General features: G+C 40.9%; 3 protein-coding genes and 1 non-coding gene across 7 annotated transcripts in view; 2 read left to right on the forward strand and 2 right to left on the reverse strand.

Moving 5' to 3' along the window:
- LRRC34 (leucine rich repeat containing 34) overlaps positions 1-8,135 on the reverse strand; it is a 12,686-nt gene extending 4,551 nt beyond the window's left edge. The window contains exons 1-5 of one of the 3 annotated variants that reach the window (XM_054576958.1): positions 8,041-8,135; positions 6,826-6,944; positions 6,664-6,728; positions 5,625-5,708; positions 2,393-2,521 (exon numbers count right to left, since the gene is read on the reverse strand). In XM_054576958.1, the coding sequence (XP_054432933.1) occupies positions 2,393-2,521; positions 5,625-5,708; positions 6,664-6,728; positions 6,826-6,944; positions 8,041-8,114 (471 nt within the window). In that variant the 5' untranslated portion in view covers positions 8,115-8,135. The remainder of the gene's footprint in view (positions 1-2,392; positions 2,522-5,624; positions 5,709-6,663; positions 6,729-6,825; positions 6,945-8,040) is intronic. The other 2 variants (XM_054576944.1, XM_054576951.1) reach the window with 2 other exon arrangements.
- A 13,384-nt stretch (positions 8,136-21,519) lies between these two features.
- On the forward strand, positions 21,520-32,306 carry LRRIQ4 (leucine rich repeats and IQ motif containing 4). Its single transcript, XM_054575668.1, has 5 exons — positions 21,520-22,542; positions 25,964-26,137; positions 27,373-27,511; positions 28,509-28,705; positions 32,154-32,306. The coding sequence occupies exons 1-5, from the start codon at positions 21,520-21,522 to the stop codon at positions 32,304-32,306; spliced, it is 1,686 nt and encodes a 561-aa protein (XP_054431643.1).
- A 759-nt stretch (positions 32,307-33,065) lies between these two features.
- LRRC31 (leucine rich repeat containing 31) lies at positions 33,066-59,719 on the reverse strand. Of its 2 annotated transcripts, XM_054576973.1 has the most exons (10): positions 59,707-59,719; positions 58,081-58,332; positions 52,938-53,081; positions 50,826-50,993; positions 48,179-48,346; positions 47,787-47,954; positions 46,860-47,027; positions 43,919-44,086; positions 40,184-40,351; positions 33,066-33,397 (listed from the first exon to the last, which is right to left on the reverse strand). In XM_054576973.1, the coding sequence occupies exons 2-10, from the start codon at positions 58,268-58,270 to the stop codon at positions 33,066-33,068; spliced, it is 1,674 nt and encodes a 557-aa protein (XP_054432948.1). In that variant the 5' UTR covers positions 58,271-58,332; positions 59,707-59,719. The 2 variants fall into 2 exon arrangements, with proteins under 2 accessions (XP_054432948.1, XP_054432943.1); XM_054576968.1 differs by lacking the exons at positions 50,826-50,993; positions 59,707-59,719 and having other exon boundaries at positions 58,081-58,270.
- Positions 59,720-69,093: 9,374 nt separating this feature from the next.
- Positions 69,094-69,197, forward strand: LOC129077346 (U6 spliceosomal RNA). The gene has a single exon (XR_008529816.1). It is a non-coding gene; the product is annotated as a U6 spliceosomal RNA (small nuclear RNA).
- Positions 69,198-71,809: the final 2,612 nt, after the last annotated feature.

Consider the following 71,809-nt stretch of genomic DNA (forward strand, 5'->3'; position numbering starts at 1 on the left):
CGGTACCCATTTCCTCGGGTGTTTGCCTCCAGGTCTGCTCCTGAGCCCTCGGGGTTCTTTCTACACGGCGCCGACCTCAGAGACGCGCGCACGCGCGGACCGCAGCCAGGGCTCCGTGCCCCTGAGAACACAGCCTCGTGCCCGCATTCTCTTGCATTCACTCTCATACCTGAAGTGTGCGTGTGTGGCGGGGAAGGGTTACTGAAGGCGTCTGCCCCACTCCACGGGCCTCCCTGCCTTACCGGGGGGCCGACCCGTGCCCCAACTCAGTGTCGCGGCCACCGCACACACCCGGGGGGGCATGCCGTAAACCCTGCACCGCCTCTCACTCCCCGGTCCTGCCGCCCTCCGTGACAGCGGTCATCCAGTCCGTGGGCCTCACAGACTCTGCCGCTAAAGAGGCCTCAGAGCAGCCCGCCTCGGTGGCCGCCCCCCGCCCCCGCCCTCATCTCCCACGGGCGCTGCTGCACTCACTTCCTAAGTGGGCACTGGGTTTCCTCGTGCCACCCTCATTCCCCACAGAGAAACTGGAATGACCTTTTGAAAGCACCAATCAGATCACACCACCCCTCCACTTAAGGCCTTTGCACGATTTGCGTCCCTAACAGAGTCCCCTCCTCTGGCCGGCCCGCTCCCACCGCCCACACACCCTGGGCTGAAGCGGCCGCTGCGAACCTCTCCGCCTTCCCCGGGCGGCGCTGTTCCACCTCTGGTCCAGCCACTGCCTTTTCAGTTCTTAAAACCTGCCAGCCTTGATATTTCGTCGTTCATGTACCTCCCACGTGATTTTTTTGCCGTATCCGAACATCAGTTTTACTATTCATCTAATACTTCTCCATGAAAACAACTCACTTTTTCACTTTATTTTAAAACCCTGTATCACTACCATGAATGGAAAACCATAATCCCTTGAAGTAAACAGAAAGCATCTGCAAACTGTGTACCTGTGTATTAAAATTACCTCAATCTGCATCAGTAATAGTACCTCTGCCACACTTGGAGAAGCAATATCAGAGTCTGCGCGTTGGACTTTTTGTCTGGAATGTTCTGCCACGGACCCTCTCCAAGGGGGGTTTTTCTCATCCTTGCGGACTCCTAAATATTACTTCCTCAGGCCTTAGGCGACGATCCTATTATGTGAATTACCTCCTCCCCATTATAAAGAGTACTTATTTGACCATCTTCATAGCATTTTTCTGTTTATTGATACTTTCCCAATTAAATATAGACTTTATAAGGGCAGAGGTCATATCCGATGCACTCTTGTATCCTTGGGATCTAGGGCCGTGACTGGAATGTGCAGAGGATCTGTACTGAGTTACTGCTTTCCCGGAGCCATACTGGCTGCGTCTACTACTGTTTGAACCCCCAGAGCCTATCATCCCAAAGAGCCTCCGGACCATCTTCCTGTATTTGTGCCCCCGTGATGTCATTAGTCTGTGTACAGGCCTCAAGGTCTGGTTTGAAAGCATGTTGAGAAGATAAAGCCTGGAATTTCAAGACATGCAAAAAACAAAACAAAACAAAACAAAAACCAAAAAAACACCACAGGCTTCTCATTATCAGGCCAGTTGAAGGCCCAGCGTGGCTTTTGGCATCATCCTTTTGGGTTTTTATGCTACAATATGACTACTCAATTCCAAGTGTTTTCAAAAGTAAAAAATTTATATTACACTAATAAAGTAGTATTTGTTTAATTAAACTGAACATGGCCTTTTTCTTTTAAAATTCCATACAGGTTGAGAAGAGCTACAGATGGAAGCTTAGCAAGGTTTTTATTATACTGGGAATTCTTCTATAATGTTATTTACTACAATAATTTTATTAAGTAAACACTATTATTAAGAAGAAGGAGGAAGAGAAGAATAAGGAAAAGAAGGAGGAGAAGAAAAAGAAGTTTTTTTCTGATATTAGACATTAGGGGCAAGCCTAATCATTTATTTTTTTCTTTTCAAAAATGTAATTATAATATCATTACATTTACAGTTTTATAGATAGATCAGAGTTTCCAGTAGTTTTTGAGAAAATGGTTTATTTTTTTCATACATACTTAAGAAACTGAATGCTAAACCAATTTTAACTTCAAAACCATCCTAATTTTTTAAATCATTTTCATTGTTATTTGATTACAGTTGTCCCAATTTTCCCCTTTTGCCCCCCGCGACCCATCCCACCCCCGACTCCCACAGTCAATCCCCACACTGTTGTCCATGTCCGTGGGTCATTCATACATGCTTTTTGTCTAGTCCCTTCCTCTTCTTTCCACCCTCCTCCCCTTCCCCCTCCCCTCTGGCTAATCATTCATAATAGTGCCATTTAGCTGGTCTCTGTGCCAGTTTCCCGGGAAAATGACCCATTACCTGTGTGATTTTCACGTAACCAAGTTACTCACCAGATCACAGTCACCCAGATCTAACTTCTCTAAGGATGAATTAATTTGTAACATTGCAGCAAAAAACATTCCACCTTTATCTTCAACCTTGTTTCCAGTCATTCTTAGGTATTTCAGAGTTGTATTCTTCTGAAAAGGAAAACAATCAAACCTTGGTCAAGTTGTTGGGGGTTTTTTAATCGTATTTTTTTTTTCATTACCACTGAGGCCCTTATACCATTGCCCTCGCAATCACTACACATGCCTGAGTCCTTTTTCCTTTTTGACTCATTAATTTTTCATGGAGCTAGAATAGGATATATTTCTTAACGGTAACATTCAATTTTTCATAATAGATAAAAATCTCGTTTAATAGCTCAGCAGAAAGAATAGCCAGGAAACAGATGCCAAACAATAAACTATAAGTGAAACAGATTTTTAATAACCTCTCCTTTCACTGGAAAATCTGGAAATTTGTCTTCTAAGAAACTTATACCATTTTTTTTATTGGGGTGAAAGTCATGTAACACAAAATTAACCATCTAAAAGTGAACAATTCACTGGTTTTTTGTGTATTCACAGTATTGTGCAGCCTTCGTCTCTAGCCAGTTTCAAAACATTTTCATCACTCCCAAGAGACCCTGTGCCCATTAAGCAATCACTTTTAAAGATATAGTTCTCAGACATTGGCAAAGTTTAATTCCTTCTTGTATTTCACTTTTTGGATAAATCTTTCACAAAGAATATTACAGACATTTCATTGTCCTAATGAATAAATGTAAATATCATGACATGTAAGTACAAATAGTTATCTTTAAGACTAATTCAAACTCCCCTTAGGGCAGGAAGAAAGCAAGGCTGTCCACTCACTAACACTATTTAACACTGTACTGAAGGTTCTAGACAGGGCCATTAGGCAAGGACAAGAAATAACAATAACAACAAAAGCATCTGAATTGGAAAAGAAGCAAGTAAAATTATCTCTGCTTGCATATGACAGATCTTATAAGTAGAAAATCCTAAGGAATCCATGTACACACACACACACACACACGCACACAAATCTGTTAGAATAAATGAGCTCAGCAAGATGCAAGACACAAGATCGACATATCAAACTGTATTCCTAAACACTAGCAATGAGCAGTCCAAAATGAACTTTAGAAGATTCCATTTACAATAGCACCAGAAAGAATAAAATATTATGAATAAATTCAACAAAAGAAGGGCAAGACTTGCACATTGGAAATTATAATGCGTCACTGAAAAAAATTAAAGAAGACTTAAAAAAATGGAAACATCCCATATTCATGATCAGAAAACTTAATATTGTTAAGATGGCAATAATCCCCAAATTGATCTAAAGTTTTAAAGCAATTTTTCTCAAAATCCCTGCTGCTCCTCTTGCTGAAACTGATAAACTGACCTCGAAATTCATAAGGAAATGCAAGTGACCCAGAAGAGCCAACATGGTCTTAAAAAAAGGAACAAGTTAACACACTTGTTAACTTCAAAACTTACTACAATACTACAGTAGTCATGATAATGTGGGATTGGCACAAGAATAGGCATATAGATCAAAAGAACAAAATAGAGAGTATAGAAATAAACCCTCACATTTATAATCAACTGATTTTCAACAAGGGTGTCAAAAAAATCCAATGGGGGAAAAATGGTCTTAACAAATTGCACTGGAACAACTGTATATATCCACAGGCAAAAGAATGACGTTAAACTTCTAGCTCAGGTCACAAACAAAAATCAACTCAAAATGGATCAAAGAACTAAATTTAAAAAAGAAGACATAAAATTGTTAGAAGGAAATAAGTATAAATCTTTGTTACTGAGTAAGGCAAAGTCTTCTAAGATATAACACCAGAAGTAAAAACAACACAAGAAAAAAATAGATAAACTTAACTTCATCAAAATTTAAAAATTTTGTGCTTCCAAGGACATCATTAAGGAAGTAAAAAGGCAAACTACAGAATGAGAAAATATTTGCAAAATATTTGATAAGGGACTTGTATCCAGAATACATAAAGAACTCTTACAACTCAAGAGGACAAATAATCCAATTTTAAAATGGGCAAAGAATTTAAACATTTCTCTGAAGATATACAAATGGCTAAAATCACATGTAGTACATATAAAGATTCTCAACATCGCTACTTATAGAGAAATGTAAATCAAAACAATCACAAAACCCCTTCATACTCACTAGGATGGCTAACATCCAAAAGACAATAACAAATGCTGGTGAGGATGTGGAGAAATTCAAACATTCATATACTGCTGGTGAAACTGTAAAAAGGGACAGCCACTTTGGAAAACAGTTTGGCAGTTCCTCAAAATATGAAACACAGTTACCAAGCGATCCGGCAATTCCACTCCTAGGTATATACCCAAGAAAAATAAAAATGTATGTGCACACAAAACATGTGCAAATATTCATGGTAACATTACTCATCAGAGACAAAAAATGGAAACCCAAATGTCCATCAATAGATGGATGAACAAAACGTGATGTACCCCTACAATGGAATATTATTTGGCAATAAAAACAATGAACCTTGAAAACATTAAACCGACCACAAAAGGCCACATGCTGTACAACTCCATTTCTATAAAGTGTCCAGAACAGGCAGCCTATAGATGGGCAGCAGACGGGTGGCTGGTGAGCAGGGGAGGGCGCCCGGAGAGGGCCGGCTAACGGGCACAGGGCTTCTCCTTGGGATGCCCCTGTTCTGACAGTGGGGACGGTGGTGCCGGGGGCACAACCCTGTGACTGTACTGAAAAAACCCCCCACAGAACTGAACACTTTAAAAGGGTAAGTTTTATGTATGTGAATTATATTTTAAGCTACTTTTTATTTATTTTTTGGGGGGGGAGAGGGAGAAAGAGAGGGAGAGAAACATCAATGTGTGGTTGCCTCTCGAGCACCCCCCTACCTGGGGACCTGGCCTGCAACCCAGGCATGTGCCGTGACTGGGAATAGAACCAGCAACCTTTTGGTTTACAGGCTGGCACTCAGTCCACTGAGCCACTCCAGCCAGGGCTGAGTTACTTACTTTTAAGTGAGTTCAAAAGTGCTCATATTATGTTCACACTTTAGTAAATTGAAGTGTAATAAAAAATATACATCCCCACAATATTAAAATAATATAACTCTACATTAACATTTAATTTTGTTGTTTCCAAGACATCAGAAGGTAAAATTCCCAAATACAATGTTAGTTTGAGGTAAATACTTACATGTAGTGCTTTAGCAATCAGTTCTCCACCTTTGGGCCCAATGTCATTAAACATAAGGTTTAAGTAAATGAGATCATACTTTTTCTATAATAAGGAAAGAAGAGACACTATTATACATGTATTATTAGAAATCAATAATATATGAGCTGCTTTATTTAAGTAAAAGTGTTTGCCTCCAAAGACAATCTTTATAAACCAAAAAATCTGAAAGTGTAGCAAAAGAAACTACAATTAAGGGGAAAAATCACTATTCTCATTTAAACATAAATATAATTGCAATACAAATGAGAGAGAATATCCTCCATTTCAACCAATGATTCAAAGTATGGACATGCTCTATGTGTCCCACTGTAGTGTACAAGTTGGTAAAAGATGACTCAGGAGCTCTAGTGACCAGCTCTGCTGAGGCCAAATGCACAAATGCATTTTTCAATATATTTCAAATGTGGTAAATATACCATAGCCAGGACTTGACATTTTGCAAAACTAGTGTTTGTGTGTGTGCCATTACACTTAGTGGTTTCACTGCAAACAGAAGAATATTTTGATGATTTTGCGGCATTTGTGATTTCTGAGAATAACATTTCTTCATCTTTTAATCTTCATTCCGTCCTTAGATTGTATGCCATGTTAAGCTCATTAAAAGCACTTTTAGAAGATGAGGTTGGGATAAGTAGTTACAAAATTAAAAAGCCAATGTAAGGGAAGAATTAAAAAAAATGATATATGCTGCTTTAGACATTTTATTTTAATTGAAAATAGAGACAAACACATATTTGCTGATCTTCTGAGGTTGAAACAAGGCCTTTTTTTAAAAGTACTCTTTCTCTAATTAGTGGACCACACTGTCTTTCTTAGATAAAAGGCAACCGTAAGGCAGCATGTAAGTTTGAGTGTCTCCAAAGCGAATCTGCAATAAATAGTTAATTTAGCCAGCTTAGCATGTTCTAACTCTGCACATTCCAAAGAAAGGACTGGTTCTTAATTGGCCTCTCGAAGGAAAAAAAAAGACATAAAGCATTTTGTAGTAAAATAATACCTGGAGCAGTTTTGCAGCATAGTGTGCGCCAGCATCATTTATGAGGTTATATCTAACATCCAAGCCTGAAAGACAAAGATGAATATAAACTGACATTCCCAATAATGGATACTTGAAATCAGGAAAATAATAGCACGAGTAATGATTCTTAAGGAGACATACCATTAATATAAGGATTCTTCTCTAAAATTCTGGTAAGAATCCAAAAATCTTCACTTGTTACTCTTTCCACTGGTACTGAGTGATTGTTACCAGCAATTTTTAATGTGATTCCTTCCAACCTGTTAAAATACAAATAAGAAACTTAGTAAATAAATAAAAGAATTTTTTTCTTCATCTGTAAATAGTAACAACATGGACAGCATTTATCAGAACCAAATATGTGTACCTCAATATAAACTTATAGCAAGTAACTTAAAACTACTAAATTTTACACAGACTTTGCTAAGCACTTTAATATATACTATATATATTACCTACTGTGTTGACTAAAAAGTCCATTTAGTTTTTTCCATACAAATCTAGTAGTGCTCTAGTAGTGTTTAGTTGTCTTTAACTTCATTCAAAACAATTTTGTTAGGTTGTATTGTGACAGCTGTCATATCAACGTGCATTTAAAAAAACTTATCAAAGTTGGTGAATTTGGGGGTAGCCATTTTCATATTGAAGATGGAAGGGAATACACAACATTTCTGGCATATTATGCTTTATTATCTCAAGAAAGGTAAAAATGCAACTGAAAAGCAAAAAATGATTTGTGCAGTGTATGGAGAAGGTGCTGTGACTGATCAAATGTGTCAAAAGTGGTCGCAAAGTTTCTTGGTATTATTGACATTTTGGCCAAATAATTCTTTGCCGTGGGGCTGTCTTATACATTGGAAGACGCTTAGCAGCACCCCTGGCCTCTGCCCATTAGAAGCCAATAGCAGGAGATCGCTGACATACTCAAAATATGCAAATCAAAAAAGTTATTGGTAAAAATGAAAAAATGTGTCTTTTATTTTACAGAAAAAACTAAACGGACTTTTTGGCCAACCCAGTCATTTCTCTCTCACACACAAAAGTATCCTCACTGGATATATAATAACATTGAAGATGTCAATGATTTGTATAAACAAACCGAGCTCACAGGAGTTAAGGACAAACCCGGAGCCCAGATTTGGAGACTGCTGGTCTGGTGCTGTTCGCAGAATACTACGCTCACTGCCTCCGAAACCTACTAACAGTGCCAGTCAACTACTTCTCTCAATCAAAAGGTATGTCCATTTTACCAAGCATGTGCAAATAAATGGCTTTGAATTCACTCAGTATTACAGGATTTTCACAGATGAGTATCAGGGAATATTATTCATACAATCAAGTATTTGCTTTCCTTACCTCCTTTCAATTTCTTTATCCACTCCTTGGAGTATATGCAATATAAAAGGATTAATTTTCTGGGACTTTTCCATACATAGATGATTATAATGTTCCCGGAGACTGTCAAAAGCCTCTGGAGCTTTTGAAAAATAAATGCATTATTATTACTCCCCATCATATATAAATAATTCCAGGAGCCTCCCCCTCTCCCCAAAAATTACACTTCTTTCAGAGATATGAATGCGTGTGTATAGAGTCCAGTGGAGAGAAAAGGAGACAGAATTAAGAACAGACAAAGAGGAAAGAAACAGAGGTCAGGAATGGGAGAGAATAAAAGTGCTGTCTGGAGAACTAGGGCCATAGAAACAGCCACTGAGGGTGGGCAGACACTAACTTGGCAGTGACACAAAAGGAGAACCAACCTCTGCAGGTACCAAGGCTGGTAGCTCTGGTAGCTGAGGAAAGTGATGTCAGAGAAATTAAATATTTTATCCAAACTCATGCAATTACTAGGGCAGAATACAGAATCAAACAGACTCCAAAGCTGCTTTCCACTCTGCCATATTGGGTTAAGGTAACTCTAGGTTTCCTATGATGGCTTCAAATAAAAATAGTTTTATCAGAGAACTCAAATTCAAAAGGGATCTGAACAATCAATCACCAAGTCCCTTAGGTTTCTTGGATACCCTCATACCACGCAAATTGATGGCACCTTTGGATATAGCTCTATCGGTTCTTCTGAACACTACATTGAGGTCAGATGCACAGAAAGAAGCTCTTCACCTACCCTGCCGTCCAGTCCCTCTTTCTAAAGGTGATTTCCCCCGTGCCCCTGTTCAGTCCTTAATGAAGAAGACAGAAACAAAGCAGTAGTTGAGATCTCCTTCGTGTTTTGGATTTTACTTTAAAAGCCTTTGTTTTCAAGGTCCAGGCCTTCTCGGGGGAAAGCTACCTATCACTGCCTTTGTTTTCTGTCCTACCTTTCATGTGAAATCTCTTTTAAAAGTCTGTGCTCAGAGATCTCACTGCTTAAGGAGGATGTGTTTTTTAGGAACCAGCTTCTCTAAGTCTAACATCTCAATGATGCCCTTTGATGAGTGGATTCTGCCCTATGTAAATTAAAGAGTTTGCTAAACAAATATGCAAAACAAGATTTAAGATAAGAAACATTTATATTAAAAATGAAAGCAAATAAGCTTTTCTTAATTTTTTAAAAATAGGCTTTAAAAATAAATTAATAGCCCTAGCTGGTGTGGCTCAGTGGATTGAGCACCGGCCTGCAAACCAAAGGGTCACTGGTTCCATTCCCAGTCAGGGCACATGCCTGGGTTGCAGGCCAGGTTCCCAGTAGGGGGCACGCGAGAAACAACCACACATTGATGTTTCCCTCTCTTCCTCCCTTCTCCTCTGTCTAAAAATAAATAAATAAAATCTTTAAAAAATAAATAAAAGTAAATTAATAACACACACTTAGAAATTTCAGCATCAAAAAGGAACAGAGTTCTGATCAAGGTGGTGGTGTACATAAACTCAGCATTCGCCTTCTGCCACAACCAAATCAAATTACAACTAACCTACACAACAAACATCATTGAGAACCACCTGAAATCTAGCTGAACAGGAGTCCTGTAACTAAGGATATACAGAAGAAGTCACGTGAAGGCTGGAAGGAGGGGCAGAGACACAAACTGGCAGGTCCCATGCCTACATGTGATGGTTAACAATCGAGAGGGATATCTCAGGGGTACTCCGTGAGGAACAAGGGGCCCCAGCCCCACACCAGGATCACCAGCCCAGGTTTCCAGTGCCAGAATGAGAAGTCTCTATGACTTCTGTCTGTGGAAACCAGCAAAGATTGCAGCTGAGTTGTTGGAGTTCCAGGTGTTCCTCTTAATGGGCCCATGCACGGACTTGCTGACAGACTGACTCACTCTGGGGTGGCAGGTCTAAGGGCACCAGGGTGCATGTGGAAGAATTGAATTGTCTGGCATCAGGGCGAGGGCTGGAGGGGCAGCTTTCTCCCTGACAGAAGCACTGTTCCTTGCTGAGGACTCCCCTTGAAGGCTCAGGATGCCATAGCTGAATCTCTATCAACCTGGTTAACACCTATCGCCTTACCCAGAGACCCTGCCCCACCTAATTTGCAGGCCCAACCAACCCACTTCAAGTGGGATTTCTTTCCATACAAATGGCCTGTTTTGGCCCACACTTTGGACTAACCTAAAATCTCTGAAAGATCCGCAAACCCCAAACAAGCAGCATCTGGCCTTGGCCTGCCACCTACCTCTTGCTAAGCAGACTCAAGCCCTGCACTAGGGGTAGCCAGGCTCAGTCTGCAGCTTAGACTTTCCCAGGCACCTCCAAGCCCAGCACAAGTGGCAACCATCTGCATATCACTTTATCTCACGTGGACAAGGAACGGGGAGCAGCTGACCTCGGCCTGCACCTCCAGGGAAGCCCCAGAGCCAGAGCACCCAGGACAGGTTCAGACCATGCCAGAGAACCACCCAACCACTCTTCAAGCCACATGCTCTGAAGGTGGACTCGGCAGACACCAGAGCCCCACTGAAGTGAGTCCTGCTCCACGGGACTGGTCCCTACACAGCAGCTCCTCTGCTGTAGTCACAGCAAGTCCCCAAAGAAGCCAATCAGCCTAGGGGGTCAATCTTTCCTACTGACATGGCAACTGCAATCAAACTCAACTACAACAGGAGGGTGCACACAGCCCACATGGGGTAGGGGCATATCTGAAGCACCCTTCTCAGATGACTGGGGAGGCTGCCCCACGGGGCCCCAGAGCACACCTATTACATAAGGTCGCTCTGCCAAGACAAGGAGACATAGCAGCTCTACCTAATATACGGAGCCAAACAGAGGCAGGCAGCCAAAATGAGACAACAAAGAAACATATCCCAAATGAAAGAACAGGACAAAACTTCAGAAAAAGAACTAAACAAAATGGAGATAAGCAATCTACTAGATATGGAGTTCAAAATATTGGTTATGAGGATGCTCAATGAATTTAAGGAAGAATAGATCAGCTCAAACAGAACTTCAACAAAGAGATAGGAAACATTAAAAATGTAGATAGACAACATAAAAGAGGACCAGTCAGAAATGAAGAATACAATGACTGACATGAAGAATCTACTAGTAGGAATCGACAGTAGATTACATGAAATGGAGGACTGAATCAGCAACTTTGAAGGTCAGGTAGTAGAAAACACCCAATCAGAACAGCAAAAAGAAGCAAGAATCCAAAAAAAAAAAATGTGGATAGGTTAAGAGGCCTCTGGGACAACATCAGGCATAGAAATATTCACATCATGGGGATACCAGAAGGAGAAGAGAAAGCAAGGAATTGAAAACCTATTTGAAAAAATGACTGAAAACTACCCTAACTTGGCTAAGGAAATAGACATACAAGTCCAGGAAGCACAGAAAGTCCCAAACAAAATGAACCCAAAGAGGCCATCCTCAAGACACATCATCATTACAATGCCAAAGGTAAAGACAAGGAAAGAATTTTAAAAAGAAGCAAGAGAAAAGCAGTTAGTTACCTACAAGGGAGCTCCAAAAAGACTGTCCATTGATCTCTCAACAGAAACTTTGCAGGCCAGAAGGGATTGGCAAGAAATATTCTAAGTGATGAAAAGCAAGGAACTACAACAAATATTACTCTACCCAGCAAAGTTATCATTTAAAACAAAAGGATAGATAAAGAGCTCCCCAGAAAATAAAAAGCTAAAGGAGTTCATCACCACCAAACCAGTAATACAATAAATGTTAAATGGTCCTCTTTAAGAAGAAGGGGAAAAAGATAGAAAAAAATATGAATAATAAAATGGCAATAAATACATATCTATCAACAATTACTTTAAATACAAAGGGATTCAATGTTCTAATCAAAAGATACAAGGTGCCTGAATGGATAAGAAAACAAGACCCATATGTGTGCCATCTACAAGAGATTCACTTCAAATCAAAAAACACACAGACAGAATGGAAGTAAAGGGATGGAAAAAGATATTTTATGAAAATTAAAATAAAAAAATAAGCTGTGGTAGCAATACTTATACCAGACAAATAGACTTTAATCAAAGGCTATGTAACAAAGGACATAGAAAGACTCAGAAATTCCACTCCTGAGTGTTTATATAAAGAAACCCAAAACATTAATTCAAAAAGACACATGCATTTGTATGTTCATTGCAGCTTTATTTATAGTAGCCAAAATATGGAAGCAAACTAAATGCCCATCAATAGAGGGAGAAAGAAGAAAATTACATATATACAATGAGATATTACTCAGCCATAAAAAAGAATGAAATCTTGCCATTTGCTACAACATGAATGAACCAAAAGGGTATTGTGCTGAGTAAAATTAAGTCAGAGAAGGGCAATTACCATATGACTGCACCTATATGAGAGATCTAAATAACTAAATAAATTAACAAGCAAAACAGAAACATGGGAGGGAGGTGGGGATGGGTGGGGCAGGGGGGAGCTGTCGGGGGCGGGGGGGGGGAATGGAGACAACTGTGCTTGAACAACAATAAAATTAAAAAAAAAAAAAAAAGCAGAAACAGTCTTATAGATACAGAGAACATTTTGATAGTGACCAGGGGGCAGGGGGAAGGTGGGAAGGGAGCTGGGTGAAAAAGGTGAAGGGATTAAGAATCACAAACCGTGGTTACAAAATAGTTGTTACGATGTTAAGTACAGCATAGGGAATATAGTTGCTAATATTGTAATAACTATGTGTGGTGTCAGGTGGGGACTGGAAATATCGGGTGATCACTTCCTAAATTATATAAATAACTGATCACTTGGTTGTGCATCGAAAACTAATATAATATGTTAACTGTCACTAAGACATAAAAAATTACTAGAAAAGAAATAAACATTCATCAGCAATCTCATTGCCAAAGAACCACCACAATTGATGTCTGGGGCCATTGCCTTTCTATTGTTTTCTTTTATACGTACTGTTAAACAAAATTGGAACATTTAAGTATAGTTCTATAGCCTTTCGTTTTCAGATAACATTGTGAGTTTTCCCTAGTTATTAGATATTCCCTGAAAATTCTTAATGTCAGCATAATTTCTGTCTTATGGATGAATGTATATAAGAAATCCTTCACTTATTTTAGGAAATTTTCATCTATTTAAATAACATTTTAGCAAAATATTCCCTAAACTATGTTCTGCAGAATACTAGTCTTCTACAAGATGATCAAAGATGTTCTAATTACAATGGGTTTTATGGTCAAATAAGTGTGGAAAGTGCTGAATTAGAGAAGGCTAAACAGACCCTAACCTACAACACTTCTCCGGACATTTAAAACACTCGGGTACACAGACTCTTCAGCTGAGTCCTCGTGCATGGAGTGGGAGATAAAAATGCTCCGTTGCCCAGACGTATGTGACCATGGTTCACATGCAATCTAGAAAATGTCACTCCATGTCCTGGACATGAAACAAAGCAACGAGATCTCAAACAGCTTCAGTTGTTGGAGCTCGGCTCCCACGGGGCTTCCTCCCTCCCTGCCAGCTACTGCCTTCCGTGGTACTGAGCTCTGGGGAGGACGGCCCTGAGGATGGGAGGGTGGGTGCCTGGGGTGCGCGGGCTGCACCACTCCCCGGTCTTCAAGAAATGTGTCAGAACTACAACGTATTTTTTTGTGAATGAAGGAATCTTAAATTACAAGCATATTTATTTAATTAACAGGCCATGGATTTAAAGTATTTAAACATCCCTGTTATATATTTCTGCTACTCCTTTTCATTTAAAATTCCCCTATGTAGTGTGTGTGTCAGGATTTTATAGCACCAATAACGTATTTCCTATACTGTATAAGAAAAATAATAAATCAGTCCTCAAGTTGTAAATCAAAAACTAAGAATCAGCAGCTACGCAGGAAAATGTCAAGAATCTAACCTAAATTTCACTTTTCACCCACGCTTAAGCACTGAATTTCAAACAATTTTCACCTAGCAGCACATATTAATATTTCGAGAGAAAGAGCTCGTTTTGGAGGTGGTTCCGGCCCTTCTCTTCTGGAACAGCCAAGTACGGGGAAATCCAAGGGTGAAGAGCAGTCAGACTTGGGTGCCTACCTAGTTTGAACAAGTTATTTAAATTCTCCGAGCTTAAATTTTCTTTTTTGCTAAAGTCAGAGCATAGTAATGCCCTTCTCACGTAAGGCTTTTAGCACAGTCCCAAACGAACAAGCACATGTTTGAAAACAAACATCCAAAAGGTAAACTCCGAGGGGGAAGGGGGCGTGCTTACTTAGCTAGAGATAATTCATGGACGCATAAATATTCAAACTGTAGGTGGCATACAGGTGCAACGTCAGAACGGTCTCAAGGGCCTCTTATCCACCTGGGCCCTGCTCTTTGGAGAGTCCACTGAAAGGGGCCCGAGGAGAGCACCCAGTCACCCCGCCCGACGTCCGTTAAGAGCAAAGCAACAGACCGACAGACACACCTTCCATTAAGACAACCTATCGCGAGAAGGCCAGACCCTCCTTGGGGGCTTGGGGCTCCCCTCCCGTCCGCGTTTGGGGGTGCCCCAAGTTCCCGCCACAGTCGGGGTTCCCGGGACACCTTCCCACCTCGCAGCCTCGGGCCGTAGAGCCTGCTCGCAGTCGTGGGCTGGTGCGACCCCGAGCTCGGGCTCCCCTCTCCTTAGGCGTTTGGGGAGATGAAGGGTACCCTATTTCTTACCCGTAACGCCTGCCTGGGCCCTGACCGGAGAAGGGCTCGGAGTGAGGGCCGGAGCGGGGAGCGGGGTCCTGGCCCCGGTGGCCTCCTTCCCACTGTGCTTCATTCTCCTCTGACCCCGCGGGATGCAGCGGCGGTGTTGCCCTGACGACCGCGCGCGTGCGCCCTGGCCCGGCGAGTTGTGCGTGCAAAGGGTTGGAGGAGGGGTGCTCAGACCCACCGTAGGAGCCGACCCCGAGCAGCGCAGGGCATCCAGCTGGCTGGGATCCCTTGCCATTAGGCACTTTATCCCTGAGACCTGACTAGGCACGCAGTGACGGCTCATGCTGTGGAGGCTCCTTGGTCACCACGTCTTCGTCCAGATCACCCTCCCTAACCCCAGGGGTTAAAGACACACCGGTGATAGGCTCCCGGCAAGTTTTCAAAGAGGCATTTTCCAGGTTTAGGGGGCACTGCTGTCGAGTTGGGCCGGGGCTACAAAGATGATTATGACACAGTCCCCTCCCTAAAGTGTGCGCATACCTGCGGAGGCCAGACGGATAGGACAGGACGCGGGGCAAAGGGAGCATAAAGGGACACGTAGATCAGTCTTGTAGCGGGTTGGGGAGCATCAGGGAGGGCTTCTTGGCGAAGGTAACATCCTGATTGGTGGAGTGAATCTGCTAGGGGGCGGAACTGCTTGGTGCGTGCTTGAGACGTGCTGGGGACCTGCAGCTACTTGAGGTCGCCCAGATGAGTACAGGGAGTGGGAGGATAGGCAGGGTCAGAGCCACGTGCAGCCCTGTGCACAGCTGTTATGGATCAGGGCGCTGGAAGCCCTCAGATCTGGAACAACTGCTGGAGAATGGATTTGACGGGACTTCAGATAGATGAGTCTGAAGCAGCTGCAGTAGGAGAAATAAGGCCTGGGTTAAGATCGGACTTGCAGGAACGAGAAAGGGATAAAACCCAGCGATAGTTACAGGGTAACATGATCAGGATTTGGTACTTGGCCATGGGAGGGAAAAGGATTAGGAGGGAAAGAGAGGCCTTCTCTTTGGGGTTGCTATGGACCCAAGAGGAGGTAGTCCAGGGCCCTGTAGAGGACTCTGGAGCCAGACAGAAACCCTCTAAGGAAAACCAGGCTGTTTATGGACACAGTTCAAGGGTGAAAAACAAAATGTCTGAATTCTCTCTCCCTCATGCTAGCCCACGAGGCAAGTCCAGACCAGCACTCCGCTGCTAAGAAATTGTTGTGCTGGGCAAGTTGGGGGTCTCTTAAAACCCTATGTCATCCACGGACTTTTAAATATCACTTGAAATATCATTTCTTCAGGTTAAATATGATGATGATAGAAAACAGACCACTATGTGTTCCTTTACTCTATGTACTACCAGAGATACTGAGAGGTGGCTTGAAATACTAACGTGTGAGTGCAGGTATGGTCCAGCATCTGCCCTTCCCAACGCCTCCCTTAAAGTGTTTTGAGTTAATAAGATAGGAAAGTAAAAGAAGTTGAGCATTAATTAACTGCTGCTCCAGGGGTAGAGAGGGATCGTCTTCAAAGGGAGCAAGAAGTGCAGAATCACACTTTTGTTTTAGAGAGTGACTAACAAACAGGGTCAGAACAGAATAGACCGAAACGAGCTGCTTTAACCAGACAAACAGAACTAGTCTCCTTAGCTACCTTAGCAAAACAGAAACAGTATTTACACAAAAATACACCCTGCAATGTCAAAATACGTATTAAACAGATGATCAAAAAGGTACTGACCACATGCACAACTCATTTCCATCAGTACATTTCTTATTATCCCTAATAATTTCCAGATGGAGGGGGGACGTCCTGGGGAGAACAATCCCCTTGAGAATCACTGAAGGGCAGGGAAGGTTGGGGAGAGAGATGTTGCTGAGCTGGCTTCAAGGCAACTTAAGAGGATTCATTGGGTGCTTGTGTGTCAAGAATATAGGGTAAAGGTCTAACTTGGATCTGAGCTTTCTAGAAGCCAGAACCAAAGAAAATATGAGAGTATATAGTCCCCTTGCTTCAATAAAAGGCAATATTTACATTTCTCTGTCACGCTATATTAGGACAGTTTACTAGGTATATCTTTATATAAGCAACTTAATAGACATGTCTTTGACTATATATAGTTATGTAGAAGATCCAGAAATACTTTTCAAATTATTGTTTCTTTTATTGTAACTCTATTTGGAAAGCCAATAGCATAGTGTTTAATTATGATAATAGTTTCTAGGTAAGCTGTTTCCTGAAAATATGGATCTGGGGAAATATTTAACATATCCATTAGCTAGTTTTCACAACTATCATGTGGCTTAACTGAGGTGCTAGCAAGGGCTGGAACAGAATAAATTCCTGGATGATATTTTGACAAGTATCTGAAGTGCTGACTTCTAATGTTGTTCATGCATGAATGTTTAGGTACTGAATATGCAGATGGAAAAATGAGTGCTTTGTTACTTTAAACATTATTTTGTCCCATGGATACAGGGTGAGTTCCATTAAAAGTTTACATTCTAATTTTCTGATGATATGAGAAAGTATGTCAGTGATTAATAGTGAAATAGTATCCAGAAGTCTCTCCTGCTCACTATACAAGTAACATTTTGAAAAACCAATAAAAATAGAATAAAAAAGAGGGAAAAAAAGTTTTGTCAATGAGTTACTAGATCCATAGTTTGATGATGGGGTAAGGAACTGAGGGTGAAACATTTTTTAAAACAGATAAGATGTAACTTTTGAGTCTATTTAAAGGAAATAAGCCCTGAGAAGCTATTTCAGATCAATAATTTGGCAACAGTGCAGGTGGAAGCACACATTCAAGTGGCTTGCTTATAAAATGTTTTCTGCTGATGTCTGAAGTTTATGTGGAATTTCAGATCAGTATTAGCTGAAAGGAGACAACATTTTTTCAAAGGATTTTATAGTTTCCAAGAAATTTTTATTAAAGGGTACTGTTACTTTTACATGGCTTTCTAGTCCTAGGCCAATTAAAGCTACTTCTAGCTTGTCTGTATTAGAGGAGAAAGAGCTCCCAGGTGAAGTTTTAAGCAAAATCTTGAAATAAATTTAACTAAAAATGTAATCAGAGAGAGTCACACACGATATTAACCTCAGGACCCCAATTTTATCTATCCAGTTTGCATGTAATTAGATGTGGAAACAAAAACATCAACACGATGTAAATTTGAGAGAGTGGCTCATTTTCCTTAATGGTTTTCTTGGGCATTAAAGTTACATAAAGAAGGGTTAATTAGCCCTAGTTGGTGTGCTTCAGTTGGTTAGAGCATTGTCCTACACACCGAAAGTTTGGGAGTTTGAGTCCCAGTCAAGGCACATGCCTAGGTTGTGGGTTCAATTCCCCAGTTGGGGTATGTATGGGAGGTAACAAATTGATGTTCCTCTCTGTCTCCCTATCCCTTTTTCTCTAAAAAGTCAGTAGACATATTTTTAAAGAGCTAATTATTAAGTTGTCCAATCCCACTCCTTAAAGTGATGATGCAACAAATTATTCCACTTAGAAACACCACAGTGATATTGGATTGTAATGAGTGAACTTGACCATTTTCAGGTAGCAATTTCTAGGGGGGGAAAATAGCCAATAAAGAATCAACCTCCTGCCCTGGTTGGTGTGGCTCAATGGATCGAGTGCCGGCCTGTGAACTAAAGTTGCCAGTTCGATTCCCAGTCAGGGCACATGCCTGGGTTGCCAGCCAGGTCCCCACTAGTGGATGCATGAAAGGCAACCACACATTGATGTTCTCTCTCTCTCTCTCCCTTCCCCTCTCTAAAAATAAATAAATAAAATCTTAAAAAAAAAATCAGTCTTCCCCATTCTTATTTACTGTGGCTGAATTACGGGCAAAGCTGTTGCAAATCCTGGCTTTACAGCCTCTTATTTATTTATTTCCAATATTATTTTGTATTAGTTTCAGGTGTACAGCATAGTAGTTACACAATCATATACTTTACAAAGTGTTCCCCACAAACTCCTTTTATTATGTCCACTAATGATATACAATATATATATAGCTTTCAGAGGGCCATCAAATTGGTTCCAGACACAGATGGGATATCTGATTAAGGCAAGATAATATAAATACACATACATTCTGACATTCTAGCCCGATTTCATCATGGAGCAAGATGAATGTTAGGAGGAGTAAGTTCTTTTATGTGTCTGCAAGCCCAGACATATTGTGTCAACCCTGATCAGGATGGCTAGTCCCCACGAATTTCCCCCAGATAACTGTTGGATGGCTGAGGAAGAAAAATAAAGCCTGAAACTTCACACCCAAGAAGAATTATTCTAATAAAAACCAGGCTTCTTGTGAACAAATGATGCTAAAAACCAATGTGAGGTTAAGCAAAATTATCTGCTTTTGCTCCCAGTCCCTACTATGTTCTGAGAAGAGCCCTTTTAGTAACTGATTTTATCTCTAAAATGGGAGGGAATCATAATGGTGCCTCCTTCTTAGGGTTCTGGTGAGGATTAAACAGGTTAATTTGAATAAAGCCTAGAGCACATAAGTGTCCTGGTGTTACTGGATTAAAGGGGTCCTTTTGCCTGCTTGCATCAAAGCCCAATAAAATGCAAACAGGAGTTTGCAGCCAAGAAAGGGTTTGTTATTTGAGGAAATGGTGCCGAGCCTGGAGTCACAGGCAAGCTAGTGTTCAAAGCTCCCGTGAGGCTTTCAGGGGATGGATTACACAGGGGAAAAATCATTAAAGATGGTGGCTAACAGAGATGGGGGCATGGCTCTACTGATTGCTTGGGGCCAGGGTAGGGAGCAGTTGATCACTGCATCTGGTCCTCCTGTCAGTCGTGTGGTGTTCTGTCTGGTTTCCTGAGGTGTGTTCCTTAGAGTCATTCTGCTTTCAGACCCACGGGCCTGGGTCTCAAACACAGCTGAGGAAAGATGTTATCTTTAACTTGACTGAAACTCTGTTTCTGTGGTCAACAAGCCTGAGGCTTGCTTTTAAGACAGTGTGATGCTGACCAGAATCCGATGTCCTAAGGGCTCAATAACTAAGGAAGGGAGTGGACAGACAAAGAGAAAGTGTCATGTTAATGAAATTGAGTTTCTATGTGTTACACTGGGTGCTCTGGATTTTTATTTATGTGATCAGCGCAGTCTGAATACTGCAGATTATCTAGGAGCCTTCAGCATTTCAGTAGTTTGTGTTGAAGAACCGGGAGTTCTCAACACAGAACTGAACGGTATTGATCTGTCTGATGACCAAATGACAAAAATGCTGGAGACAGCTATTTTTAGTATATTTAATCAATGGTAAATCTTCTTCTTTATTTAAACAATAGAGATAAACACCACCTCAGAGCTCCTTTTCAGGGCAGATATACAGTAACAGGGACCTGACTGTATAGTGTTATATTGCACGCAGCAGTAATATTAAGTGTGGGGCTGGAAATGCACCCCCTCTACCTAGGGACTAGGCCTCTGTGCTAGAGGAGAGACCCAGGACTCCAGCAGGAAAGCCCTTCACCCCACCCTACTCTCCCTGCTGCCTACAAGGCAAGTCAAAGTTGCCACTGCAATGAACCTGGCTACTATTATGTGTCTTCTCTGCCTTCTCCCTTGGGGTGTGTGTGTGTGTGTGTGTGTGTGTGTGTGTGTATTAATGATCAAGGACTTAGACTTCCATAATACAATATTAACATCTTAGATTTATAGGACTTATAAATCCAGTAGTGTAAATCCGCTAATTTAGCTCTTATTATTCAAGATTGTCATCTGCAATTTTATGTCTTTTGCATTTTAATATAAATTTTAGAATCAGCTTGTTAACTTCTACCAAAAAAGAAAGGATAAATCTTGCTGAGATTTTGATTGGGATTGCATTGAAACAACAGAGCAATTTGGAGAGTTTTGGCATCTTAACATTATTGAGTGTTCTAATCCATGGACATGATTTATATCTCCATTTAATTTCTTTCTGGGTTGCAGATTTAGTTCATTTCCATTACTGCAATTTCAAATGTGTTGCTTAAGGATCGAAGCCCCTCCCCCCAGCCAGGCTTAGGGATGTGAGACCTTGGGAGGACAGGTTCTCTCTGCTTCTTAGCCCAGCCTGCAACCTTCCCTAAAGCCAGTTTAATGGGGGAGAACTGATTTCACACTTGAGCTTCCTCAGGATTCTAATCCACCATGGCTGTTAAAACTTTGGCTTCTCCTTATCCCAAAGGGTCCTTTGCCTATGGCTTATAGAAGACTTTCTGCTCTTATCTGCCAGTCACCAGACCTGAAAACGCCATTAGGCATAAAAGTGCCCCCTGGTCTTGACTTGTTTAGGAAAGACTAGTCCATCTCACAAATTTACTTCTTTTGACCTTCTTTGCATCTACAACTCTCTGGTGGTTTTAAGAAAAAAAAAATACTATATATTAAAGTATTCATTTTTCCTAGTGTTTTCTCAGTGTTTGTGGTAAGACCAACAATCTTTTGCACACTCATACTTCCTACCTGGAAATAGAATCAAGATAGACATTTTTTAAAACTGAAATTAGATATTTTTTCGTATTAGTCAACCTGTTAGAATAAAGAGGAATCTACACTTTAATCCTTCTCCCAACACAGAACACAAAAACCTGCATTTTATGTTGTGCCATAATGTCAAGCACTGAATTTAATCAACTAAATTTTAATTTTGTCTCTCTTAAAGATACCAGATCTGGTGGCAGGTAAATTCTGATTTTTTCCTTTCATAATATTTCAGCTTTTGAGTATTTGAATTTTCCATCGAAATAATGTCAAATGGACAGTCCTCTACAGCAGAACAGTCCTGTACAACACATCAGAAATATGACCCACAGCAAATCTCTGATAGAACATTTTTCATGGATGCTTCTAATCAGAACCTGGCTACCATTCCATCGGAGATCTTGGAATTACAAGAATTAGAAGAAGTGCATCTGGAAAACAACGAGATTGCAGAAATTCCTCCGAATATTCAGTGTTTAAAGAATGTCAAAATTCTCTACCTGAACAAGAACAAGCTGAGCAAGCTGTGCCCCCAGCTGACAAAGCTGGACAACCTGGAGGACCTGGACCTGAGCGACAACCCCCTCCTCCCCTCCTCCCTTCTGGTGGTCAGCTCCCTGCGCGCGCTGCGCCAGCTCCGCCTCTACCGCACGCACTTGAGGGAAGTCCCCATCAAAATCTGTAAACTCCTCCACCACCTCGAGCTGCTCGGACTGTCCGGAAACTACCTGAAATCTCTGCCCATGGAAATCGTGAACCAGACCAAACTGAGGGAGATCTACCTGAAGCAAAACCAACTTGAAGCTTTCCCGCTGGAGCTCTGTGTCCTCTACAACCTGGAGATCATTGACCTGGATGAGAACAGATTAACGGCCATTCCCGAAGAGATTGGGAACCTGACCAGTCTGCAGAAGTTCTACGTGGCTCATAACAGCCTATACGCTCTACCCGAGTCTCTGTGCCGGTGTAGCAAACTGTCGGTGCTGGATTTATCCCACAATCGGCTCCACTTCATCCCACACACCCTGGAGGAGCTTTCGGAGATGACCGAGATTGGGTTGAGCGGGAACCCCCTGGAGAAGGTGCCGCGCCTCGTCTGCAGGTGGACCTCGCTGCACCTGCTCTACCTGAGCAACATCGGCCTGCATGTGCTGCGGCGCTCCTTCTGGCGTCTGGTCAACCTGCGCTTCTTGGATCTCAGTCAGAATCATCTGGAAAGCTGTCCGTCGCAGATCTGTACACTGAAGAAACTGGAGATCCTGGCGCTGGATGATAATAAAATACAGCAGGTACGGATTCCTGGCCTGGCTGTCACTATCCTCACATTAAGGGCCCTTCGTGCCCTAAGTTGGTGTGATTCTGTGTCTGGACAAATTCTAACTGACTGTAGGGGCAAAAAATCAGGGTTAACAAATATATCCAAAAAGACCATCATTTATATTGCTTCCCTCAAATCACAATATTAATTATAAATAGTAGCTAATGTTTATAATATGTATGACGGTCACTGGGCAAAGTGTTTTATGTGGATTATGTCATTTAATCCTCACAAGGATTTTTGATGTGGGTAATATTATCCTCAATGATATTTGAGGAAAATGAGGCATACGGAGCATAACTAACTTGCCAAGGCCACACACCTATAAGCATTAGAGACAGGGTTCCCACCCAGAGCTTCTGGGCTCCAGGGTCTATAGTCTTAACAAAGACCGCTTCCTAACAGGATTTCCTTAAACAGCAGATTTTTCTGACATATACAGTCTTAGGCCTTAATGGTCCATTAATAAGAAAATGCAAATAAGAGCTTCATCCCTAGGGAAACTTTCTCCCCTATGTGCAGGGTGCGATGTTCAGAAATGTTCATCATAGCATTGTTGATAATCATGAAGTAATGGAAGACAATCTAAATGTCAGTCAGTAGAGGAATGAACAAGTAAATTGTAGTATATGTGTTCATAAAATGCAATACTATACAATAATTTAAGTAAACTGGAGCTAGAGTTGCCAATGTGGATAAATCTCAAAAGTGTAAAGTTTATTTAAAAGTAAAACACCAAACTGCAGAACCCTATCATGCCACTTAAAAATATTTAATCGCACAAAAATACACATACACATCTGACCAAATACAGGTCTGGCTGCCTGCCACAACGAAAGCCAAACTCGTGAGACATGCTGGTGAGAAGGAAAGTGGTTTGTTCAGATGCCAGCAATCTGAGAAGATGGGGGACTCTTGTCTCAAAAACCCATCTTAACATGTCAGTGCAGGCAGAGGTTTTTATAAGGAGGGAGAGGGGAAGCAGAACAAAGAGATCGAGGGAGGGGGTTGAAAAGTTCTCTATGTGCAGACCAGCACAATCTATTCTCATAAGCACCTAGAAATGGGCCAAGTGATGGCCTGGTGTGTGGGTCATCCTGGTTTTACGTTAGGAGATTAGCAAATCTCCTGGAGCTGGAATGCCTGAAGGTCAGAGTCTTTATCTTTTGAAGTTAGCTCCTAGGATTCTTTTACAGACATTCTATTTATCTACAAATTACATATTAGTCAGAGTCAGCATTTACAGAAACAATTTGCCAAAAGAATGGTGGAGTGGGTTACAATTCCCCACTGTTATAAAAAATAGGGGACATTTATTGAAGAAGATACAAGAACCATTGTATATAGGACAATAACATCCCAGTCCCCTTCAAAGTAGGCACCTTGGGACCATAGTTCTCCCAGTCGCCATCAGCTGCCCTGTCATATTTTCCTGAATCTCACAGATGGCCTGAAATCTCTTCCCTTTCAAAAATGGCTTTAGTTTTGGGAAAAGCCAGAAGTCACAGGGCACCAAATCTGGGCTGTAGGCTCTGTAACCTGGGTGATTTGATGTTCCGCCAAAAAACTCTGTATGAGACGTGATGCGTGAGTGGGTACATTGTCGTGATGAAGCTGCCAGTCACCAGTTGCCCATAGCTGTGGCCTTCTGAATCATGTGAATAGTTTCCATGGAGGGATGTTCAAGCCTAACATAAAATTTGATGTCATTTTGGATGTAATAGCCACAAAGTACACATGGTCATTCAATGGCATCTACTGCCCCCACTGACTAGCACAGTGAAGTCATCCTTGTTCATGCATGTGCATTCCAGTCCACTCTCCTTTGCTGCCAGGTTACATGGATCACACAAACCATTCTCATCATATTAATAATGGCTGGATTTTTCCCAGACAGACCTTGTATAGCTAGGCTTTTTTTCCCCTACAAGAAAATCAGCATCTCTAATATAACCAGTAGGTGAGTATGTCACACATTTTAAGAATGAGGCTTTTGCATGTGATTCCAGAGGACCAGAAAGACCTATGGTTGGGCATAATAGTGACACTGATTTTGGCTTAAAGAAAAGAAGAAAATCGATGATTAGAGGTTTTCATCCAAGATGATAAGCTTTTCATTCCAGGAAATGGTGTTTTAACTATGGACTGGAAGGTTAGCTATGAAGTTTAGTCAATCACCATATTAGAAGGTTAGAACAGAGGGCCTTCCAACCCTGAAATTCTGGGAGCCTGTGAGATGTCCACCTAAAACCCGCACAGGGCACACAAACCTTGGTGTTCCCTGGAGGGAAGAAAAAGGACAAGATACAATAGTCTTCACCGTTTGCTGTTAACTGAGAGTTCAGCAGAAGTTTCAGAGTTGCTGAGTTACAGCCATAAAAAGAGTGAAATCTTACTACTTATGACAGCATGGATGGACCTAGAAGTTATCATGCTAAGTGAAATAAGTCAGACAGAGAAAGACAAATACCATATTATTTCATTATATGTGGAATCTAAAGAGCAAAATACATGGACCAACAAAATAGAAATGGACTCATAGATACAGAGATCAGACTGGTGATTGCCAGAAGGGAATGGGGTCAGGGGACTGGGTTAGAAGGATAAAGGGATTAAGAAGTACAAATTGGTAGTTACAGAATAGTCATGGGGATATAAAGTACAGAATAGCAAATATATTAAATAATATTATAATAACTATGTACAGTGACAGATGATTACTTGAAATATTGGGGAGACCACTCCGTAACATATACGATTGTCTAACCACTAGGCTGTACACCTGAAACTAATATATAATAATATTGAATGTAAAAAAACACAGAAGTGTAGTTGCAGCTACAGGGCTGCTGAATGCCACCATGCAATTTTGCACGCTTGGACTTGTGCAGTGCACAGCCTATATATGGCAGCACTGTCTAGGCACTCTTTTTCTTTATAAAAAGAAAATAGTGCTTGTAAAAAATGCTGAGTTAAAGCCTTTTAGTGTGAGAGATAATGTCACTAAATTTATCAGTTCTAATAATTATGAATGTTATAATTGTAATATTACACTAATAACTTTAGTCCTTTTTCTTTCAGTAGTGTCAAGCATTTGCTACACTGCTATTCAAAAATTTGCAATAAAGGTTAAAAATTGCCCCAGTGTAAAGCAGTGCATAAAAGTGAAGAACAGAGAAACTCAGGGGAAAAGTAGAACTCCAGACTTTAGATCTACAATTATAAACACTATATATGCAAACATATGTGCAAACTTGTCATTGGTAAGAATTGCTAAATTGCTCTTTTGTTGTTGTTGTTTAAAAATCTGCCTCAAAACTAAAAGTCCAATTTATTTTCTTACTGTTAAAAAAAATCTTGGCCTGAAATTCATCTTTTTTGAATATTTCTAGCTACCTTCAGATTTTGGCTCACTTTCAAAGTTGAAGATGCTTGGATTAACTGGGAATCAGTACCTTTCATTTCCAGAAGAAATCTTTTCTTTAGAGTCTTTAGAGAAATTATTCATTGGGCAAGATCAGGGAGTCAAGCTCACCTATGTGCCAGATCACATTGGGAAACTACAGGTAAGCATCCCCAAATGAGCAGTTAAAGAAATATATGCCTACTGATTCCTTAAGTTGGCTGATACTGAGAAAATATGGTGGTGTACCCACAGGCAATGTCTGAAATCAACCATAGGAGATTTCTAGCTCCAAGCAAGCAGTCATTTTTATACTTTGGGCTTCCATTTTCTTCCTGAACAACCCCCAGATTTATACCCTAAGAATATTTTATTGAGATTGCTATTGGGTGTGTTATGTCATATTTCTTTCCATTGTGTGGATTGTCATGTTTTATTTGTGTAAATTGAGTGATACTACTTTTCACTTTTACATAATTTGCCCCTGAAAGTCATACTATTTTGAAGTTAAAGTATCATACAGGTGACATGGCTGGGAGGGGGCAAGAAGACCTCACAGCCTACGTGGTGGAAGGCAAATTATGATCTATTTCACTGTTGCACCGGATTCACTGAAGATTGGTCCACGGCACACTGCCAAATCCTAGCTAAGCAACAAGAGAACTTCCTTCAAAGTAGCCATACCAGTTTGTTTCTATCTATGTACATACTTTAAAGAATTGTTATGTTTTTCATGCTCCTGGTACTTCACTCTTAATACTGATAAAGTAGCTGTGGGCCACACATTATCCCCAGTCATTAAACTGAACAATGGTAGATTTAACACAGATGCTTGTCACCTGTGACACAGGGTTCCTATTCCTAATTCTCCATTCCTCTGCTCTGTGTTCATAGAACTCCGTTCATCATCTTGCACCTTGTAATTTCATGCCACACTCTCCGAAATCTTAGGGTGAAATACAAACAAATTTTTGCCCAGTAAATTTGAAAGTAGTTAACTTATTAACTGTACATTTGGCTACCTCCACGTGGGCAATGTTGGATTGGTATTTGAGCAAATTACACTTCTGAGGCTAATTATCTTCTGAGTTAATTAGCTATTGAAAGGGAGCAAATGATGTGTATAGTTAAATAATCCAAATTATTTTCCCATTAAGTTCTCAAGAAATAAACACTAGATTCCTATGTTCTCTTTTCCCTACATAAATGGGAACCACATATAATGGCTCAACTCAAAAATAACTTTATTTTTTGATGATGGTCCTTTAAATGTTTTTTCCCTTTATTGTAATGCATAATAGCCCTCACTGAGAGAACATGGGAACTCACAAGTGATTCTAGTTCTTACATCATTTTTCAATGTAAGGATCATTATGGTATACTGTCATATTATTTCAGAATCTTAAAGAGCTGTATATAGAGAACAACCACCTGGAATACTTGCCAGTAGCCTTGGGGTCAATGCCTAAACTGGAAATTCTCGATTGCCGCAACAATCTGCTTAAGCAACTTCCAGATGCCATCTGCCAAGCCCAAGGTGAATAACCTTAGTAGGTCCACAGCCTAGCAGAGTTTGAGGCCAGCATTTCCCACAATGAAGCCTTCTTTGCTTTAGTGTTTAGAGCGCTTGGACATCCTTGCATGGCTCACTTGGGATGTGGGAAAGGTCAGGTGCCTGACTAGTACAGCTAAGAGCTTCACAAATGCAGATTACTTATTGGGAATTGAAAATAAATAAAAATAAATAGCAACCGCTAAGAAAATTAATACTCATCCATATAGTCATTATACCACCAACAGTAATTTACTGAATATCTACAGAATTGGGAGTTGGGGTGCTACAGTAAATTCACACTAGGTCACTAAGTCACATGAAGAAAAGGAAAAGTATTGAATCAGAGTGGGGAAATCGGCAAGGGGGGTTTTGGAGCTACATGATTGACATGAAAAGTCATATATGATTCATATTTAAACACTCAAACATTCTCCACTAGGCTAACCCATGATTTGTACACCTATTAATCCATTCATTCATTTAACAAGCTTGTGCTGAGCACCTACTGGGGCCAGATTCTTTAAAAAGATTTCACCAGAATTTGCTGAATCTTCAGGTTTATAGACATGTTTTCGAACTATGACTATTCTTCTTTAATGAAAGGAGGATGAAGAAATATGAGTGGAAGCTGTTACCTACCCACACGATACTCAAAGGTTAGAGGCTGTGGTAGGGATGCAGTCCTCCTTAGCAATTCCCCTGACCATACATTGTCATCCTGTCCAGGTCCCTGAAGGAATGGAACATTCTCAGAATATTTTAGTGTTTACTATTTTCCTGTCTCTAACATTTACACTAGCTCCCACTACTTGGAGTTGTTTTAATGCCGAGAGCTTGGGTTTGCTTTGTTAGATCCGATGTCTTTTGTGACATGCCACAGTAGGGAACAAACATTTCTAAGTGACTGGACTAAAGAATTCACATTTTAATCTTGCCTGTTTTTTAAGATAAATCTATCATTTAAAAAAAATTGTTTCAGCTTTGAAAGAATTACTGCTTGATGACAACCTGCTCACACAACTTCCAGAGGATTTAGATTGTCTCGTGAATCTGAAGGTGTTGACGCTGCTGGACAATCCGATGGAAGAACCCCCAGTGGAAGTGTGCATCCAAGGCAAAGAGGCCGTATTCACATACCTGAAGGAGAAAAGAGAGATGAAAATATTCGCAACAAAGGTAAGATGAGCAAAATGTCTAGATAATACATTCATAGTTGCTTCGGAGAGGGGTTAGTGTTAAACACATTACAGATTATGCGATGAGGCTGCGCTTGACCCATCTATGCCTTGCCTTTGAGGGTAGAGACTCATTTCCTTTCCCAGGGCTAAGCAAGAGAATTTTGAATATCACCCTAGCGTTTTTGTTGTTTATGTTCCTTATCTCCTTGTTCGATAAGAAGCCAAAAATCAGACAAAGGAACCAAAATTTCAAATCCTAAAATGACCTAAAATTCTTAGACTATTCACGGGAGTGAAAAGCTGATATTAACAAAGTCAGTAAGATAAGTCTGAAAAAATCAGAAATGAAAGCGTTCATGAGCAGAGGTCTGCTCTGTCACTAACTAGGCTGAAAGAGCCCTGTCACTCTCTTCCTTACCCGCCAAGCTCATGGAGACAGAGGATACCCAGAGAGACCAGGACTGTGTCCACTTCAGTCAATATTTAATATTCTTCATTCAACTGATTCAAGTCTTCACCTTCTCACACCCCCACTTCCACACCTGCTCCCTTAAAATATACCTTCCGCTCAGCAGTCAGACTGATGTTGTCAAAACATGGGTTGATCAGTCTTTCTCTATTGAAATTGACCATTTTCCATTTTTCCTGAAGTTAAACTCATATAATATAAACTACCAAAACCACATAATTTTAATAAATCAAATTAATGCTTGAGCTACAACATAAAAGAAAAAGAAAAGTAATTTGTATTAAAATATTAATGAAAGTATTTATTTTAATATGTATACACTCAGGAATGACTGAACAGGAAGAATAAAGATAACACTTTTTAGACACTTTCTAAAAGAATTTTTGAAAAGCCATATACCTCTTTCACATTTTAAAATTGGTATTTAATTATTTTTTCACCAGTAAGTTTAAATCATTGAAAGGATTTCCTTTCTAGTGAATTTTAAATATTGACATTTTCAGACAGAGCTCTTAGATCAATATTTTGAGTGTATCCAATGGAATCTAAATATCATTTTGATTTGATATATCAGTCAACATCAATTTACAAAATATTTGAACAAGCTCTTAGTTTACAGGCAGGAATTTTGTCATATTCTTTTCTTCTTGAACATGTATTTTCACTCCATTTCCCCCTCAGAAGAGATCTGAATGTTTTGTGTGTGTGTGTGTGTATTTGTCTTAAGGGTTAGCTTAAAATAAAATATACACTTTATTAGTCATATATAATTTTAAGTCATTTATATATAACCTTTCAAACTTCTAGGCAACAAGAACATTTATATAAATTAAATTTTAAAATTAAATTTTTTTCTGTGACCATAGTGTTTTTAATGTTCTGGATTACTATATTTTATTAGTCATATTATAATTATTAGTAGTATACAATTGACCAAAACAATATAACACCTCTTACAAATTTTGATGCTTAATTATTTGACCTGGAGGATTTTTGTGAAATACAGGCACAAATGAGAGAAACCTTCACACATGCTAGAATGAGACAGGGCTTGGCATCAGTTCTATGCCTGTTTTTCATTTTACAGATGAAGTGCTGAGAAGCCTTCTTCATATAAATAAGTTGATAAGAATGGGAGAAGTTTTTCTGGCCTACATTTTGTTTTAAATGGCAATGCATTGCACAGCTCTTGAACTTTCCACAGATTTATGCTCCCCAAAATCGGATGGCAGGCTCTTAGCAAGCAAGTCACTGGTTTACCTTCAATTTCTTGAAGGCAAAGAGTTGGAAGACAAAAGGATTGGTTATCTTGTCCTTAGGGCCAACATTGATAGTACTGTTTTGAATTGTCCCTCTTTTTGGGATGCCTCTTTTTGGAGTCCAGGGCAACATGCCCTAGTCAGATGCAGGTGAAGGAGAGGCGTGCCAGAGGGCCGGCTGTGAATGGGGAGTGGGGAGTGGAGAGTCAGCAGAGCCGGCAAGCGTACCCTTGGGAAGTCTGGGTGGACCGGGGTATGTGCCACACAATTGAAGACGACTGATGTTCAGACAACAAAAGCCCTGTAAATTTTCAGAACGCCTCTAGAGGGCAATACTGTTCCCCTGAACAATCACCACCCTGATTTGCTGCTTCCACTCCCCATCTCTGCCATTTTTACTTGAGCCACAAACAGGATCCTTGGTATGTTTCCAATGTCCAGGCATGCTCCTGTCTCAGGGTCTTACCACTGGCTCCTCCTGCCCAGAGACACTTCCCCCAGATATGGACAATGCTCTGCCCTCATTTAGGTGGGTCTCTGCTCACATATCCTCATACCTGCCCTTAATCCACCTTGCATAAAACAGCATACCCCCACTGAACTTACTCATTCCACAAATATTTATTGAGCTTCCTCTTTGTGCCAAGCACTATTCCAGGGACTGGAAATACAATAGTGAACTAAACACAATTATTGCTGTCCTTATATTGCTTAAAGCCTAGTGTGATGGGAATAAAAACATGAAATATAAAAACATAAAGTTATATACTGAGTTAGAAAGTGTAAGGTGGTATTGGAAAAACGTTCAAGCTGAGGGGAACTGAGATTGCCGGAAGTTGTGTGTGTATGTGTTTATGGGATTTTAATTAATTAATTTTTAGAGAGAGGGAAAGAGCAGAGGAGAAACATGGATGTGTGAGAGAAACATCAATCAGTTGCCCCTCACATGCCCTTAACTGGGGGCCTGGCCCACAACCCAGGCACATTCCCTGACTGGGGATCAAACCAGCAACCTTTTTGTTTACAGGCCAGCTCTCAGTCCACTGAGCCACACCAGCCAGGGCATGCGATTTTAATTTACATAGGATGGTCCGGGTAGGCCTCATTGGGAAAATGACTGCCTTAGCTCAGGTTACCATAAGAACAGACCATAGACTGGGTGGTTTAAACAATAGAAATTGATTTTCTCGCAGTTCTGGGTGCTAAAGGCTCAAAGAGTCTTACTACTAGGGGAGGGATGTCCCTGGGTAGGTGGGAGGGAATAGGATCAAGCAAGGGAACAAGGGAGGGAGGGCTGTAGTTCGGTAGGGGCACAGGAAGTCTAATCACAAGATGAAGGCAAGGTAGAGACACCCCCCCCATTCCCCTTTCTGTGCACTGTCATCTACAGCGCACTTAACACATTCATGCATTTATTCTCTATTGTCTCTTCCCCTCACTAGAATGTGAGCTCTGCAAAGTCAGTGACATTGGTATTTAACTGCTGTTTCCCCAAGGTTTATTTAGGACAGTGCTTAGTGCATAAAAGCACTAAAAACTTTTTTAAAAAAAATTTGTGGATGACTGGCCAATTGAGAAAAGAGAGAAAATAAGGTTTAGAGTTATAATCACATTCCATTTTCCACATCTTTAAGACCACATGTCAGAACATAGAGATGTAACCTTCCCCGGTTCATAGCAATACCAGCCAATGCTGTTCGGATTGATTTCGTTTTCAGATTCAGGCATGGTGGCGTGGAATGTTGGTACGGAAAGGACTGGGGAAACTTGATGAACTGTTAAAATTACGGAAGAAAGGAAAGAATTCTCCAAAAGATAAGAAAGGAAAGAAGGATGCAAAAGGAAAACCTGTAAAGGAAAAGAAGAAATAACTTTGTATATTAGCAACTTGTGGTAATGAACCCTGATGGATTAAGGCAGCAAAATCTATAGGAATTAGATGCCTACCACACTAAAATTATTCATAGAATTATGGTCATGTATAAAAATAAAGATTCTTACTTGTACTGAACTATTTGTGATAAAATGGTATGAAGCCTGGGAATTGCTTCCTAATAATAATCAGGGAGAGGTTAAGTGTGGGGCATCCAAATAAAACAAAATTGGCCATAAATTGATAATTGCAGAAGCATCTGATAGGCACATGGAGGTTTATTACAGTATTCTGTCTACTTTAAAGAACTTTTAATTTTGTAGTAATTATTTATTCACAGGAAATTCCAAAGAAATGTACAGAGAGGTCCATGTACCCTTTCCCCTTCCTTAGTGTTGATATCTTGCATAACTATAACACAGTAAAATCAGAAAATCTTCATGATACCATCAAGAGAACTTACTCAAGTTCCGTCAGTTATACACACACTCATTTACGTGTGTGTGTGTGTGTGTGTGGGTCAGTACAGTTTTGTCACATGTAACTTCATGTAGACACCACCACATCAGGATTCAGAATTGTTCCATCATAGGTCTTCACTGTGGTGTTTTGTTTTGTTTTGTTTTGTTTTATTTTGTTTTAGTCACATGTACCACCTACCCCTCTCTCAATCCTTAAGCTGTTCTCTGTCTCTATAATTTTGTTATTTCAAAAACATTATATAAACAGAATCACATTGCGACCTTGGGAAATCAGCTTACTGACATCCGCCGTGGTCAAAGTGAATGCTGCTTCCATGATCTTGGCCGAAGCATTCCAGTTCTTCCTCCAGGGAAGGTGAGAGGACCCATCTTTTCATCCCTATTTCAGTGATCTCCGGAAGTCTGGTCACAGCCCATAACAAGTGTCTAAACCATTGTCCGCAATCTCGAAAAGTTGATGGTCGAAGGCTAATATCCAGCTCAGTTAATTCTTTGAGAAGCCACACGTTTTGGCAGAAGACGGCCCATCCTGCATCACAGATGCCATCGTTATAGCTCAGGTCAAGCTTCTGCAGCCTGGCCAGATGACCTGTCTGTATTACCGATGCTGAAAAACAAAATCACTGTAAATGGTAAAATACAAGAATACTTTCTCTCATAGTTGTTTCCCACTTTCATAACACAACATAGTAGCTCCAAGATTAATAATGACAAGCTTGGTAATTAGTAATGATTTGTTATTAGCCAGCAGCTTTATTTAGGGCATCTGCAATTACTTCAGTAACAAATTTCCTCTCTGTGCAGCCCATGTACAACATTGAAAATGGATCTTTTTCCTCTTACTAAATCCCAACCCAAAGAATATTTTTTTTGTCAAGTCCCTGCTTTTTGCTCCACAGGGGACCCAGCTCTTCCTGCAAACTTTCTCTCATTAAATGTGAGAAACCATGGCTCATTGGCTTCAACTGAGGACCATTAGCAAACAGTCTTCTTGTTGTTTATTACTGTTTAATTGCTCATTCATCATTCATTCTGTCATTTTTTAGTCACCAATTATTTAACTGAGCACTTTCCATGTGCAAAATATACCTGGATAATTTCTAATCCAACTGAGAGACCTCTAATACACAATTTTCCCTTTAAATAGCACATATCACAGTACTACCTACAATGACACTTAATAAATAACAATTAATGATGAAGCTAAGAGAAGATAACAACTTAAGCCAAGGTAAACAATACATGTTTTCCTTTTCAGTCAAGAGTCAAAATGGATTATAGAGATGAGATGAGTAGTATAAAATCTCAGAGTTGCAAGGAACCTTGGAGGTCTCCTCATTCAAGCTCCAGATCGATGGTTAAAGAAGAATCCCTTTCACAGCTACTCTGTGGTGACCAGCCCGATTCTGCCTGAAGTACCTGGTTAGGTTGCCACACAGAGTGAGGCAGCTCTTGGCAGGAGGATGCCCTCCGTTTGGGCGCCGATCCGCCTTCTGGTGGCTTGCCCCCTCGTTCACCTCGGCCTGCCTGAAGCCTCCGTTCCTCCTCGTGCTAGCCCTGTGGTGTTGGCCAACAGTCAGGTTCCCTCAAATTTCCCCCCTTTAGGACTAAACAAGCCTTGTTTTTCCAATTGTTTCTTCTACGCCATGGCTTCCTGACCGAATGGGATGCTCCATTCGCATTACTTTCATTTGTGACGGGTTTGATTCCACAGTGCATTTGACAGCTTAGCAGCGCATACACGCAAGCGTTGCACTAAGTCCCTAGATGTCCATGTCCACGTGTCCCTTCCTTCCCGTCGTTAAGCCTCCCAACACTCCTCATCTTGTTCTCAAGGCCTGAGTAAATGTGAAAGGCCATGTGCATGCTTTTTCTCTTCAGAAAATTTCCTGTTATGGAAATTTTTGAAACATGCTAAAAATTTACAAATTAGGAGAGTGAACCCCCATGTCCCTATCATTCAGCCTCAACAGTTACCTTTATAACATCAATCTAGGCTCATCTAGTCCCTCCTCTCTACTTTTTCTGTTGGTTTTTTTAAGGATTCTCAAGCAAATCCTAGGCATCATTTCACCTTTCCTATATTATCTGAATGCTTGAACCATGTGAGTCCTATATTTATTATATTTTAGTATTTTATATTCTTTATGTATTTTTAAGTCTGGGTAATTAGATCATAGGCCATGGAAACACTTTTTTTGTAGTTTACTATGCGAACAAAAATAATGCTGTTATTTATAAAATAAAAAAATAAGCTACTAGTGATTGAAAAATCTTAAAGAATGTTTCTGGTAGAAATAATAAAAGCAATATAAAAGTGACTATGGTGAAAACCACACATAGTAAGTAATACATATTACTGAGTAAAAATTGAAAGGAAAAATTCCCTTGACAAAATGTAAAAGTTTAAATTTGATCTGAGAAAAAAGACGGTAGTAAAAATTAAAAAGCATTTAATGGCTGAGCTATGATGAATAAAATTTGATGCAGACAAAAAAAATTGAAGAAGTAAACTTTAATTATAGGCTTTAAATGAAATAACTTATGTATGTTTAATGGTGTCCAATTCAAGCACAAAAATAAAAAATAAAACTGAAAGCTAATTCTTTGAAAACGTTGCTAACAGTGATAACCTCTCATGGTTGTCAGAATTCAAGGGACCCCAAGACTTACACTCTAATCTCCAGGGCAGGGAATATAATGGACTTCACTCCCATGATTAGGTTATGTTACATGGCACAGTTCATTTTAAGAAATGCAGATTATCCAGTGGGTTTAACTTAACGACATGAGCTCTTTAAAAGCAAAGACATTTCTCCGGCTGGTAGCAGGAGAGAAAGGAGGTCACAGAAAAGGTCAGAAAGATTTCAAGTGTGAGAAGCACTGACACCCTATTGCTTCTTGAAGATCAGGGGCCATGTCTTGAGGAATGTGGGTAGTCTCTTGTATCAGAGAACCAGCAAGAAAACAGGAACCTTAGTCCTGCAGCTTCAAGGAACTGAATTCTGCCAGAAATAAGAATGATCTTGAGAGTGGATTCATCCTCTGCCTTCAGATGAGAACTCAGCCTGGCTAGCACCTTGATTTCAGCCTTTTGATTCCCCAACTGGAGAACCCAGACAAGCTGTGCCAGGCTTCTAACCTACCGAACTCTGAGCAAATAAATGGGTATGGTTTTTAAGCCACAAATTAGTTTGTTGCACTGCAACATAAAACTAATTATGCCTTTAGTCAGAGTAGCTAAGAAAAGAGAAATAGAAAACAACCACAAACCACCAATATCAGGAATGTGAGAGGGGGTATCCTACAGACATTAAAAGTATAATAAAAGAACAATTTTGTTTCCATAAATTCAACAACCTAGTTGAAATGGGTCAATTCCTTGAAAGACATGAATTACCAAAGTTTGCTTAAGAAGAAAGAGATAACTTAAATAGTCCTGTATCTATTTTTAAAATTTTTTTATCCTCACCTGAGGACATTTTTTTCATTGCTTTTAGAGAGAGAGAAAAGAAGAGACAGAGAGAAAGAAACATTGATGTGAAAGAGAAACATCCACCAGTTCTCTCATACATGCCCTGACCAGGAATTGAACCTGAAATCTTTTGGTTTACAGGATCACACTCTAAGCAACTGAGACACACTGGTCATGGTTCTATTTTTTATATTGAATTTTTAATTTAAAACTTCCCACAAAGAAAACTCCAAGTTTAGACAGGTTCAAGGGAGAGTTCTGTGAAAGAGTTAAGGAAAAAAATAATACCAATTCTACATAATATTTCAGGGAGATAAAAGAGACAGGAATACTTGCCAACTCATTTTATGGGGCATCATTACCCTGATACCAAAGCCACACAAAGACATTACAAGGAAATGATTAGACCATCATTTCTCATGAATACAGCCACATCCTCAACAAATATATAAAAAAAGATAATACAACCAAGTGGGGCTTATACTAGAAACATAAGGCTGATTTAACATTTGAAAATTAATTATTTTTATTTACCATCATAACAAACTAAAGGGAAAAAAATCTCAATAGATGCAAAAAAGTCATTTAATAAGGTTTATCTTTTTAAAAATTTATTTAGATTTTATTTATTTTTAGAGACGAGGGAGGGAGGGAGACAGAGAGAGAGAGACACATTGATCGGTTGCCTATTGCATGCACTCCAATGAGGGACCAAAGCCACAACTCAGGCTTGTGCCCTGACTGGAAATTGATCCCAGGAACTTTCACTTTGCTGGACGATGTCCAACCAACTGAGCCACACTGGTCATGGCAAGATTTAGCTTTAACTCATTATAAGAACTCTTGCTAGATTAGGATTCCTTTATTTGATAAGGGCACATCTATTTAAAAACCTGTAGCAATGATACACTTAGTGGTGAGAGGCTAAATCCTTTCCCCTAATATTGGGAACAAATGTCTGCTCTCATTACATTCAATATCTACTGGAAATTCTAGACCATTAAATAACCAGGAAAAAGGAACAAATGATATAAAGACTGGAAAAGAAGAGGTAAAACTGACTCTAATTATAGAAGACAGGTAGAAAATCCTATAGTATCTACCAAAAAAAATCCTAGAATTAATAGATGAGCTTAGCAAGGCTGCAGTAGAAAATGTCAATATACAAAAATCAATTGCATATCTAGGTATGTACTATGTCGATGACCAAGTGGGAGTCAAGATTCTAAAATATTACCTTTTTAAATAGTACCTTTATTAAAAAATGAAATACTCAGACATAAATTTAACAAAATATGCACACGATCTGTATCATAGAAACTCCAAAACACCAATGAAATAAATCAAAAAGGACCTAAATAAAGAGTTACACTGTGTTCATAAGCTGGAATGCCCATTATAGTGAAGATGTCATTTCTCCCCAAATTTATCTATAGACTCAATGCAATCCCAATCAAAATGGCAGCAGTAATTTTTGCAGATATTGATAAGCTGATTCTAAAATTTATATGGAAATGTCAAAGAACTAGAATAACCAAAACAGTTTTGCAAAAGAACAAAGTCAGAATACTCATACTACCTAATTTCAAGTCTTAATATAACGCTTCAGTAATCAAGACACTGTGGTATTGGCAAAACAGTTGATATGTAGATCAATGGAAGAGACTAGACAGACAAGAAATAGACCCTCACAGATATGGCAAATTGATTTTTGACAAAAATATAATGGCAATTCAATGAACAAAAGGTAATCTTTTCAACTAATGTTGCTCAAATAATTGAGCAGTCATATGTAAAAACAACTTTGGTCCATATCTTATACCTTGTACTAAAATAACTCTGAATAACAAGTCAAAATGCAAATATATAACTTGTAGAAGAAAATATAGGAAAATTCCCTGAGAACTTGTGTTTTGCAAAATCTCTTAAGATGCAACACAGAAAGCTCTATTCATCAAATTAACAATTCGATAGTCTTCATCAGAATGGAAAGTTTTTCTTTGCAAGATACTGCCAAGAGAATGAGAAGACAAGCTACAGAATTAGAGAAAACATCTGCAAAGTACAGATCTGACAAAGGACTTGTGAAATCTAAAGAAGTCATCGATCCAATTTTTAAATGTAGGCAAAAGATTAGAACAGATACTAGACCAAAGAATACATACAGTTGACAAATACTTACATTTAACAATGCTCACTATCATTAGTCAATAGGGAAATGAAAATTAAAGTCACAATGCTTTGTCCCCACCTTCTAATTATAATATTTTGCCTTAGAATTTGTTTTGAAAACAAATTTGTCCCAACTAGATTGAAATATCAGAAAACAATAGGAGCATAACACAAATTTTTTGTTTGCTTATGTGCAATTCGTCCAGAGGAAACATGAACTGAACACACAAAACTGTACCCAGCTGTGCCAAGTCAGGTGTAAACAAAATCCCCACACCCACACACATTTCACAAGGAAAATGAGCCTCACCCACCCATATCCGGGTTCAAACTTTCTATACGACGGTCAGATAATCCTTCGTCCACCACTTAAAATAACTCACAAGCTGCAACCCAGGGCTGTGCAGTCCTGAACTTTTGCCTCTTCTATTTCCCCCTTCCTCTCAGCCAGTTTTGTCTTGCTCTTCTCTATTCTCTTTCTCTCCCTCTTTCCCTGTCTCTCTTTGTTCTTTTCCTCTAGCATACAGGCTGTTCGATATGGGACAGAGAGGGAAGCCAGTGGGAGTGCCCACTCCCACAAACCTTAATTCTTTTTCAAGATAAAATGCCCCATTTGCTGTAGTAGTTATGTATTTCTTGACCTTTTTACACAGATAAACCTTATTACCATGTTTATTAGTTGCCTATTTTAAAAAATGTGTCACTGATGAAGTCTCCTGAGTGTTGTGCTTCTAATCATAAGCCCTGTGGTTATTATTGCATGATTTTTGCATAGTGCATGATTTTTTAGGCACACATGTCACGTTAGCGCAGAACTGACTATATACACAGAGGACAGAGGTGCAACTAGCTGAAGGGATTGTTCTAGACCCTTTATTTGGAGGGGACAGAGGTGCAACTAGCTGCAGGGATTGTTCTGGACCCTTTATTTGGAGGCCTCACCGCTTCAGAGACTGGCTGCTGGTGGCTGAACAGTGACAGGCCGATCCTGTGGGGAGATGAGGGTAGACAGGGGCAGATGTACTTTCTAATTCACTGTTTCCCAGTGGAAGGTGGACATGTAGAGGTGCTTTCAGAGGATATTTGGTTAAGTATTGTAGGGCCAGGAATCCCACAGTGCAAAAGTTGTTCCTTATTCAATCCTCTTTCCATCTTTCTAAATTGACATGGAGAAAGTGTCCAATTGGTGCTACAGAATGCTTTTAATCCCTCCTCTTTTTCTAACAGAGTGAAAGACCCTCCACTCAAAGCCTTCAGCTGGCAACAGTCTCATAATGTCTATCTATGAGTTATGATTGGTTTCCTGTTTAAATAAAAGCATTTAAGTTAAAGAGTCAATATAAAGAAAAAAATAAGTAATAGTGCAGGTACCATATGGATAAGGCAAAATTTGTAGAGGTAGGATATAGATGACTGAAGTTTGGCTAACACTGAATTGGAAAAGAACACTGAAGGCTCTCATTTATGGGGAGGTGTGGAGCTACTGGCCTGGCAGGAATCTCCTACCACCACATCTGTATCTACCTTTTTTTTTTTTTTAATGAAATATCCTCTACTGTTTCTCTGGTTTTAGAACTGCTCTCATTTGTTTTAATGAGCTCTCTCCTAAGCAGGTGTCGGGAGAAGAGAAGCTCAAAGAGAGCCCCAGGCCTCTCTGCCTTCTCCACCCGCCTGCCCCTGGCTGTGCTGGGCAGGCATTATTGGGCTCCGCATGCCAGGACCACTTTGGAACCCATAGATACCAACCCAGGAGAGCCATGTCCTCCGTCACAAGGGAACAGCTGCTCAGCCTCAGCACTTGAAGGGACATTGAAAGCTTTAGTGTTTCCAGAAGCAGCTTCAGGTTGCCACCAACACACTTATTCCAAGAAAGGTTGAACACTTCCAGAGCAGGGAGGTGAATGGAGGCTTCAGCTAAAATGAGAGCAATAAGATTAGCAATAATTTAGGCTTCCTTCGAGGTCATAAGCCTTGAATCTGAGGACCCTAGGCTACAGCAACATGTCAACATAACTGACATTCGGAAAGTTCTCGGAAAGTACTCGGAACCGTCTCTCAGAAAGTAGAGATGGTTCTCGTCCTGCCTGAAATTCATGGCTTCCATTTATGTTGTCTATTTTAATTTGGGAGAGATGTTGGAAACTGTAGAAAAGTAAAACTTGATTAAATGGAATTCACTATCTCCTGGGATTTCTTTCCTTTACTTCACACTTAAGAAGGAGAAAGAGGCAAAGACTTTGGGCAGTTAGTCAAGATTTCCACCAGTGCTCTGGTTTTACATGGTCCACTGTGAAGTCACTGCTGAAAGTCAGAGATGGGGTCGAAGCTCTCTAGGACTCTGCAACACCAGACTGTGTCTGTGCTTGCTTAACTGTAGTAACAGGGAAGAGGAAGGGAAATCACATATTTGGAAAGGTATTCAAAGAATTTTCTGTTTAATTCTTAGTTTCCCCTAACATTAAAATTGATCAGAACAACCTATTCACAAGGTAAGTAGTTAATTACATTTTAAAGTTCATTCTTTTTGTATTCTTTCTAAAGAAATAAATTATGTTCAAGAGGAAATACATATTCTTTTATAGTATCTAGTAAGAAAGCCCCTCCAAGTCATATGGTACAGAGACCTCTCAGTAAGAAGTGGAATATTTTCTTCTAAAAGTGATGTAGAGCAATACATATAACTTCATCTTAATTTATATTGAATTTAAGACTGCACGATAGATTTGTGTTAGATGAGATAGTTTAGTGTAATATCTACTTGATTATGATCCATTGATTTGGCAGCTATAATTGGAAAGAGCTGTGTCTTCTACAGAAGACACAAAATTAAAAACAAAATTCAACAGTTTCTCACTAGGAAGAGTATTTATAAAACATCATGTTGTCCCCAAATTTATTTTTTGTGGAACTTTTCTAACTAAACATTGCTCGGAGCAGTGGAATGTAGTACATGCGCGCGCACATTTACCTAACCATTTGACCCCTTTGAGCAGTTAATCTGTCTGTCCGTCTACCTATCTATCTACTTACTTAATATGTAAAAATATCTAAAATATGCTTTGGGTATGCAGTGAAAAATAAACACAATCCTTGCCCTCAAAGATTACAATCTGGGAGAACTTTGGACATTAAAAAAAACAGACAAATATATACATAGTGATTAATTCTGATAAAGGCTATAAAGAAGGCATAAGGGCTTCTAATTAGATAAGGAGGGGCTATTTTAGAAGGGGATGTTTATGAAACCTGAAGTCAGAGCTCCCCAGGAAAGAGTGGAGGGTAGGGAATTCCGGGGACCAAGAAGGCCTGGAGGTAAGAGAGAGCTCAGTGACATGAGGAACCAAAAGAAGCCAACTGAGGCTGGGTTTGGGGAATAAGAGGGAGCGTGGCAGAGAGGTCCTGGGGGCCAGATCACGTGGATCCTTTAGCGCATGTGAAGGAATTTGAATTTTACTGGAGGTTTTATAGGCAGTACTGGGTAGTGATAAGATCCATTTTTTAACTGGTAGTGATAAGGTTCAGTTTATTTTTTAAATAGAATTTATAGATTCTCTCTCTCCATAATAATATTAACAATGAACATTTATTAAACATTTACTATGTGCCAGGCACCTTTCTATGAACTTTACATGTATTAACCCATTTAATTCTTACAATCCCACATGACAAGATACTATTATTTCATTTTACATTTTACAGACAAAGAAATCAAAGCACAAGATGTTCAGTACTTCTGGTCATAAGAGCCAGAGGGAGGATTTGATTTTAGGCAGTCTGATTCCAGGGGCTTTGGAGCCAGAAAATGTACCATATACCTCCCACAAAATAACTACAATCAATTTTAGGGAATCACACAGCCCCCTACCCCAAGCATAACAATAGACTGACTCTCTGAGCTGGGGGGCAGGTGGTCCATGGTCCCCAGATTAAGAACTCCAGGTCTGAAAGGTACATATATGCCAGTTGTCCTCATCCAGACACATGGATAATTATATGAGCAATGTTTGGAGCAGTACATGGCAAGGATCAAGTCTATGTGAGCCAAACAAAATACTTGGGCTGAAAAGTTGGGGCAAGAGTACCCTAAATATAGAGTTCTTAGAATTTGGGAGAAATTATAAATATGCATTTATTTCTAGCAACAGATATGAATAATAGCTACTTATTAATAGAATACATTTATTTCATTAATAATAGCCTTTGTCTGGTCCATAGTACAATTCATTTTTAAGGAAGTGCCACCTGACATAACACTTGGAAGTTCAGAGAAGAGAATTTTATTTTTTCTTGTATTCCAGGAGGCACAAGAATTCATCCAACCTCTAGTCTTGTGCGTGTGTGCAAGAGAAAGTTAACCTACCAGGCCTGAGACTTCTCTCCTTCGGAAGGCCTGCTTGCAAGCTGGGCCCTCGGCTGACAGCTGGCATCTTCATTTGGAAGCGTTCCCACCATTCCCTGATTGATAAGGGTGGTTCACTGTGCCTACAGTGTTTGTGTACAAGTAATGTGATTTATGCGGGATGCCGGCTTGCCTTCTGTGAGTCTGGAATGTTGGTATGTGTTGGATAGAGGGTGCCTGGGTGACCAACCCCCAATAAAACCCTACACTTGAGTGTGTCAGGAGAGCCTCGCTGCTAGATATTTCACATGTGTTATCACAACACTTGGGAGGAAAGGAGCGTGTCCTGTGTGATTCATTGGCAGCAGACTCTTGGAAGGTTGTGCTTGGTTTCCCAGGACTTCGCCCCATGCACCTTTCCCTTAGCTGATTTTGCTTTGTATCCTGTCATTGCAATAAATCTCAACATGAGTATGACTATGTCCTGAGACCTCTGAGTCCTAGCAAATCTCTGAGCCAGGTATTGGGGACCCCACACCAGGTACCACGTGCCCAAATTGCTGGCTGACTGGATGGTATATTTGGGTTAATATTGCAAAATCCCTTTGCCTCCCTCTACTTGCTGGCAATGCCCTTGCCCTCAAAAAGGCAGAAATGTCAGATTCAGTACACCCCTGATGTAGGCTGGGCTGTATCCACAACCTCGAGGCCTTCCCAGGGTCCTGAGAGAGGACAACCAGTGCTGCTGGGAAGTGGGTGCTAGACAGTCAGCGAGGCCCACAGGCTCGCAGTTGCCTCCCTTTTCCCATCAGACAGCAATCCCAATTTATACTGGTGCCTCACTGAAATCACAAGTTACTGAGGGCATGGACCTCCAGACTTGGTTATATACCCTTGAAATTTTAAATGTTAAATGTGCAAATGCCAGAGTTATTCATGTGCCCTTCAGAATGTCACTTTTAAGAAAGCATATTTTCTGAAAAGAAGACAAAATAGTTTACACCTTTGCCTATGGCTGACACTTGGAATAACAAAGTTCACCTGTAGGGAAAGAGGGATTTTTTTTTCCGCCCCCCTCCCCACCTTCCGACCTTTCCCTTCCCAGGTGTTACTATACTATGCTTCCCGGGGAATTTTCTTACCGAGGGCGGAGAAAGTCTCCCTTTCCAAAGCACAGTTGTTGATTTGTAATGACTTCAGTGCTGGTAAAAATCGGAGCCTGCTGAGTAGATTTTCAGAAGAGCTGCCCATCTTTTTGTTGGCAGATAAATCCAATTCTTGAAGACTCGAGAATAAAGGGATAACCTGGGCTGTTGAAATAACAGCAGCAACATGTTTTAGGCACCGTCTCACAGAGAGTCTCTGGGTGCTTGGTTCCCACAGTCTCCTGGATTGGCAAGCCCCACGCTCCCTGACACACTTAACGCACAGCCCAGCCACTCTTCCCAGCATGGAGCCTGGGCTCTCCCACTTCCAAACCCCTCTCCGAAGATTTGGACACAGAGAACTGGGCTCTACTCCTGGCTCTGCTACTGAAGAACTGTGTGATTTTGGACAAGCTACTTAACATGTCTGAACTTCAGTTTTCTCAATAACAATAATAGCAATTCTACTTCACAGGGCCACTGGGAAGATTCAACAATTTGGTACATCTAAAGTGCTCAGTACAGTGCCTGGCACTCACCAACTGCTCGATTAATGGTCAATATTATCATTCTTTTTGCAAAATATAAGTACTAGGAAGGCAATAACATCGAGCAATCACAACAGATGTCCATTGGTGACAGCACTGGATTAGACCCTGACGGCCCTGCAATGTGAAAATGTGGTATCCTGGGATCTCTGTGGAGCTGGCTCACCTCAGAGCCTTCCAGGCCACCTACGCCCTGGTCACACTGACATCTTGGTCACTGTCACATCGCCCTAATTTATTTTCCTCACAGCACCCCTATTATGTGATGTTTTTGTTTGTGTGTTTGTCTTCTGTCTCCGCTCACTGAAAGTGATTTCTGTGTGTAGGAAATGCTTCATCCCCAGAGTGTAGATTGAGACCTGGGACATTGGAGGCACAAACCAAACAAATAAATACAAAATTCTAAATTATATAAGGAAGGAAGGAGCACAGGAGAAAGAAAGATGAAGGGAAGGCAAGCACCTGTGATCCCAACAGATGTAACAATTACTCCCTCTTTGAACCTCCACAGCACTTTGTAGTTCACTGTGTAACTTGGATATTTATTGGTTTATTACTGCCCCTATCAGACTGAAGTTCCTTGACCGTGAATTTTCCTAAGCCCACAACACAGTTGTTGGCTAAATGATATACAAATCCATTTCTTTGGAGCTGTCTAGAATGATTAGATAAATGAATGCTTAATTTAAAAAAAAAGAAAGAAAAGAACACAGACTTGGCCAGGTAGCTTAGTTGGTTAAAGCATTGTCCCCACACACAAAGGTTGTGGGTTCGATTCCTGGTCAGAGCACACATGAGAATCAACGAATGAATACCTAAATAAATGGAATAAAAACTTGATGTTTCTCTTTCTCACTCTCTAAAATCAATGAAAAAGAACGCTCAATTATTTAACATCATAAAATACTTTGTATTTAGTACAAGATGAATTTTATTTCCATTTTTTTCAAAATTAAGCAGAAGGAGAACAATGTAATCTGCTACATCTTTTAAACAATCCGTAGTTTTCCAGGGCCATTCACCCGTGTTGGTGGCTGCGAATCTAGATGAGAGAGGCTAATCCCTCTGCTATGTTAGTCGTAGCAGCTGAGGTCCTCTAGCAGTTTAATCTTCCCCTGAGCAACAACACGAGATGTGATATTCATATTGTTCAGCTGTGCCAAAGGAAATGTATTATTTGGAATCTGATGGACTGATGACTAAGGAGTGTCTGTCCCAGGTAAGACACTCATCAGCAGAGGGGATGGTTATATCGCATAAAGCTCTACCTGGAGCTCAAAAAGGGGTTGTTTTGTTACTTTAAAATCTTCAAGGCTTGAACTCTCATGTTTCAAAAATGAGGAATAAGAGCCTAAGAAATAACTAAGCAGGTCTAAAAGATAAATGTTAGACCTAAAAACCTATTTTACTGTTTTCCTCCCCAAATTGTACGAAAAAATTCTTTTTGTTCTTGTTCGTGAGTCATTCATTTATTCAATCACATACCCCACTAACATTTACTGAGTGCCACCTATGTGCAAGCCCCTGTGTCCGAGCAAAGGGGAGATGCTGAAGGTGACGCACCCCTACCCAGGGGGAGCCCACGATCTGAAGCGTTCAAGGGCAAAGGACGGAGCACGGCTGGTATGCATGAGCATCTGCGGCCGGAGTAGTGCCAATGAGGGGAAAGGGCAGAGAATGAAATCAGAGTGACAGAGAAAGAGGGAGACCATTTGAACCTTTGTGATAATCTAGGCATGAGATGACCGTGGCCCAAGCCTGGGTAGCAGAGGGCTAGATGGTGAGCTGTGATCAGATTTTGGATGTATTTTGAAGGTTTGTTGTGATTACAGATGGAATAAAACCTTTAATCTCAAGGCTATGCTTGTCATGTGGTATAGGAAGTACATTTATACCTTACATGTCGTAGTAATAACAGAACTATGTCTGGGGTAGAAAGCAAGTGTATTACCTAGGATTGTAATGTACACCTGTTATGCACCACCCTGCTGGCTTATTCTGTAAGTTCATTTGTATCCAAGTGACTTAGCTTACTTATTTGTCTGAAAGCCTCAATACTGTTTGTTTTCGCTTTTTCTCTGTACCCCTTTCTGTAATAAACTTGGTGACACTAACATTTGTTTCTAAACAGTAACATAAATCCAAAATGTTTGTCAAGTGTCATGCTTATCATTTACAGACATATATAGGAGGACTTTAGATTCACTAACATCTACTGGGTATTTAATACATGCCAAATACTATACCGGGGAATTCACAGACCTTTTATGATTTGAGCCTCCCAGTAACTTCATAAATAGTAAGTTTAAGGGTATATCTCAAATTTGCCAAGTTTCCAAACATATGTCAAGGCTCCAAAGTCCTTCCTTGGCTCTGTGGCACATACTTACTCAGTGACACCACGTCGCCTGCTGTTAGTGAGCACTGGTGAAGATCCAGGACTTCCAGGCACTCCAGCATGGCCAGCTGAGCTGGCAAGTCTTCAAAACCTCCACCCAGCTCCTTGTTACAGGAAAGGTCGAGTTCCCTCAGCTCACCCAAGTTTGTAAAAGCAGCATCTATGAAGAAAGTCAAAATCCTGTTCTGACATATTATAAAGTGGAAGGCAGGCATGTCGGGGGGGCGGGGCGGGGGACATGTGTGCCAAAGGGAGGCTGAGGACATACATCAAAAAAATGCCAGGATGGAGGAATAACTGTAGACTGCAGACTCCCTACCATCCTGCCCTCTTTGGACTTGACAACGACTTCAAACATACAATGGGTCCCCTACTCCACTTGAGCTTCAGCGTTTTCACAAAATTCTAGACTTACTCAGACTGCCAGGGAGAAGGATATTACAGGTTCTGTAAGTCAAAGGAAAAGCTCAGTTTCATTTCATATTTTCCCTTAACGTGGATGCTGTATACTGAGAAATAAGTTTTAACTCTCGATACCGTGGAAGCCATTCTTTTTATCAGTACCAGTTCCTACTTACTACTGAGCATAACATAATGCTGACATTTTCAAAAGTAGGAGAAAAAGGAAGTGCTTTACTAGCACAGAAACTTGTGCAGTATCTATCTTAAACCTAAAATATCCTGGCTTTTTCAGATTCAGCCATTTTAAAAGTTTATTTTTGTAGTCATGAAAGTATATGCTCACTGTAAAAGAAAAAAAATAAAGAAGATTTAAATTACCCATAATCTTATTCCTCAACATAACCACTGTTTAGATTTTATATTAAAATTATAAAAACATAAAAATATAAAATAATATATGTACATATAAAAACATAAAATTATATATGTATATAAACTTCAGCCATTGCTAACTTACCCAATAATGTGACACTCTTTTGTGATAATCCACAGGACTGTAACCTCAATACTTTCAGATTTGAGGTGCTTTTTAATCCCTGAGCAATACTGTTTAGACTGTCACCGATGTTTCTGTTAATGGAAAGGTCAAGCACTTCAAGACTTTGCAGCATAGGCAGCAACTGACCTGGAAGGAAGGAAATTCAAACAAAGGAGCAACTCAGTAAAAATGCAGGCATGGGGGTTGGGGCAGGCAGGAGGGAATTGAAGCCTTGTGGGTCTTGGGAACAGAGTGAGCCACTCTTTCAATTCAGGGTGAGGGAAAACACAGCCAATTTTGATTCCCAAGTTACCCAATCATGGGCATCTTCACTTTTTTTTTTTTTAAAGACTCTGCCAAATTCCACGTACCCACAAATGTTCCATCTTCTGATGTGAGGGCACAATCCACAAGCTCCAGCGTTCGTATCTTGCCCCCTGCTTGGAACTTCTGGAGGATCAGAGGCAAGTTTCCTCCCACTTTACAGTTCCAGGACAAATTCAGCTCTTCAAGGTCAGGTATCGCTTTCAGAGCTTCTCCTGTTACAAAGTGGCCCAAAGATTGATCACTAGTCTACCAGGTGGATAATGCATTTCAAAACCAACCCAGCCATTACCCATGGAGGATTGAAGCTGGCCAGGTACTGGTTAGGTGCCGAGGAACAAAGGGAAGCAAAGGCCCCAGTCCCTGCCCATTCCCAGCAAGGGGAGCACCTATATTTACAAGCACAGTATACTACTCCTTCCAAAGTTCTGAAGCCATGCTTATGAGCAAAGTTATTTTTAAAAAATCCTCTTGTCTGTGAGGTGTTTGTTACTGAGGTGTTTTTTTTGTTGTTGTTATTTTGCGTGTGTGTGTGTGGGGGGGGGTAGTAAACATTTGTGCTATTCCATTACTTTCTCTCGTCCACTCTCCCGGGGAGCAGCATTGCTGAGAGGCTTGGCCAGAGGAAGACATGAGACAGAGCCAGGCACTGGCCCCTGTGGGGGTAAAACTCACTTGATGTCAAAAAGCTCACACACAACCGAACTGGCCACTACAGAGAAGAACTAATAATAGAGTGTCAGGCACTAACAGCTCATAACAACCACTCGGCCTTTGTGGGTAGAGAAGGGTGCGGTGAGAAATGGGTGAAATGACATGTCTGAAACTATTTCAGATAGGAAAGCCACAGGTTACACAGACGTGGCTGGGAGAGATCAGGGGAAGTGACCGGAGAGATCATTAGAAATGATTTTCACCACCGTGGGACGAACAGGCTGGAGAGCCACACGTGGAAAATGTGTTTGTCAACGTGCACAGGCAACTTTAATCCTGAACAATGAAAGGTGCTGGAAAGCCCCCTGCTTCCAGAAGCGTCTCTTTACCATTGGTTATTCATTGAATGGATTAAAGCTCTGGGAGTCTAGGATCCCCGTGTTAACATCCACATTCTTCCCACACAGGTGCCATTTTGTGAGTCATTGCCAGTCCTTCAGGGCGGTTTTCTATGTACCTGAAGCATCAGGATTAGGAGAAAGACATAGGACTGGTTAGCTTGTCTGCATTGCTCACGGTACTGGAGTGTGATGCACTGGCCACCCTGCGCTGAGCAATTGTAGGGGTGTGATGAGGGGCAATGCCTCCTGATTTATGTCATCTTACCAGTGCCACATTTATTCTCCCTGTACCCCAATCTGCCATTAAGGCTAAAGAAAGCCCTTTCTGATGGAAGAAGATACAGAAATCCTTCCAGAGAGGAGAAAGACTCAGGGACAAGGGAAAGGGCACCGGACATCAGAGTGACAAAGATGCCTACTCTCTCTTGGACCAAGTGAGTTCAGAGTGGGTCCCCAGGCAGAAATTCCATTTCCAAGGAATTCAAGGAAATGGAAGGTCATGAAAAAGATTGGATTAATCAAAGAAAATAAAGAAACCACTTTATTAACTTATTTTCATGCCTGAGTAACAGTGTGTTAGATTTGGGATTCTGCTACACAGTAACCAGCTGCTAACCAGTGGGGCTAACTTCCTCATGTGAAGCCACAGAAAGGAAATTTTGGACGAGGGAACCGGGAAAGAGGAACTATTGCTTACTGAGCACCTATTATGTGCCTGGTATGTAGTAGGCACTTTACAGAAATTATTTACTTATTTAATCCTCCTACTAATTTTTTGAGGTGGGTATCACGCTTTTTCAGAGGTAAGAAAAGTGAGGCTCAAAAATGTTAAGTAGTTTGACCATGGTGACAAAGCTAGTTAGAAGTGGGATCAGGATTTGAACTAGGATCTGGCCAACCCTGAGATGTATGACGCTTCTCCTCAGCTATAGGAAGGGTGGGCTGGGGGCATCAGCTGGCCCCCATTTTGTAAGGAGGGATTAGAGAGAAGACATTGGCATGAATTATGTTGTTTTTACAGAAATCTTTGCAGAGATATAAATCATCAAAATATATCATTGAAATAAGAAACCTCATATCAAAGGAAAATTTTAAAATATTGTCATCTAATACCAGCAAACATCTTAGTAAGGTATTGGGTTAGTAGCATGACAAATTTTATCCTATATTCTGCTGCTCTATGTCCAGCATATAAACTAACTTAATTGAGGTTCTACTGCTATTTAAACCATTTCTTTTAGTTGAAAAATCTTCTTTTGATCATTTTTTAACAATGAAAGTGGAAAATATAGAAGAGATTGTTTTGGAATGGGAGGAAAATTTAATTATCTACTCCAACTCCTGTATTTTACAGATGAGGTAACAGACCAGAGTGAGCAAGTTTTACATTATCTCCATTTAAACCCCTGAGGGCAGGTACCTGGTAAGCCCTGTCCCCGTCTCTATCCTGGAAATTAGCCCAATGCCAGGTACAGGTTATAGAGCTCTTCAGAAGTTATGCTAATGCTCAACACCACATTGCCTCAAGCACAGCACACTCCTTGAGCACCGAGGGTGTGGTGACCAGAGAGTCTGCCCTTGAGGGTGATGCTGCAGAGGGGCTTTGAGTGAAGTCTTTTACAGGAAGCACTAGTCATACCCAGTGCCCGAACATCATCGGTGGTGAGTCTGCAGCTACCCAGCCTCAGGCTTTTTAACTTGTTGACATGATGCATTGGCTCAGTCATTGAATGGAGGGTTCCGCCTATGAAATCATTCCAGGAAATGTCCAGCTTTTCCAAGTCTGGGAGAAAAGGCAGCAAAGCAACTAGATGTGAACAAAAGAAAATGGAAATTAGCATATGAAACTTGTGATGTGTCATAAATAGGGCCCATTGCCTATGTGCACAGAATGTAGTGTCACGGTAAGAGGATAAAGGGGAGGGGGCATGTGGAGCTCGCCACCGGGCAACTGTAGAGATTGTAACATTTACATTTCCTATTTCTTGGGACATTTTCCATTTTTGCCAATAATATCATTCTGAAAATGCAGCTGTGTCTCTGAGATTTCACAGAACCTTCTATACTGTTGAGGACTGTTGAGGAAATGGTAATTCTGCTACCACCAGCGTGGCTGTAAGGGGTATACTGGTCCTTTTATTTTGTAAAACCCTCTCACGTCCACCACCTGGTCAGCATCCTCTTGGATCCGCAGGCTGATGGCCTAGACTGCTCTGGGCCAAGACCGCTGAGGTTGCAGGGGCCGGTTATCTTTTCTTTTTTGGTCTTGATTATCTGGGCAGCGCCACCCTAAAAAGCTGCTGTTATACTTAGGTAGACTAACATATGGAGATTTAGGCTGGAACAAAGCCCGAATGGAAAGGTCCCTGAGTTTCTGACGATGTTCATTAAAAGAAGTCACTCTGTGTGAAAAAGATGCTCCAAGGCCATCTTTATCTCCAAAGCAACAAGAGTTTTGAGCGACAGTGCCAACACAGAGGTGGTGAAGCATGTTTGTTTTTAAACGTCTGTCGTGCATGTTAGAAAGGAGGCAGCAGTCAGAAACAGCAGGCTGAGCTTCTATAGCTACAGGCACAGCAACCCCAGACCTTCCAAAATTCTGAGGCCCTGCTTAAGACCAAAAAATCGTTTTTCTTTTCACTTGCATTCAAAGCACGGTAGCAATTTCATCTTGTTCATGATGATCCTAACTTTACAAAGCATTAAGTTTATTGTACATATTAAGAAAGGAAAAAAAAAAATAAAACCAGGGCTCCTGGGGCCCACTCTCAGAGACTCCGATTCAGCGGGTTTGGGTTGGATCCAAGTGCGTGCATTTCTTCAAGCTCCACAAATAATTCTGACATATGGGCATTTGAGAACCTCAGGCATGCTTCAAATTCCCTCTTAGAGAATTGTCCAAAATGCAGGGTCCGGCAGGAGTAACACCTGCGTGAGTGTGGTTGATAGGGTAATAATACGAGTGTAATAATTTATAGTTTTAATTTGAACATTTCACTTAAAATGTCACATGGTGTGCTTGAGTGTGATATTGTTATGTTACAGAATTACATGATTATGATTTTGTAATTAAAAAAGGTGTTATTTGTGCCAGACCCTGTATAATGGCATGGATTTTCATTAAAATAGCTAAGGACTCCTCATTCAAAATGCGGTTCTTTTGATACATCTTTGTTGGTAGGCCATCTAATTTGATTAAAGGATTGATTCAAAGGACTGATTCAAAGGACTGATTCAAAATTTCTGAGAAAAAGAGGTGTTAAAGGTGGCGGTGGTGGTGTGGACACAGGGTTCTTCACAATTAAACTCCTGCTTGGCCGTAACAAAGGGTAGTGATACTTTTGTGTACAAAAGTATAAGCAGTAATTTCCGGTAGTTATATTTTTATTTCCACAGATAACCAAACAACAAAACACCCCTTTAAATTCCCAGGAAGTTTCCATTTTACGGCTGAGTTTCATGAGCTTATATCATGCACAGAAACAGATGTTTTTCAGGGAGCCAGAGGAAATCAGTAGGGAGGTAGAAATGCTCAGAAAAACAAATGAACTTCATCAGCTCAAATCTTTGAAGCTTGAAGAAGAATAAATTAACTTTTTTTTTTTAAATTACTGGTGCAGCTGTTGTTTCTGAGTAGTCTGGGGCCACCCTGCACACCTCAGTACCAAGTGAATAATAACTGTGTTTTGCCTTCTTGTGTCAACCTCCAGGCCCCCAGTTCCTCTCTGTGCCAAGTCAACTGCATACAGACCCATCTCCCTCACGTCCGCTGTTGTTAATCTGCAGTTATTCAGATCTAGACACCTGTCGACAGCCTTTTTGCCCAGCTTCCGCAGGAACTGCTCATTTTTCTCCGTCCTGCATCCTGGTTCCATTTCTGAAGAAAGAGGCTTGGCTACATCATAAGAATAAAGGAGAATTTGCTGTCAATGACAGAGAGCACTGAAGATGCATAATGATCACAATAAAACAAGTGGAGACTGACAACAACCCTGAAGGGTCCCTTGGGGAACCTGAAGCATTTACCAGGGCCAAACCTCTGTGCCTGCCTCCGGGCCCTGGACACTGACCACTCCCCTGACCCTTTTCTTAGGAAGGAGCCCAAAGAAACTCGGTGGCTTTTCTTTCCCGGCCTGACCTGGGCATCTCAGCGAGTAGACAGAGTTGTGCTCCCGAGGAAGAGGTAAGCTTGTTAGCACAGCGTTTAAGACGAACACTGCTGGAACGATGCACAGATAGATCTGGTGAACGCAACCACTGAGCGAAGCACAGATATTTGCCTCCTAACCAAGCAGGTGAAGCAGGGGAAGCCTTGCAATCGCCTCCCATGAGCTTCAGAGGCTACAGGGAGTGAGTGAAAGAAACACGCGCTGCCCATTTTGTCCACCATTCAATTGACAAATCCTGAGAGCCTAGTGTAGGGGGAAGCTTTGTATTTTCTGAGCCCCTGCCAGAAAGTACATTCAGAAAGGCTCATTTGTCCTTCTTGTAATTAGGAACTACTTACTACCAAGTTCCTCTGTAATAACACAATACTAACATGATATCACTAAAGTGATTTTAAAAAAAGCTATAATTTTACTGAGCACCTATTATGTACCAGTACTACACCTACTGTGTGTGTCAGCATTTAAGACACATGTAAAACACATGATGCTTTTGTACGGAAAAATGAGTATGCATGTACTGACAGTGACTTTAAAGAGATTTTGTGAGTGAAAATGTACAACTTAAAACATAGACAAAGAGTATGCTGGAATCCAGTAGGAAAACTTAAGTTACGAATGTTCAGTAATATTCTACTAATCCTGACCAAAAAAAAAAGCATACAACTACATAGCTAAAAATAGGTACATATATGAGTATATTGGTACCAGTGAACATTAAAATATAGTAGGATTACAGTAGTAATAAATTTAGACTACAATATTAGCAAGGATAATAAAAACTCTATTTCTCCACAAGGTGTCTTGAGACTTGTTATTTTTAAGAAAGCCACCTGTAGGATGTACATCTTTGCCGGAATGGTTGACGTTGTCACATTCCACCAGCAGGGGGCAGCGCCTTCCACTATTTTACTTTTTTCTAGGGCCTTCAATTTTTTTTATCACGGCATGTGGATACAAGGTATTTTATTTTGGGTAGGGTTGCCAGATTTAGGGAAAAAAACAGCACGTCCAATTAAATTTAAACTTCAGGGAAACAAGGAATAGTTTAGTAAAAGCATGTCCCAAATATTGCACTTACTTTACCCAGCAACCCTAATTTTGGGTGGAAGAGGGGAGAGCAGAAGATGGGAGATGGGGGAGGACCGTCTTTTACAAAGCCAGTGAGTACGGAGCATTCTATTTAAACTTAATGCAAGGAGTCACAGTTGTACTATTTCATAGATTTGGAAACTGAGACTCTGTGTATAACTAAGTAGCAGAGTCAGAATTAGAACTCAGGACAGCCTGCTCCAAAGCCCATTACGTGGCTGTTTTAAATTTTTTGTGTTTAAAAAAATTTCTGTGCATGGTATCCTATTGCTTTTTTATCTCTATAGGCTCAACCTACCATCATGCTCAAGTTCCAACCCCACAAATTCTTTCTCTTTGTTTTCTCCTCAAACCACTGTCTTGTCAATCATTTTCTCAAATGTTTGGAAAGGATGATTTATACTTGCTCCTCCCTCTTCTTCATCATGTTTACCAATTAACCCACTACATGCTGGTTGCCACACTCGCCTATCCAAGTAAGCTGGTTCTCAAAATGCACCAACACCGACCTACCAATTGACAAATTCAGAAACCTCTTCTCAGACCACACCCAGCTTGGGTGCTCTGTAATGTTGGATACCACTGGCAAGTCCAAGACAACATAGTTGGAAGGTCTGGTTGAAATCGTGGATCCACTGGATGAGAAAGTCATTTAACTTCTCTGAGCCTTGGCTTATACATCTGTAAAATGAAGACTGTAATTCCCACCCAGTTCCTTTCTCAGGAGTATAGCAACTTAAATTTACTGGGGCCTCCCAGAGAGATGGAGCTCTGCAGTCTTTTTACATGAGAGGTACTTGGTAAATATGGGTGGAATGAACAAATAATTGAATGAGTGAGTGAGTGAATGGATGACTATTAGCTTTACAGTTTCTTAGTTACCAAAATAAATCATCATGATAAATCTTTCTCAAAACCCCAGCATATGAACGTGAGTACCCGCTTATGAGACCCATGGACATCTCTTCACTGACCATCCATCTTTTTAAAAATCTGTGAAACCCTTTCTTGGAAGAATATCTTACGTCACAGCTCAACATGTAACACTGGTGAGTCAGAGCTGCTACAGGTCAGCTGAAGTGGATCGGCTGAGCAGGGGGGCCTGGCTTCCCATGGTCGGGGGCAGAGCACGAAGCCAACGTGATCACACCTGAGCAGTCCGGGAGTGACTGGGGCCCTTTCCCGCTGCTTCGCAGCTGAACCAAGCTCTTGCGTCTCCACGCAGGCGATTCTGTGAGCTAAAGGGTATCTTCTCATTAAGTTATTTTCCAGCTTAAATCTGTATTGGTTTCTGTTGTTTATGACCAAGAATTCCAATGTTTTCATAAAACACGATATTCCATGTTTGTAACAAGATCACAAGTTCCTGTGTTCAAGGAGCTACCGGTCTAATGGAAGGACGAGAAAGCCCCAGTCACAATGGAGAGAAGTGCAACGGTGGAAGCATGCAGAGGGTGCAGGGTAGAACACAGTAGTGACAGTAAGTACCTCTGGTCTGGTGGGTGGGTCTTGGCAAGCTTCCAAGAGAAAGTGGTGCATGATTATCACCTTAGAGGACCAATGGTGGCCCTCTAGGTGGGTAGATGTGAGGGAAGGGTGGGCAGGGGAGGGGCGCAGAGGGAGAATGGTGACGCAGGAGAAGGTCTGTCTAGGCGTCCCACTTGGGGGACACATGGAAGTGAATCCGGAAGTCAGGAGTGGCGGATGAACGTGAGGCTGGGGGAGGCAGAAGTCGTGGCGAGAGAGCTAACTGATCACGAACACCTTGAAGGCCATTCCTGGGAATATAGACTTTCTCTTCAAGGCAAGAGGGCGAGCAAGTGAGAGACACCGTCACACCTGTGTTTAGAAAGAGCAGCTGGTGGCAGTGGGGAGGGCAGGTTGGCAAGCGAGCAAGACTAGAAACAGAGGAACCAGTTAGGAAGCCTTGCCAGTGGTCCAAACAAGAGATGAGAACCAGAATAGCAATGGAGAGGATGACCCAGGTTCAGGAGCCATTTAGGAGGCAGAATTAACATGACTCCAGACGCCACTGAATTTTGAGAGAATGGAAATAAAGAAGCTGAGACTGGCTGGAGTGGCCAGTGTTTACGAACAGGAATAACCAGCTGCCAGGTCTTGCACTGTTGACTTAATCATGGTTTCAGGTATTCATTAACCATGTTCCTGAAGCTCCAAACCACACTTTAAAACAAATACCAACAATTTTCTGACAGAAATTGTCTTCCTTTAGAAGTAGACTTTAACTTCCTATTGACAAAAATATATTTAAAATACATCTAACCTACTTAACGGGTTATTATTTTTTTTTTTGGCATTTAATACAAATAATGTGATGCAAGTGAGGGTAGAAATAAATGAAACAACATTGGCTACTGGCTAATAATTGTTAGAGAGAGGTGACCATGGAGACTTGTACTGTTCTTTATACTTTTGAGTATGTTTGCATAAAAAGTTTTAAATGTTTTCAATATATATTTAATCTAGTTAATAATAAATTGATGGCATTGTATATGCCATCATATTGCCAAATAATATGATGTCATCTTTGGAGAGAGATTTGACAATATTTATTTTCATAATCCTCAAATTTATAATCTCTGTTCTGGGACTTTATATTTTAAAAGAAAGCTGAAATTCCATGAAGCAGGAAATAAGGAAGAGCGAAAGCCAAAGATAATCACCGAAGGGCAAAAAAAAAAAAAAAAGGAATTCATCAAGTAATTATGGCAGGTGCATTTAATACAATATTATGCAGCTGTTAAAATTGTGCACAGGAACATCATGAAGCAATATAAGAATTGAGAGCAGTATATGTTCCAGAAGTAGGATCACTGCTTCATTCAACTCAAGAGGGATTTGTAAGCTATTATAACTGCCAAACATGCCCGTTCTGGCCTCCAGCCAGCTCACTGACCTGTCACTTCTACTGTCCCTCTCCCATCTCTCATCCTGCTCCCGGACTTGCTGACTGCCTCTCAAACACTCCGGGCTCAGTCCCACCTTGGGCCTTTGCACGCACAGTTCCCTTTTTCTGGAAAGCTATTCCCACAAATAACTATGTGCCTTGCTTTACTCATTCATTCTGTGTAGCTGGCTTTATTCAGATCTCTGAACCAACACCACCACGTGAGAGACCCCTTTCCTGCAACTCTGTCTAAAATAACACCTCCGTCCCATCATTCTCTACTTAGCTTGCTTTACTTTCTTCATATCACTTATCAATGCTGAAACTGTACCTGCATTTGGTGCTTTCTTTACGCAAGGTCCTGTTTCTCATGGCTGTATTTTGTACACTTACAAAATAGAGTAGCAGGCACATAGTAGGAACTCAGTGGTTGTTTACTGGCTAACTGACCACAAATGCATACACATGAACAAAAGATCAAAATAAATCTTGAAGAAGTGATCATTTGTGTTAGAACAAAAGGAAATTAGGTATTTTCTCCACACCTTTCTGTAGTATTATAGTACTGTTAACAATTTAAAAGTAAAATTAACAAGCTATTTAAAATATTTAAGTAACATAATACATGTTTAGACCGAAACTCATCCTAGGTTTAGTTTAACCCATGATCTCTTTAGGGGAAAACATTATTCTAAAAAATAAAGAAGTAACAGCAGTCAGAAGTTTACCAGCGTCTAAGGGGGCAGGCTTCTGTGTCTCACCACTGGGTTGGAAGTCAGTCATTTTAAGGTCATTGCTTTCTTTTCTGCTTTCAGCTTTGGAGGACCTGAGTGTTGAGCCTCTGAAGAATTTGTTGACTACTGAAGTCTGGGGTTTAGTTTCTTCATCTGAGGAACTTTTCTTGCTTGTTTGACTCATCTTCAAGTTTAAGGAGGTCTTTCCCAAAGAGATATCTTGTTGTCTTCTGTTTCCTAGGATTTCTGAGAAGAAAATAAGACTGCCAAGCCTGGGTGGATCAGAACTTTACTGCACAAGTTTTCATTTCCACCTTTTCCTTCTGCTTTTATTGCTGGTAATGTTTAACATAAAAATAAGAATGATGTCACCTAGGATCCAGGAACCAACAGATGGTAGCAGGTGTAAATCCAAAGCAAATTTGTGTTTTTAACTTTGCCCTATTTTATCGTGTGAAATACAGGTCATTAAGTACCCCTTTAGCAAGTGCCTCAAATGTGTCAATGGATTTTACATTTCATCAGTCAATTAGAGTTACCTTCTAAGAACATTAGTAAAAGACAATTTAATAAGGCGACTAAGTGGTAATGGGAAAAAATTACACACCCTCGCACAAAAGATGATTTAGCATGTGGCTAAGCTGTCTGAACCTTCACAGAACTGTCACCCAGAGGGGTTGGCCTTCAGTGACCCCACCTTCCCCTCTTTGCACACGGCTTCTTTTTCTCCTGTCATTTTTACTTTCTCTACTCCAGCCCTTTAAAACACGTTGGCAGTAAAGATCCATTCATTCCCTAAACAGAACCTACGATGGCAGAGATACTATTCAAGATGCAAGAGATTCAGTGAAGAACAAGACACAGCTCGTGCTCTTTGCTGACTTGAGCTGAGTGCCAATGATGACACTGGTGGGGAGGAGAGAACTGTGGTTTGTGGGAAGCAAGGTACGCAGGGAGGGCGGAGGTGAGCGGACGACCGCGTGTCGTTGAAGGCTAAAGATTCCTGAGGTCACTCTGTTTTCCCTCCTGGGATTTGCTTACATTTTAAGGGAAGGCTAAAGACTTAAACTAAAGGGATAAGACTGTAAATGGAATTTCAGGTTCTGTTAATAGAATTTAGATGCTGTTCTTGGGCCAGAGCCCCATGTTCTTATGTTCTTCAAATGACAATGTTCATGACTTCCTTCCTAGAAACTAGGTCTTCTGTAATACTATATTCTAGAACAGTTCAGGAAACATTTTTACACAGGGGCTCCTGAAAATGGCTTTGCAGGACCCAGCTCCTGAGAATGGCTTTTGGAGAACCTGGGGGATGGAATGTTCCCCACACCCGGAGTACTGTTGTAGAAGTCGCAAATGGGCATCCCCTTCTTTTTAAAATTTTCTTTCCAAATTAGATCAGGGCCCGCTCAGCCCAGGTTTACCCTTGAAGACACAGGACTAGAACCGGACAGTTTCTCCAGGCCACAGCCCGTAGCTGACCGGTGCCTCAGTGGGTTGGTTGGGAAAGAAAGACTTTTAGCTCATGGATCCCGCCACAACCTGCAGCCCTCGCTGCCCCATTGTGATTCCACTGTGGCCCCACCAGCCCTTCTCCTTTGCCCCAACCCGAGCCTTAACCTCCGTGGTCATTTTCACTCTATCTCACCTTTTAGAGTTCTATGCAGAGCCATTCTCCGGAGAGCCACCCCAGTAAATGTTTTACTTTCTCTCTCCTAATTCACTAACTCCAGCTCCCAAGTCTTAAGAAAACACTACCGGAGGGTGCTCCAGGGTGTGGTAGTTTACCCAAGTGAAACCCTACCCAGCTGCAAGGCCCTGCCAGGTTCTCTGTGCAGAGGAGTCCACCGCAGAGCAGAATGGGAAGGGCCAGGCAGCCAGGGAACGCCCTGAACCGGACTCGAGGGGACAGAGGAGGACCCAAAAGAAAGGTGGGCAAACCAGAAAGGTAGGAAAGAGTGAAACACGAGAGAGGCTAACAGGGAATCAGAAAAGGAGCAAGTATGAGGAAGGCAGATGTGTTGAGCGCAAAGGGCAAAAGCATCAGAAAATTTCTTACTGTTCAGTAGAAGAGGTTACCATGCTCACACTTAGTTAAAAAAAAAAATTCCAAACGTGTTCGGGAAATACCTCTTTATATACAAGCTTCAGAAAGCACTCAGGCTTCCCATGCTAATTCAAGCTTTAAGATTGGCTTACACAAGCCTTTTATTTTCCCCTCATCTAAACACTGGGTTTAACTTTGTGAAGGAAAACCCTGAAAACAGTATGGGGAAATTTGCAGATCACAACATCCCAACTGGACCACAACAGCTAAAAACCGAGCTTTTTTCTCATGTCCCAGGATCAGAAGCCTTCACTTGGGAACCCTTTGGAAAAACGAATGGCTGACATGTCATTTTAACTTTGCCATCTTAATTGAGTAGTTACTTTTGATATTTACTGTATTATCAATAGGCAAGGCTATTTGTCATGAAACGCCAAGGATAATAAACATCCTTGTTTATTGGATATATGACATGTTGTTTCTCTTGTACTTAAGCAGTTTTTTTTTATTTATTTTTGAAAAGTGAGGAGTACCTTTTCTTTCTTTTCCACCCTTAGGCTTGGGCTTAATATATACATAACAGTTTTGAGGAATGCTTTTAAAGGCCTTAGAATTTTTCATCCACTTTCAGAGGGAATCATATTTTCATTGTTTGTAAAAGGGAAATGCATTTTTCTTTCTTCACAAAACTTCATTAAAAAGGAAGGAAGCCGTGGCACATGCTTACATGAACAAACCATGAGGACATTATACAAATGAAATAAGCCAGTCACAAAAAAACAAACACTGCATGATTCTATTTATATGCGGTATCTAGAGCAGTCAAATTCATAGGAACAGAAAGTAGAATGGCGGTTGCCAGGGGCTGGGGGAGGGATAAATGAAACGGGGAGCTGTTTAATGGGTGCGCGGTTTCCGCTTTGCCCGATGAAAACGTGCTGGAGGCCTGGTGTAGAACAGTGTAAGTGTATGCTTAAAAATGGTTAAGAATTGTGGATTTAAAAAGAGTTAAGACAGTAAATTTTACATGCTTTTTTTTTTTTACAATTAAAAAATACATACCTATAAAGTATATGAAGTGATTCAGAGGACTAGGCCTCTCTAAATAAAAAGAAGTTTTAGGAATAACAATCAACTCCTGCTTTTATTTTCCTTTTAATGTATACACAAGTGTGATTTTAAAAATCCATGCTTAAATATGTCTAAGTAGGTTTTAATAAGTATAAAATAAAAATCCTAGGTAATAAAAAAATGGAATTCAGTCTCTCAGTTCTAAAGTACTGGGGGCATCCGGGGCCTTGAGTTACACGTCTGAACAGCTGAGTTCAGTGCTATCCAGAACTCTTGTCCCAAAAATGCATTATTGCAGATCTTTTTCTAACATTTCAGTTAGTACTATCATTCTCAAATAATTTAAGCAGAAAGGGAATTTATTAAAAGGACAATAGAACTTCTTGGATGATTAAAAGGTCCACTCCTTTTGAAACTATTTAAACAGTGATTAAGGGATGAAAAAATACTTCAGAAATCTGTAAGGATAAAGAGAACTAGATAGATGCCAACGTAATTCTGGAATCTAGAACATGAGGATGAATTAAACTGACTTCACAGTAAAGTGCTTGCAAAGCTTGGGGGAACAAATTTTTCAAACTTAGAATCCCAAAAGGCCCAGTAATTGAATCAATGATTATACCAGGCAACTCTTAAGGAGAAGGTAAGTAAGGGTAGAGCTGAAAACAGGATGATTAAAAATGGGTAAGTTATACCATTAAGTTCCATTTCTTATGCTAGGACAACCAGGAGACTGCCTTTTCCCCACCCTAGCAAAAGGTAAAAAGATTCTTTTCAGGACAGGTTGAAACAGAGAATCTGGGCTTAGAGACACTAGTCATGTTTTGAGTACTTTATTGGAAAGGGAGGTTAAGTAAAGTCTATAAAATGAACCACAAGACCCCTCCCCATTCTCCCTTCAGTTCCTCTAAGAACACAATGGCAACTAAGCTTAACTACCCTCTTCCACCACCCAATAGAGGTTTATGGGAGGAAATATCAGGGGACACTGATCAGCCCAAGAGCAAGGACCTACAGATATTAACTGTTGAGAGTCCCTTAACTAAATGAATCTGGTTCTGTAGGACTGATTGACAAGTCCTACATATATACACAGAACTCCCCATATAATGTCAAATTCTATATATGCTTGGAGGGCCAAAGATTTCAAGATAGTTGAGAAAAGATATTGACATGAAAATGAGATGCAAAAACAATAAGAAAAGGTGACTCAGAGAAAATAAGGACAAAGTAGGGAGAAGAAAGGAATTCTTAAAATCACCATTATACTTAGAGAGTTAAGAGTCCATTAACTATGAAGCAAAAAACTCAAGAAAGGGAAAAATCAGAACAAAAGAATGTCTAGAAATTGAAGATGTGGTAGTTTCTGTGCAAGATTAAAGTGGCAATTGTGTAGTTGTGAATCTACCAAATCCTCCATCAATAACCGCCTCCCCAACAAATGCACAGCTGTGTACTATAAAAATCATAAGGTATTCTGTGAATTCCAAAATACAAAGAGAGGACTGATTTACTGACAGCTACAAGACCCATGGTATCAGCAAGTAGGCAGGAGAAAGTAAAAAGCCAGCAAACGGTCTTCTAGTGCATTGAATGCCAGCAAACTCATAGTCAAACTGTCAAAGATACTTACCCCAAAATCCAAGTAAATGTCCCCAGTCAGCATAGAAAGCTAATGGAGTTTTTTGGGAACAATGCCAGAGCTGGAAGGACATTCTAAGGGTGATGGCAGGCAGTTATTCTGCAGCTCTGCAGGCAGAGCTTTTATGAACATTTAAGGATTCAGGAAATACTGTCACCATGAACTCTTCCTAGGGGATCAGTCTAAAGACTGATCTTCGGACAACAAAAGTAACTTAAAAGAAAGATTAGATGGTGTGGAACAGCCTGAGCCCTATTAAATCTCAGAACTCATCAGCTGAATCTCCTTTCCAGGACAAAGTTCCTCACAGAGGAGACTATGATGGGGGTAGAAGCTAAACTGAGCAACACAGAGACACTATGGCAAGAGAAGATCCAGATAAAGAAAGTGAAAGAGATAGAAAAGGTAGTTCCAAAAAACACAGGCAATACTGTTGAATTCTATGATAATAATAGAAAAGCCATTGAGCTAAGGGAGCAGCCCGGACCTACCCTCCTCTCCTAAGGTACACAATGCGGGACTCTTTATAGGGCTGCTGGAGATGATCTCATAAAATGGCAGTTGACTTCCCAGAGCACAGGATCTGTGAGTGAGAGCAAGGAGAAGCCTGTGACCTGGTCACACCCCATCCATGCCACCGTAGTCTATTCATTAGAAGTGAGTCAGTGAGTCCAGCCAACACTCATGGGGAGGGGAGTTAGGTTCTACCCTTTGAAGGAAGGAGGATCAAAGAATCTATGGACATTTAAAAACTGCCTGTGATATACAAAGGATTAAGAAGAAAGAGATGTGAATAGAAAGTAAGATATGAAGAGGCAAAGATAATCCAACAGCTGTATAAGGGAAACTCCTGAAGAATAAACTCAAAGCAAATACTAAAACTTTTAATTTATGAAACTATTTCTGAAGTAAAATAAAGTTTACACCTACATATTTTAATGGCATACCTAGGAAAATCTGTCTGGAATGGATAACACCAAGACACATTCAATTAGGTTTATATTAGTAAAACTAATGAGCTTTAAAGAGAAAGAAAAGGCACAAGCAGCACGTCATTTGTAAAGCAAAGACTTTTCAACAATAATTTATTCTTTTTTTCCATATAATGGAACAACAGTTAAAATACTCAAGGAAAGAAATGAGCTAAGGATTCTATAGTTAGCCAAACTGAACTCTGCAGGCAGAGCTTTTATGAACATTTAAGGATTCAGGAAATACTGTCACCATGAACTCTTCCTAGGGGATCAGTCTAAAGACTGATCTTCAGACAACAAAAGTAACTGAAGAGACATCATCATGAGGGCTGACTGATGTTGACCACTAAATATATATTAACCTATGGAACTAAGAATAACTGACATAGCTAAGGGAGACCAAGTATTTAATAGCTTTGTGCTCTGACATTGTGGATAGTAAATTATGAAACTATTAAAAATAAATAGAAACTGTCTTGGCTAGGTGGCTCAGTTGGTTAGAGCGGTGTTCGTAGGTTGTGGGTTTGATTTCTGCTCAGGGCACAGACCTAGGTTACAGGGTCAATCCCCAGTTGGGCAGGTAAGGGAGGCAACTGATTGCTGTTTCTCTCTCACATGGCTGTTTCTCTCTCTCTCCCTTCCTCTCTATCTAAAATTAATAAACATATCACATAGCCATGGGCGAGGATTAAAAAGCTAAAAGAAGAAAAGAAGGAATATGTAGATAGAAAGGCACATACTTTAACCAAAGCAAAGGAAATGGAGAAAGACACACTTTTACAGCGATTTTACTTGTTTTAAATTTTATTTTATTTTTGATTTTAGGGAGAGAGGAAAGGAGGGAGTAAGAGAGGGAGAGAAACATCCATTGGTTGCCTTCTGCACGCGCCCAACTGGGACTCATGAACCAGGGGTTGAACCCGCATCCCAGGCACATGCCCTGGCCTGGATGGGTAATCCAACCAGCCACCCCTCAGTTCATGGGCCAACGCCCAACCAACTGTCCCACATTGACAGGGGCCAGTGATTTTCCTCCTGATGGAGGAAAAGACAATAGAGACATGGAGAATGGCCCTAGGTAAGTATAGGGTTTTAAAGAGATGAAGTAAGAAATTGGAACTTTCAAAAGTGGGAATCTCACTTAACTTTGATTCTTCTGATACATGGTGTGCCAAACATCATGAATGATACACCCAAAATCTCTTTCAACCCTCTTCCAGTGGGTTTTTCCTACTGCAGAAGCTACAAAGTTAAAACTTTCCCCAGCCTACCCGGAAAGTGGGTTCTGCATGTGATTTAGGGTCATTCATGCAAGCCTTGACTTTGCAACTGAGGTACCTGGGGGAGGGGCAGGCCATGTGACGTTCAATTTCCTGACCTGTGTGGTTTCTAGTCAGCAGCTGTGGCAGCTGCTTCCAGTTTCAACAGGCAGCGTCATGGTTGTGATAGGGCACACCTTTCTTGGTGGCCTAATTACAGGTGGTGGCTTTGAGTTTTTTCTGGAAACACAACTTAGAATCCATTTCTCCATGATTCTGGGGACAAAAATGGGACCACATACTGAACCTGACAAGCTCAGGGGAGGCCTGTGTAGCAGGTTTTACAAACTCAGAGACTTATAGTAACCACATAGGATGGTCTCAAATTAAAACTTCTTAACTAAATTGAGTCACGATGGGTAGTCATGTCCTCGGCCTGTATCTCCCTTGACAAAGGTCAGTCTTTACCTTAACAGAGTCTATTTTCTTCTTGCATCTTTGATAACATCACTTTGGACTGTCAGAGGAATCCCCTTTTGCCAGAGCCCTCAGGCCACAGTCTCCCAGCAGAGCAGGAGACCAGGGAACCCCTCACCGCTCTCTTGTCCCTCACTGCCATCTCTGTGTGCTGTAAATGTTGATTGTTAACTACCCTATACCCACCAATGTAAAAGAAGGATGTGCCTATCTGTTTTACTTTTTAGCCAAACTCAGAGATTTTCCTGGTTTGCTTTCTTTCACCTCCCTAATCTACCACCAATGGATTTCACGTAACCCTCCTTCTGCCTCCTCCTTTGATTCTAATATATAAAATCACCTGCAAAATTGCCATTCCCATCGTGTTTTCTCAGTCTGTGAGACTTTGCTTCCCAGCAATTGTCATCAGTTTGGCTCCGATAAACTCATAAAAATTCTCTACAGGTTTGGACATTTCTTACATCGACAATTTCATAAGCAATTTAATACCTGTAACAAACCCCCTTCTATCAGTTGAACCCGAGCAGACCCTGGTCTCTGCTGAAGGCCCCTGTCCCATACCCTGGGATGGCACAAGGTCGTGGTGGCACTGGAGGAGTGGGAGACACCACTCGGTGAGCTCATGACGGGATGGCGTGCTTATCTCTCAACTTGGTTGAGTCTCTCCCAACCAGGAGGAACTCGGTGCCACCTACAGGGGCTGCTGGAGTCAAGGGAAGTGTGACAGGGGGTGATACTGGACTGTTAATTGTTAATAGTAGGGTTTAGAGTAAGGATTGAAATCTTCACCAAAGCCCACAAGGCCCATACAGTGTGGTTTCTATGTGTTTCACAAGCCTGGTGGACTGACTGTTCCCCCACATTCTCTTGTCCAGACATGCTGGCCTTTTCTTTTCAGATGCACTCTGCCCTTCTCTGCCTCAGAACCACAGCCTGGAACATTCTTTAAAGAGTCACTCCTACTTGTTCGTAAATCAACCCCTCCATCAAATTTCAGACCTCAGGAAGTCTATTTTATAGGCTCTCTTTGAAACAGGAAAAGCTGGTGTTCATGCTGCCTGCCACCTACCAGACCCAATACGCAGAGACAGGGATTGAATTTTTATGGGCGCTTTATTTAGATGGTCGGCAATCTGAGAAGACAGCGGTTTTGTACCCTGACAGCCTTAAATTCCGTTTTAAATGGATGCTTTTTATAAGGAGAAGAAAAGGTAAGGGGTTTGGAATTCAGGCAAAAAGTTAATCAGATAAAAGCTGCAACATTCTTTCATTTGTGTCCTGGGCGGTGGTCCTTATCTGGGCCCTGGGCGGTGGGCATCTCAGGCTGGAGCACAATGGCTCAGATCCCATCTTGGTGGCTTGAGTCCTCCTGAGGCACAAAGGTGGAGCTGCTTCTGGTCTCGTGGGGTCAGGGTGGCTCATACCTTCAGTTCCTGAAACAATAGCTTTTTACATACATTGATTACTAAGCTTATCAACTATTAACCCAAACTAAAATTTTTCCATCATCGGAGTCCCCCATCATCTTCACATGTTCTACCTCCTTTTACCATACAAGTCAGAGCCAGAATGAAATACTGATTTATATAAGTCAAAAATGGATGCCTGCCCACGAGAGCAGAGACTTTGCCTTGTGCACTAGCATATTCCCAGCGTCTAACAGTGCTTTGCACATGGTTGCTGTCCAATAAGTCTAGTTTGAGCGGATACACTCCATCTTCCTGCTCCAATATCGTTGCATCTCAGTCTGAGTACGTGTTCCCATGATTGCTGCTACAAGGGAGGAGAGCATGCAGAACTGGCCACCAATTTTTGTTTCAATCCTCACCTGAGGACAGTTTTTCATTGCTTTTAGAGAGAGAGGATGGGAGGGAGAAAGAAAGAGAGAAGGAAAAACATTGATGTGAGCGAAAAACATTGGTTGATTGCCTCCCGTATGCACCCTGACCAGGGATCGAATCCCATCCACATCAGCCAGAACTGGCCACTGATTCTGAAATGCTTCTGCTTGGGAGTAATGTGCATCATTTCCACTAACATTTTATTGACCAAAACAAGTCATGAGGCCACTTACATTCAAAGGGTGAGCCAGAAAGGGGAAGAGAACTGCAAACACTGGTCTACTGCAGCCCCTTACCAAGAAGCTGACATACACATTAACACTGGTTTAGAGGGAAGTATTGATTATCTATAACCAGTGATTTAAATTTTACTTCCTAAAGCAAACACATTGTATTCTTTGCTCTGAGGCGTATTTTATTGTGATGTTCTCTACTGGTTAGTGTGCATTCTTACCTTGGCAGCCCTAAGCTCAGGACTTTGCCAGAAATGTCCCTGTGAAAAGGAACTTTAGGTCAATAGCAGAATTTGCTTGCACAAGCTGGCCTATCATCTAGTCACGGCCTTGATGAGGACAAGCAGATCGAGTCCCTTGTTACACATGCACTGTGGACGTGCTGTTGCTCTCGTTCCTCTGCCCTTGGAGCTCTGCAGAGTGGGGCCTCCATCAATCATCAGCCCCACATTTACTCAACACCTGTTTCCTACGATTCTTTTACCAGGTATTGGTAGGTGCAAAGAAATACAGTTTATGGCTCTTGTCCTCAAGGGAATAACCTTCCATCTGAGGAAACAAGCTGTATACATGCAAAATATTACCAAAATTCATGACTGTGTATGATTGAATACAGAACTGGTGGTCAGGCAATAAAAGAATTTCAGAGGCAAGAAAGCCCCACATAAGTGGTTGTGTAGTCAGGGACTTAGAAGGATGTGAAAGGTGAGCCGGAGGTGGCGGGTCTCAGGGAGTGGAGTATGGATCTCCTGCTAGTCCTGGGCGTTTCTAAGGAGAGCCTGCAAGAGGAGGGAAGAGAGGAATAAGATCAGCAACTGCAACGGAGGAGAGAGAGCATCAATGGAGGTAGGGAGGACACTGCTGAGGTAGGAGGAGGAGAAATATTGGAAGCGGAGCACTCCCCTGGGTCCGTCGGCTCAGTCTCTACTTCCAAGTTTTGCTCAGGTCATAATTGTACCTGGGATTCCAGAAATTTTACATCCTTTATAAAGTCTAGCATTTGGATTAATATTAGAATTCCACTCCCTGTTAGACATGTTGTGTCCTATCTGACATCCTTATAATTTAACAAACTATTTTAGAGATCTTTTTTATATTAGCATATGGATATCCATCTGAGTTTTAAAATAATATCCACTCTATGGAATATCATAATTTATAGAATCAGTGCTCTATTCACTCACATGATAGATACCTCAATGAACATCTTTCTGAATGTAGTATGTCTTCTTTCCCCATCCTGCCCTTAATCTTCATTTTAATGTGATTTCTCCTGAGTACAATGTTGGGAGAAATATACTAGTCTGCACTTTATTAGGACAGGCCGGGATTGGTGGACTGCAGGCAGTAAAGCCTGTGCTAGTAGGGATTTTTGCAGGACATACAGATGTGCATTTATACTTACGAGACTTTAGCTAACTGAGAAGTGAGAAGGAACAGTCCACATAAAGACTCCCCTCAGCGCCTGCTTCGGCAACACATCCCCAGAAACTGGGACAACACGGAGAAGACTAGCATGGCCTCTGCGCAAGGGTGACAAGAGACTTCCGAAACGGTCCATGTTTTTATTTCCTTTCAAAATACTTTTTGGCAGGTAAGTAGGCATACCACTCTGAGAATCAAGAGTTTTGTGCCATATTAAAGCCATTTTAGAGGATCTATCAATTCAATTCTAAAGCGACTCATTCTAATAATAAAGCTTTAGATCTGCCAAAGAGGGGGCGCTGGGGGGCGGGGAGAGAGAGAAGCTACCCTTACTTCTGACATCAGTTGCAAGTTCGGGGTTTCACATACCACTTTTAGGGTTGATAAGTTCCTGAAATAACTCACAGAACTCACGGACAGCTATTACACTATGGTTATACTTTAACAGAGCTAAAGGATACAGATTAGAATCAGGCAGGGGAAGAAGTACATAGGGCAGAGGCTAAGAAAGTATGTGAGCTGCTGTTTTCCTCTCCCTGCGGAGTCATAACACTGTCACTTTCTCGCATTGAGGTGTGACTATATAGAGACTGAGTATCACCAACCAAGGAAGTTTGCCCAAGCCATGGTGTCCAGAGTCTCTACTGGGGTCCCATCCAGGAGGTACTCTCAGATTCCAGCACCTCAGGAGATCAACCGTATGACTTGAAACCCAGAACCATATCACAGTGTGGCTATTTGACTGGCCCCAGGCAAACAGAAACACTCCTTTCGGGAAGCTGAGGGCAAAAGTCAGACCTCTTTTTGTAGGAAAGGTTAGATTCTTTACTTCACAATACCAAACACTTAAGTGATTCCCTTAGGTTTTTCTAAGGAAACATCTAACTATTAATGTCCAATATCTTCCCTGAGAAAGTTACTGAATCAAACGAAGTGGGAACAACCACCAAATTGCTTGATAGCAAAAAGTGTTCTTGACTGCAATTGGCGGACTTCTTTTTTAAAAAAAAATTATTGGGGTGACCCTGGTTAACAGAATTATACAGGTTTCAGGTACACAATTGCACGACACATGAATCTGTATACCGTATTATGTGTTCACACCACAAATCAAATCTCTCTCATCACCAGGCTGAATTCTTCAGATCCAAAGTCTGTACCACCAGTTCCATCCAGCCCTCAGGAACAGCATTCCACACCTATAAATCACCTGTATCTTGCGTTGTTCTGACAGGGTGAAATTACACAGGGACGAGTGGAAACAGAAACAATCTGAAAGAACTCTGGGAGTGTGAGAAAGGAGGGATTTGGCCATCAGGTTTTTGCTCTGGTTATTTTTTTTTTTCCTGTATAAAAAAGTATGCAATTGACCTCAAAAACCCACGCTCAACCAAAACTGACTGACTTTTGTTCCATAAATAGGCTTTATGTAATTTATACATTAAATGAAGTTAGACCTCTTCTGGATGCACAATCTCCACCAATTCCCAAATTCTGTGGCCAGGAGCAGTATCATTTACACACAGTACTGGTTTTCTGTTACATGATTACATTAAATTAATTCACTGGTTTGGGTATGACAGGAAGACCATGTTCTGCTCTAAAAGAACCTTTGATGACTAACTTGTTGTCTAGGAAAGTAATGGAAACTGTTGTCATTCAAGAAAAATGTGGTCAGGGGACTGTTCCCTTGATTGCTAAAGCAACTCCAGGTGTTTTATTTAGTGGGCCAACTTTCAGAGTAGTCTGGCCATAAAAAGTTTTTTTTTAATCCAGTAATAGATATATTCATATTCTTTATGGCTTTAGGGACAAACAATAATTAGATATATAAATATTCATTATAATCTTTGGCCTCATACCCATTTTTTCCAGGCTAGAATTTCTGAGACTCCAGCTATTTGAGATAGTAAATATTTCATAAAACTCAAAAAGTTGTTGACTCTCTTTCAGTAGTACTCTTGTAAAAACAGAATAGATGTGCAGCTATATGCCGGGACTCAGGCATGGCTTAGCAAGACATGGGCTCAAAGTCTCCCCGAGAGAAGAGGTTTTGGGCCAACAAAAACCCTTTTACTGAAGTCCTTGGCGTGGAAACAATTTCATAACAATACTAATATGTTATTTGTTTTTCACTTGCATATCTCCTGATTGTACAGTGGAGTTCTCCAGAGGTCACGTGACATCTGGCGTCACAGCAGATTCAATGATAAAGTGAAACTGGAAATGCCCGTGTTTTCTGGTTTCTGCTGGTCACTACCAGAACCAGTAAGTAGAGACAAGGGTTGAATCTGTATGGGTGCTTTATTCAGATGGCTGGCATCTGAGAAGACTGCAATTATGTACCCCAAAATATCATTTTACATCTCTTCTCAATCTGACCTTTTTCATAGGGAGAACGGTGAAGGTAAGGGTTTGCAATTCAGGAAAAATTAAAGCTGAAGTCTGGTAATTCTCCCAGCATCCTTTCATCTGTTGACCTATGACTCTTTCATCTGTGTCCTGGGTGGTGGGCATCTCACCCTGGAGCACATTGGCTCAGATACCATCTTGATCATTCGCTGTCCTCCTGGGGCACAAAGGTGGAACTGCTTATGGTCACCTGGAGTCAGGATGGCTCATATCCTCAGTTCCTGGAACAATAGTTTTTTACAGGCATTAATTGCTAAGCTTATAAACTATAACTTAAAACTTAAAATTTTCCAACACTTGAGAAGCAGATAGGAGAATCCACCTGTCTTTTTTTAAGCCAGA

The sequence above is a fragment of the Pteronotus mesoamericanus genome, unplaced genomic scaffold (assembly GCF_021234165.1).
Source record: "Pteronotus mesoamericanus isolate MK-2021 breed Mesoamerican mustached bat unplaced genomic scaffold, CSHL_Meso_final contig_116, whole genome shotgun sequence".
Taxonomy (NCBI): Eukaryota; Metazoa; Chordata; class Mammalia; order Chiroptera; family Mormoopidae; genus Pteronotus; species Pteronotus mesoamericanus.

What these genes read in the sequence shown, in the direction of transcription:
- LRRIQ4 (XM_054575668.1), top strand. Translation starts at nt 21,520, where the DNA reads ATGTCAAATGGACAGTCCTCTACAGCAGAACAGTCCTGTACAACACAT. An exon ending in ATCACATTGGGAAACTACAG is followed by an intron (nt 26,138 to 27,372) that starts GTAAGCATCCCC and finishes ATATTATTTCAG; the next exon opens with AATCTTAAAGAGCTGTATAT. An exon ending in TGAAAATATTCGCAACAAAG is followed by an intron (nt 28,706 to 32,153) that starts GTAAGATGAGCA and finishes TTTCGTTTTCAG; the next exon opens with ATTCAGGCATGGTGGCGTGG.
- LRRC31 (XM_054576973.1), bottom strand. Translation starts at nt 58,270, where the DNA reads ATGAGTCAAACAAGCAAGAAAAGTTCCTCAGATGAAGAAACTAAACCC. An exon ending in CGATGATGTTCGGGCACTGG is followed by an intron (nt 48,347 to 50,825) that starts GTATGACTAGTG and finishes ACTTTGTAACAG; the next exon opens with GAGAAGCTCTGAAAGCGATA. An exon ending in GGAGGACATGGCTCTCCTGG is followed by an intron (nt 33,398 to 40,183) that starts GTTGGTATCTAT and finishes TTTGTTTTTCAG; the next exon opens with CATCGGTAATACAGACAGGT.